General features: G+C 38.0%; 2 protein-coding genes across 2 annotated transcripts; both read right to left on the reverse strand.

Annotated features, from left to right (window-relative positions):
• Positions 1–9,797: 9,797 nt before the first annotated feature.
• slc36a4 (solute carrier family 36 member 4) lies at positions 9,798–43,181 on the reverse strand. Its single transcript, XM_084127458.1, has 12 exons — positions 42,450–43,181; positions 41,675–41,786; positions 40,264–40,360; positions 39,961–40,051; positions 39,267–39,355; positions 31,425–31,520; positions 29,989–30,073; positions 29,523–29,777; positions 26,962–27,060; positions 22,533–22,702; positions 21,257–21,426; positions 9,798–10,950 (listed from the first exon to the last, which is right to left on the reverse strand). Exons 2-12 carry the CDS (start codon positions 41,694–41,696, stop codon positions 10,655–10,657), a joined length of 1,470 nt encoding a protein of 489 aa, XP_083983584.1. The 5' UTR covers positions 41,697–41,786; positions 42,450–43,181; the 3' UTR covers positions 9,798–10,654.
• Positions 43,182–52,942: 9,761 nt separating this feature from the next.
• smco4 (single-pass membrane protein with coiled-coil domains 4) lies at positions 52,943–60,152 on the reverse strand. The gene is made up of 2 exons (XM_084127211.1): positions 60,012–60,152; positions 52,943–53,328 (listed from the first exon to the last, which is right to left on the reverse strand). The coding sequence occupies exon 2, from the start codon at positions 53,261–53,263 to the stop codon at positions 53,084–53,086; it is 180 nt and encodes a 59-aa protein (XP_083983337.1). The 5' UTR covers positions 53,264–53,328; positions 60,012–60,152; the 3' UTR covers positions 52,943–53,083.
• Between the last annotated feature and the right edge of the window lie 1,187 nt (positions 60,153–61,339).

Consider the following 61,339-nt stretch of genomic DNA (forward strand, 5'->3'; position numbering starts at 1 on the left):
CTGTGGCACAAGTCACACAAAATTTTAATGATGTTATGGGTGGAATGTGTCACAACAAATAGTGTATCACACTCTGCTGCGTATTGGGCTGCATTGCTCCAGAGTGTCCACCATCAAAAGCACCTATAATGGGCACGCGAGCAGTGGAGGACGGTCGTCCAGTCTGATGAGTCATGTTTTCTTTTACGTCACATGGACGGCCGTGTACATGTGCGTCATTTACCTGGGGAAGTGATGGCACAAGGACACACTGTGGGACAATGACAAACCATTGGAGGGATTGTGATGCCCTGGTCAATGTTCTGCTGGGAAACCCTGGTCGGGCCATTCATGTGGATGGCCACCTACCTAAACATCTTTGCAGAGCAGGTACACCCCGTCATGACAGTGGAGTTCCCTGGTGGGAATGGTGGGAATAACATGATGAAGAGTTCAAGGTGTTGCCCTGGCCTCCAAATTCCCCAGATCTCAATCCAATTGAGCATCTGTGGGATGTGCTGGACGAACATGTTCGATCCATAGTGGCTCCACCTCCCAACCAACAGGACTTGAAGGAGAATGTCTTTTGGTCCAGAGACCACAGGACACCTTCAGAGTTCTTGTAGAGTTCATGCCTCGGCGGGTCGGTGCTGTTCTGGCAGCAAGCGGAGGACCATTAGCATATTAGGCAGGTGCTCATGTTTTGACTCAACTGTGTACACACACACACAACCATTCAAAAGTTTGGGGTCGTTCAATTTCTTTTAAAGAAATTAATACTTTTATTCAGGAAAGATGTATTAAATGTATTAAAAGTAACAGTAAAGACATTTATTAAAGTTACACAAGATTTCTATTTCATATAAATGCTGTTCTTTTGAACTTTCTAAGAATCCTGAAAAAAGAATCACGGTTTCCACAAAAATAAGAAATGTTTGAACGGTAGGCCTAGTGTATGCAATTTAACAATATAAGCAAACTGGGTTGCACAGATGTGGTGACATTAAAGGAAGAGTTCAGTTCAGTAGTTCTAGTATAGTTACTACAGAAAATTGACTCAACCTTCAATTTGCAAAAGCCAAAAATTGCAATTACAGTAACGCACATTTGCATTAATGTAAAAACAATTACAACGCAATGTCTAGCCAGAAGACTTGACCTGTGCAGAGTATGCCTGTTAACACCAGACTAGTGTTACATAATTTTGTGAATGATTTATTGGTGAAAGTGTCAGTTATTTTTTGCTCTTCCTCTCGGATCTGTGCTCATGGTGCAATTCTTTAGTCAAGTGTTCATGTTTCTGGCCTTACAGACAAACGCATACGTGACAAAGAACTCCAAACGTGTCGGATCGACGAAAGAAAGAAACTCTAAATATACCTTTTCGTAGGCTGCGCCTATAAATACGCATCACGTTGAGAGCCCTGCCTCTGAATAATGCACGTTTTTAAAGTGAGTCCTACTGCTCTCATTTGAATGATAGATGTTAAATTTCATGCACGTCAAAAATAGATTTCACGAAAAGAGTCGGTGGATGAAGGAGGGTGCACTCCTTCAGAAATCATTTCCAAAAGAGCGGGCGAGTCCCTTTCTTGCTCACTCCATCTCGCTTGTGCTGTGATCTGCACTATATTTAGCTCGGAGAAGTCTATTTTTGTCCTCACGTGCCAGACAGACTCCCCTCACGCACTCGGAGATCTCGTGCAAAATTCCCCCCGTCCTTTCTTCCTCCCTCCCTCCCTCTACGCTTCGCTCGCTCCGCTCTCCGTCTCCCTCTATTTTTCAGCTTCTAATTTGCTCCATCTCTCTCTGATTCGAGCGTTTTGCCCATCGCTTTTCATATTCTATCAGCCTCTCTCTCTCTCTCTCTCTCTCTCTCTGTGTGTCGCGTGCCAGTTGTCAGGTGTCCAGCTTTCAGCAGAGAGAGGAGAAAACATGAGGAGAATATAAACAAGACCCGACTAATGAGCCAAAGCCTGAGAGAGAGAGAGAGAGAGAGAGAGAAAGAGAGAGGCCAAGAGATAGTAAGAAAGGGCTGTCTGGTGTCACTTTGAGCTTTATCCAGATCTATTTAATTAATCAGAAATAGGAGGGAACGTCTAGACATCAGGTGACTGAACTGATCTGTATTTCTATATAAAGTAACCTTATTAAACGTGACATATTTCAATTCTGTCACAGATGACCGTTATGATATGGACAATGAGCAATTTAATTAATTCACGCTGGCATTTAAGAAATATATTGCATGATTCATTTAAAGCCATTGATAAATGGACCCCATTTACATTTTTAATACACGTTCCGGCTCATATTGTGAACGATTCATCAGAGCACGTTAGTCCGAAGACTAACATGCATTGTCTTTATAACCTTTGATTAAAATCGAATAACTTCCTCTGACATTGAAATTAATTTCCTTTTGCCTGGCATCACCAACCTCTTCATTCTTCAACCCCTCGCCTCCGAATAAACGCTCATTTTTTTACGATCCAATCTATTCCTGATGGTTAAAATCAAGTACTGCCTTAGATTTATCCTCATTGATTAATCTGTTTCACTTGGAAATATGGCAAGAAGAACTTTCCTCCGCTTTTGAAGAACTTCAACAATATAAGTGGAAGTAAACTGGGTTGCATGAATATGGAAAGGTTCAATACAAAATCTTTTCTAGTTTTCTTTTCTACTACAGAAAATGGACTCATCCCTCAATTTATAAAAGGAAAAAATTATTTTACAGTAATACTGACATTTTCACTGCATAAATGTAAACATTACAACGTTCTGAAAGTATAGCCACAAAACTTTTTGGCCCTGTTTACACCTGGTATTAAGATGCATTTTGGTTGTACGGACAAGTAGATGACGCGAAATACAGGTGTAAACGGGGTCTAAGTAAGGGATAATGTATAGCGAGGCGGTTGTTATAGCGAATAACAACCCCGACAGGCTGAACGGGACCCCGACGCGAAGCGGAGGGGTCTTGAATCTGCCTGAAGGGGTTGTTATTCACTATAACAACCACCTCGCTATACATTATCCCGCTTATTACATGGCTACCTACAAAATAAATCAATAATTTGACACAAAATATTGATTTAAAAAGGAGTTTATTGATTTAAAAACGATTGTATTGCTTCCACTAAAGAAAGTAGTCCGTTCCGTCCATAGCAACGCTCTGTTTTTCATGGCAACGGTGTGTTATACTTCACAGCGGTCTGTTATCAAGAAATAACAGACCGCATTCTGCATTGGAATTCAACCAAGCCATGTAATAGGCCTATGTCACGAAAAAATTGAAGACCGGAAGTACGTCTTTTAGTAGGGATACGGCTCTTCCGGTTAGCTTTTTACAATGGCGGAGTCCGATAGATACCGCTGGACCAAATCTCTCCGCAACCTGCCTGAAGTCACATATGACGATGTGGTTCGGATGGTAAATTAAAACTCTCAAGTGGAAACGTCAAAACTGAGGTTCTTCTGGGAGAACCATTGTTGTTATAGCTCTAGCCATTCGCCAGTAAGGTAAACGTTTCTATGGTAACAGCGAGTTGGACCAATCAGCAGACGTTGCTGCTACGCTTAGGATTGTGGGTAGTGTAGTTTTTTTTCATAAGATCACGGATAAAACATGTTTTTCTTAAAACAAGGTTTATTTCATACAAACTTATAGCTTCTACAGGAGCAAAAACCTTCATTTCACAACCTCATAGCTCGTGGTCAGTCTACCTCGGATGGTTTAGACGGCTGATAATCTAAATCCTTATCGAGAAATACTGTTGACCGGAAGTTCTGAATCCCTACTCCGCGTTCCGGAAGCAGGAAGTGTGACATAGGCCTATAAAACGTTTTAAGCTTTTCCACTTTCGACCACTTCCAGAGGTAGTCGAAAACGCATTAGATCAGATTGCTTTCGTAATGTAAACGCTCATGTGTTCGAACAACAAGACGCCTACTCTCCGCCTACTGACCTAATGCGTAAACATTATGGGAAGTGCACTAGCCAGACAGGATTTAAACTGTCGGGTGAAGAACCAAGCACAATTGGTTTCATTCACTAATAAATGCTTACACTATTCACATTTACGTACATTTGAACTCACAAAAACGTTTAGTGTTTATTCACAACACATTCGTACGCACATGAATTTGTTCTTAACCTCTTTCTAATGTTGATGAATTCTGAATGAGCGACCACGAACCAAGATAAGTAATTTCTAATTTACATAAAACATGCCCCAAACCATGTCCATATAAGGGCTTTTCACACACCCTTTTATTTCATCACTCTCATCAAACATGCAATCTCTATAGACGCTACAGCACCTTTTCTAACTCTTTTACTGTGAGTCCTATATATGATGAGTATGTAATTTTTGCGTAAGAGTGGTTTCAGTTCAACTTCATTTTTTGGTAATTTAGAATAAATTATAGAATCAAAGTTATTGATGAATCATGATTTGTTCGTGAAAACGTTCGTACGCAGATTTCACGCACAAATTCGAGTTTACGCATGCTTTGTGAATGAGACCCAATGTTCTCTCACCATTCCTGATTTCTAACACGCACTCATAGCGTTCGGCGTGGTCTTGCGACTATCAGAGAAGAAACGAAAGCTGATACTCTCCGTATGTTTTTCTGTTTTTCTGACGTCTCTAAACTTACATTTACCCAGCCATAGACCTTAAATAAATCAGGACAGAAGTGGCCAGAAGTGGACAAAAGAGATGGATTTAAACACCAGGTGTAAACCAGGGGGGGGGCAATGTTTCGGGAAAAACTGAAGCTTCCCCGGGCGCCGCCATTGATTAGCAGACCATCACCTGCTGTTAGCATCCCATTGACTCCCATTCATTTTGGCGTCACTTTGACAGCGAATAACTTTACATCTGAGGCGTTTAAAGACTCCATTTGTCCATTATTTATTTCTAAAGAAACACGAAAATGTATAAAAGGCTCCATTACCTTGTATCTTACGTTAGGGCCCCGTAGAAGCAGTTTTTTGCAACTAACTAACGGTTGCGTCATAACCACGCGACTCTGTCGCACAGTAGAGAAATTACCGTATGGACAGGAGGAGAAGCTCACGTGCAATCGGGGGGACGTGGAGGCAAAATGACAAAATAATTAATCAGAATACTTAGCAAAAGTTTCTCCTGCTCCTAGCTCATGGACACCTCCTACTCACACTCTCCGTCTCTGCAAGTTTCAGAATGGAATGATTCAGATTTCTCGTCACAGCTACTAGAAGACAGACGGGTTGCTCACGTCACATCTACGTCGTCAAGCTCAGTTTGAGTCTGCGCAGTACGCTCGACCATCAGGAAGTGAGTGCTTCTGATTGACTTCACTTTTCTTCGTTGAATCCAATGGGGCCGCTGTGTCCATTTCTTTTACTGTCTATGGTGTAAACGGGAATGTGTCTCCCTCGTTTTTACTATCCTTCCTTGTTCAAAATACAATTCTTTGACTCATTACCACATAGATGTATGGATATATGGTATCTATCTATAAATTACAGAAACGTCTGTCTGTCTGTGTGTGTGTATGTCTGTTAACCACATATCTCTCAAACCGTTAGTCCGATGGATTTCAAACTCGGCAGGTGTCTCGCTACGGGCATGAGTAAGTGCAGTGCCAAGTTTGACATTGTTTGGATGAGAAATGCTAAAGATATCGTTAAATATATCATTTTTAGAAGGTTGTGGTTTAAAAATATAAACACTCTGTCAGCTACACTGTTTACTTCTGAATATTATAGTTTGGTTCCAAATCGTGATACATTTCTGTTTCAAACTTTCACATAGCATCTTTAGGTTATAATAACATAAAAAATTCAAATCCAGATTTTGATTTTCAAAGATTTATTATAAAAACTGATTATTTTTTCCCAAAAATGCAATAAATTCATGACACTTTTTTTTTCAAAATGCAAATAATCCATTGAATCAATATAAAAGTTATTTTTTATCATATTGAAACTGTTGAAATCAGCCATTGCTAAGAAATATCTCCTGAACTTTTTTGACGGCAATCAGCTCACAAAAACTGATTTTGCACGGGCACTTTGCACTGCTCCCTGAATCGTCGCGCTTATTCATTTGTGGATGTAAACTGAATCTGTAAGTCAGCTATGCTGTTTACTTCTGAATATTATATTTCATTCTGGTGCGCTTAAAGGTGCCATGTGTCAGAATTGAGGTAAAAATATCCAAAAAATTAGCTATACGCATCAAAAGAATGAGAAGAAATAAGGGTGATGATGTCATTAAAAAAATGACAAGTTATAGTGCTGCAGAGATATCAACCTGAATTAGCATTAGCATTACTAGCCACGGCCCGACAGGTGTCGTAATACCAGTTTCGGCCATGGGAGGCGGTATGCGGGCAACATAACCACCAGTCAAACATGCAATACACGAATAACTCGCACGGCTTGTGGGCGTACTTGAACCTGATGTCAATCGTGTGGAAAGTACTGCCCACTACTACATTCAAATAAAATCTGATAAAAAAAGGAACAGAACCAGAGTAAACATTGGCACTGCTTTCCATCGCTGGAGACAACTAATGTACATGAAAGAAATGAGGTTCGACTCCAAACTTGCAACATTTCTTTTGGATTGGTAAGTAAGATGCTGTTAGTATTTCGTTAGAAGTTTGTTTTATATGTTTGTGTAGTTTTTTCGGGAAGTTATAACATAGAAATGTATCGAAGGCTGTTCGATAAACGTATATATAACGTACATAAATATAGTATTGTAATATAGTACACATAGCACAATCTCTATAGCTCTTTTTTTCTTGCCAACTACGTGACCTATATTATGTTTATTAAATGGCTTTCCTGAGGTAAATCTGACATAATTGTTCTCCAACTGTGTTATTGACCTCTTCACGCTGATAAAAAACACTGATTGGTCGATATTATGGATGAGGAATACATTTTGGTAAGTTGTAGCCTACTGTATCTTTCAACAGTGTTTGTGTTTTTTTACTATTAGCTAGTAGAGATGATCGGTTCACGTGCGCTAGGGATCTGTCGTGTAACATTTACAAGCGCCAAAACGGTATTTATTGTTTGAATTGCGTAATAAAATTGACAGAATCTGAGAGCTGAGATTTTTTTTATATCATAACCTGCTCTGTCTAGTCTGTCGGTCTCCGTGTCCTCTTTGCTTCGCGATTTTTCTGTGCGTGAGAAAATTGATGCGTGGCGTGAGAGCGTGTGAAAAGTGTCAATTGCGTGTGTCTCACGGTGAATGCGTGAGAGTTGGAAGCTCTGGTTACGTTGGCGCTAGCTTGGTCAACATCAGCGAATGCTGTCTGTCAAATTAATGTAATTCAAACTAAAAATAAAAATGTAATATGAACAAAACGAATATGAACATATTCACTGGTAAAGGTGAAGGGGAGTAGCTTGAAGATGTCATATTCATACTCTAGAGTAGACCAACTCACTTTCTGGAGGTATACTGCCCCCATCTGGTATGGAATGTGGAGTATGAATTTATTTTTTTTGACACAAGGCACCTTTAACATTATCGCTACTATGTAATAGTAGCCTATGCTATTCACCAACTAAACATATCCTTTTCAATGCGTTCACAGTCTCTTTCACGGGCATCATTTGTAGTAGCCTATTCACAAACTGTTTGCTCAAGCATAGCATTTTCTCAGAGTTCACGTTGTGCTTTCTACCATTCACAAATAAAAAAAGTCACTGAACTTTTGCTGTGTAATTGTAACAATGAGCACTCAAACACACCAAACCAACAATTACTAAAAACACACACAAAAACTGATTTTGCACGGGCATTTTGCACTAGTCTATCTATAAATTACAGAAACGTCTGTCTGTCTGTTTGTGTGTGTGTGTGTGTGTGTGTCTGTTAACCGCATATCTCTCGAACCGTTAGTCCGATGGATTTCAAATTCGACAGGTGTCTTGCTACAGGCTCGAGCAAGTGCAGTGCCAAGTTTGACGTTGTTTGGATGAGAAATGAAAAAGATATTGTTAAATATATCATTTTTAGAAGGTTGTGGTTTAAAAATAAACATTCTGACATAAACACTCAGTCAGCTACACTGTTTACTTCTGAATATTATACTCAGTCAGCTACACTGTTTACTTCTGAATATTATAGTTTGGTTCCAGAACGTGATAAATCCATTTTGATTAATTTTAGTAAAAATGTGTTTTCTTTACCAAGAAAGTGGCAAGATGAAAACCACTATTTTCTGTTTCAAACTTTCACATAGCATCTTTAGGTTATAATAACATAAATTCAAATCCAGATTTTGATTTTCAAAGATTTATTATAAAAACTGATCATTTTTTCCCAAAAATGCAATAAATTCATGACACTTTTTTTTCCAAAATGCAATTAATCCATTGAATCAATATAAAAGTTATTTTTTATCATATTGAAACTGTTGAAATCAGCCATTGCTAAGAAATATCTCCTGAACTTTTTTGACGGCGATCAGCTCACAAAAACTGATTTTGCACGGGCACTTTGCACTGCTCCCTGAATCGTCGCGCTTATTCATTTGTGGATGTAAACTGAATCTATAAGTCAGCTATGCTGTTTACTTCTGAATATTATATTTCATTCTGGTGCGCTTAACGTTATCGCTACTGTGTAATAGTAGCCTATGCTATTCACCAACTAAACATATCCTTTTCAGTGCGTTCACAGTCTCTTTCACGGGCATCATTTGTAGTTGCCTATTCACAAACGGTTTCCTCAAGCATAGCGTTTTCTCGGAGTTCACGTTGTGCTTTCTACCATGCACAAATAAAAATGTCACTGAACTTTTGCTGTGTAATTGTAACAATGAGCACTCAAACACACCAATTACTAAAAACACTTAAAAACTGATTTTGCACGGGCATTTTGCACTAGTATTATAAAATCTGAAACCTTAACAACCTGCCTGAATTAACATGAAAATGCCACTAGTCAGCAATAAAGTGCAACAGCTTTTTTTTTCTCAGCACTGCTGGTTCCGCAAGTATTTTTTTTCCATTCATTTTTCACATAGGGATTTAAAAAAATGGCTTTGTTAAAGTATTATAAGCCATGAACCAAGCCAATCCGATACAAGGTGAATCACAACAGTACAAACTTTGATTTCAAGCAAAAAAGTTTTTGAAAATCGCACAAAAAGACAAAATGTTCAAGACTGTGTACTTAACGGCTTTAGTTTGGGAAAGAACTACAATCCCATGAAGCATTGTAAACAGCATAATCAAATTAAAAACAATGGTGAAATAGAAAACTACTCATTTACAAATGTTGATTTTTTTATACATATATATACATACACAAACATTTAAGTGTTTTGAGAGTGTAGAACAATGTCATTCGCAGTGCTTCATGGGAGTGGACAGAGCTAACGAGACTTTACTTTCTGATTGGTGTAATTTTCTGCACAGCATCATGGGTAATGTAGTTTTTCACAAGGAATTCCACTGTTAAACACGATTATTTTAAAAATAAGCTGAAATAACACAGGCTGACGGCTTCAACAGAAGCAAATACCATTGATTAACAACCTCGTAGCTCACATTAGGTCTGTCTTTATAAGCGTATAGGGTTTATAACTCAAAATCAATTTCCTTATGGAGAAAATTCATGTTTTCCTTCCGGAACCCGACTGTTGTGCTGTGCTCTATAACACTAATGTGTGCTGGAAAAATGAATGCTGCATTTTTAGTAACACCAGTTAGCTTTGTCACTCACAAAATATTAAAACTACAATAAAAATTAAACTGAAAAATTAAAATAATTGATAGAATACAAATAAAAAACTGAAAATAAAATAGAAATAAGCATTTATTTCATAACCAACAGTCCTGCTGATAAACAGTAAATACCAAGAGGATTCTTGGTGACAATCAGAAATACACAACTAACAGGATTATTTAGAAATGCATTGAAGAAATTAAGAGCTTTAACTAAAAAGCTTCAACACCTTGTGCAAACACGATTTTTGCTTGTCTTTACAAACTGAGGGACGAGTCGAAAATTATGTCTGTGCTAACTGACAACGATACGGCTTTGAAGCCTGAATATTTCCATAAAAAAGGAGACTTGCTTGTCTTCTACTATCAGAGTGGATTTTTGCTTAACAGTTTAATCGCTCGCAATACATTTAACATTTTAATGATTGTCGTTAATTAAGACTTGTAATTCCCATTGAATATTGCTGAAGTCACAAAAAAGAATAATAAAAAAATATCACAAGCCTCAGGAGAAAGGATTAGTTTATTAATAATACCTCTAGTCAGCGAGAACGTACATTCTTTACAGTGTGCAATATTTCTCTCCCGCTGCGTTAAATGCTGACATGCTATACGGTCCACCGACCTGATTGAGTAAAAGCCATTCCAGAACAGGGTGGAGTCATGGAAAGCCCATAAGGCTGTATGGGAAAAATATTTCCTACGCACGCCATCACTCACTCACACACACACACACACACACTCCAGCAGCACACCTCAGGCATGTGCCTGTGGAATGACAAACAAATGGAGTTATAAAATACACCTCAACCCCAATAAGACAAGTTCTTGATCCCAAAGCCACCATGAAGTGTCTGTGCTGTCACAGCGTTAACAATGGAACTGTGGCTTCTTTGATTGGTCCTTCATTTGTGGGCGTGGTCCTCAGGGCGGTGAGGTAGTGGGTGTGGTCCAGTTCCCATGGTCACGGAGATGGGTCTGTCCTTGGTCGTCGGGATAAATAATCTCCTCCACCGTCACGTAGGTTCCAGCCAGGAAGCCAATGAAGCCGAGGGTGGCGATGGAGAGATCTTTGAGGAGGAGGAGAGGAGGAGGGGGTTGACTGGGAAACGCCATGAGCTCCACCAGCGGAGGAAAGATGAGCGCCAACGCTGAGCTGCTCACCGCGCCGACCAATGAGATCACCAGGTCTAACCGCGGTATCATAACAGCAGTTACACCTGAGAGAGAGAGAGAGAGAGAGAGAGAGAGAGAAATTAGATGTTTTCATGTTCTGAAGAAAACATGAGTGGCGTTTGCTCATAAGAAACTCAATCCAATGATACTGGCAGGGCCAAGGTGGTTGCCAAGGTGTTGCTAGGGTGTTTTTGTGGTTAACAGTGTTGCTAGGTGTCCAATAGTGTGTTGGGATATAAATCAGGGTTTTGCTCTGGGATGCTATAGGGTTTTTAGAGTGGTTGATAGGGCACTGCAAAATGCTCTCTTCGGCATGTTGACAAGACAAAAGCACATAACAGAAGTACTAAAACTTGTTGCTAGGGTGTTGCTAGGGGTTCGTTATGGTGTGTTGGGATATATAAACTGTTATAATGCCGTTGTTAGTGTGTTCCTGTTGGTTGCTAGAGTGTTGGGATATATAAAACATTACAGTGCAGCTGCTAATGTGTGGTGGATGGTTGCTAGGGTGTTGCTAAGGTTGTCTGGATGGTTGCTAGGGCCAAAAGCTTGGTTCTTGTCAGTATTTATGTCTGTAGCACAAACGAGTTACATATAGAAGTTTCATACTTATGGTCAAAAGTTTGTGCAAAAAACACTAATTACAACAAAGAAAAAAATATGGAAAAAAAAAATCTACAAAGTAACTTTTTCTTCACAATTCATCCGGCTGTGATTTTAAACTGCAGTATGTCTTTAACTCTCTGACATCCTGACTGGTTTAGTGGTTTGTGGATGAGTGTAAGCAGAGAATTGTGGCTGAAGGTCTAAATCAAAAATCAATATTCATCTTTTTTGCTGACGTGGAAGACAAAACCTCCTTTCCTTTCCCTGAAAACAAAGGCACAACAATTGATATCCACACACACATGCAGCTTGTAGTGGAATGTCTCCAGACGCTCTTTGCAGCATTTTATAAAAAGCACACACACACACACAGGCTGTACACATGTTTAATTCATGAGACTCTAGTGTAGTGGTTCTCAACGGGGGGCGTTGGAAGCAATATTTTTGAAAGGGGTTCAGGTGTTCATGGGGGGCGTTCACGAGTTTACACCAAAGATCCAGACAAGAAAAGATTAAAGATGTAATTATTTGCAAAATAATTGCCTACAACATTCTAAAATCTGCCAGTTTAATGCGACATGTAAGCTATGTATCGTTTCTTTTGCAACAACTATTATTTTTCCAGTCATAGACCAGCGCTCAAGCACTGACTAGAATCAGCATTCATGTGCTCAAAAATGTGTTTCGCGCTGACAACAATCCGGTGGTAGCTAGAATCACGCAGCGGAGGAATGGAAAGTTGACAAGCCATTAAAAAAGTATTGACTTGTGTATTAATTCCACCGTCACATCTGAGCGCGAAACGCTTGCTTGAATAGTTTCAAGATAGTTAAAAATAATTAATAAAACAATAATAATTTAATTGTTCATATGTGTTTATTCTTGTTAGAAGATTACAGGCAGGAGGCAGTTTGCTATTTCCCACAGCTGGCCAAGGTGATCTTTTTTTCCAAAACACTAAATAGATATAACAAGCCCACTATTATTATAATTAGCCTAATGTATTTTATTTCCATGGATACCATTTTAATGTTTATTATTTCGAGTGATTATATTGAGTCTGAAAATACAGACCCCACCTAAAGCACACATTACCTTATAAATATAAATAAACAGTTTAGAAGAATAATAAGCAATAAAACAACTAATTCAAATCAGACTAAAAATATTCATGGAGATAGAACAATTGAACTGTAAAATAATACTCATTACAGGTGTCTGAGGCTCTTACCGATGACCTTCTCATAGTTTACACTGACCACCTGAGGATGGTTATGGCCGGCTTCAGGGACCTCCTTAACCTTGATGTTCCCAGTTGGGTTGTGCAGCCCTTTCAAACGGATGTGATCGAATGCGAGCCCACTATTCAGGAGCATCTCATCGACATCCAGTGCGACGACGAAGCCCAGGCTATGTTTCGCACCTCTGGCTGGTGCAGCATGTGGGGCAAATATGCCCAGCGGTCTCTGGCTAAAGATCAGGCTGCTGATTCTTGCTTTTCCAACAGTTTTTCCAATTAGCAGAAAAACATCAAGCACAGGGCTCACACTAATTTTCAAATCAAGTTCAAAATTTGATAAGACTGCTGCTTGTTTGCTGACTGTCTGTTCGCGGTACAGCTGCTGTTGATTAAATATTGAATGTCAAATTTGTAACTGTTGCATTTCGTTAACACTGATATATGCTCTCTGGGAAACTGATACTAATGTTCCCACTGTTCAATCAAATCAAATCTGTTATTTGACTTTTAGTGACATGCTTTTTAATTATATATGAAAGCTGCAGTCTGTAACTTTTGGCGCTCTAGCGGTAAATAAAATTGCAGGCGTCTTGGTACTGTGCAGGTACTGTGCTAATCCGACTCGAACCAGTCAGGGGCCGTTCACATATCGCATTTTATGCACGTGCAAATTCGTTATTTCAAATCATACGTGGTCGGATGAAAATCTCAACTTTGCAGAATGCCGCAAGCGCACAGCAGGTCATGTGACAAACCAACCAATCAGCTTCGGCCTTTCCGTAACAACATTGAAAGCTCAGCCGAACAGCTGATCATAGCTGTACAGGGCGGGTTTTTATTTCTCATCTCCGTAAATATATCTAGTAGTAAAGCTAATGCAAGGGATAGAAATCAATTAAGGGACCTGGATAATGGATAGGGGGCGCTGGCCCAAAAAAGGTTGAGAATCACTGCTCTAGTGTGAAGTGTCACACACCTGCTCTCTAAGCTACATCTTCTCTCTTTCTCTCGCTCTCCTTCTCTCTGTTTCAGAAAGAAACCAGTAACATATCACACGCTCGATTCTCTCTCTCTCTCTCATGCATTCTGAACACTGTCTCACAAACATGCATGAACGCTTCAGTTTCTCGTCTCTGTGTGCTACTGCCACCCTCAGGATAGAGGTTTTGACAGTTCGGTACATGATATGAGAGATAAACCAACACCAACACATGGACCCACGTTCAAAAAATTAATGAAAATCTAAAAATGAACAAACAAATAATCAACCATGAATAATAATTAGAGGAATGTGACATGAGTTCTGATGAAGCAAAAGTTACTTATTTTACTTGTTTTAGAGTCAATCCAAGTTCATGTTATTGATAACTAAAACCGTACATTATCGTCACTTGAAATAAATGTTATCTAAATAAAAAAAACTGCTTTCTAAAAGAAAATGGAAAATTCTAAACGTATATCAGTATATTCATACAAAAAAAAAAAAAAAGAAATTCGATAAATAAATACCAAAATAACAATGATCTACAGTAGTGGCCAAAAGTGATGTCTGGAGGGGATATTTGTTTTTAACGACCATACACATTTGATTAAACCATCAAAATATATATATATTTTTTGGCCGATGCCGATATCTTAAAGTGCAGGGTGGCCGATATATCATTTATATTTATAATTCATATTTATTTACAACATATTTTTTCCCAAATGAATGAATAAAAAAAGTAAGTAAACCCTGTAACCAACAGGGTACTCAGTAATTTTTCGTATACCGTTATTTTCTTTGTTTAACAGTTCTCTCTAATAACATGCAAGACAGAACTGTTAAACAGAGACTGTAAAATAATGAAGATGAAGAATGGGAGCGCTGTGTGTTCTCAGTGTTGGATTCAAGTGTTGATAAAAGGACCAAAAATGCTGGCGGTGGCTGGCAACTATTTTTAAAAAACAGTGGAGGGGGAAGAGTTAACACTCGCGCCATTGCTCCATTCCCATGGCTCTCAGCCCCACCCTGCTTGTCACAATGCTTATATAATCTTTAACAAACTTTTAATACTATTTGGGTGAAGGTGTAAATTTTCCTAGGCTGGACATCACTTTTGGCCACAACTGTCGAAACCTGGGGTTACGTGACTTGATTCTTGTATGGATCGAACCAGAAATGTTTGTGTTACCAGTGAACTTTCTACAAAGTGGTTGAGTCAGAGGCGTTTTGGAATCTCAGAGATGGGCCTCAGCGTGCAGGTGCATGATAAGCCCCATCACGGAGCTCTGCGACAGGCCTCAGCGGAGAGCTCCATGATGGGCCTGTCTCCGTAGGGCAGGCAGGTAATAATTCACAGAGTTTCAGGAAGACGGAGATAAATGACCAGACATTGAATGAGTCCCTCAACTCTGCCCCTGCTCTCTCACACACACCACAAAAGACGGCCACAAACACACTCCATACATACAATGCACCCGTAATCTATCACGGTGCTCAGGGGGGTGACGGCCTTGAGCCAGAAAAAGAGGGAGGAAGCACATCAGGCAGAAAGAACACGGAGAGAGATAAAAGACAGCATAGGTGAGTGACAGAATAAGAACTTCATCTTTTTATCTACCAGCACGGGCCACGGACTCACAACCTTCGGAGCTCATTACCCCCTTGTCCAACAGCACTTCTACGGGTCTCTTCTAAAACTTCCTCAGAAGAGCGATGTGCAGAAGAGATCAGTTCTAACTACACCCGAATCCGCTATTAAAAATAGCTCATCCACCCGCCAGTCACCGGAACCTAGGGGTGGGCGATATGACCTAAAATTAATATCACGGTATTTTTCATCTTTTGAACGGTGACGGTATAATATCACGGTATAACTTTTTTTTTCACCAATAAAGAAATTTTCATTGATTTACTCCTTGATATTTATTCCTTTATAAGCAGTTATATATTACTGTATTCTAAATATAATTAGCCTATGTTTTATCCACAACTTTAAATGCTTTAATTTAGGCTATTTTGTAACAGCGCCACAGTTTAGCGCACCACGTAGAACACTCGGGAACCGCACCTGTGGCTGGCTGCACTGCTGCTTCGTGCTCAGTAAGGAATATAGGTAGTAATCTCTATGTGTCTGTCTGTCCGTTTGCATTTTGATTATTTCGAGAACCGTTCATCCAATCGACTTCACAAGGGAGTGCAGTGTCGCATTTGGTGCAATATAGACAGACACGCGAGACGCGACACGTTCAGAATTAATAGTAAACTACAGAACAGCGCGAGCGGGAAGCGGCGCACCTCACGCGAGCAGGGCGGCTATATTCTCCGAGAACGGACACTGCACTAGTGATATAAAACGCACACAGTCTGTTAATTAAGCAATACTTTTAAGGTAGTCTAATATTTTTCTGACTAACAAATTACTGACACAGTAAAGGGTAGATTTAAATACAGAAAAAATGAAATTTAAATAAAGAAAAACGAAATTTAAATAAAGAAAAACGAAATTTAAATAGGCCTAAAGAAAAACTAAATTTAAATAAAGAAAAAACGAAATTTAAATAAAGAAAAACGAAATTTAAATAAAGAAAAAAACGAAATTTAAATACAGAAAAAATGAAATTTAAATAAAGAAAAACGGAATTTAAATAAAGAAAAACGAAATTTAAATAAAGAAAAAACAAAATTTAAATAAAGAAAAACGAAATTTAAATAAAGAAAAAACGAAATTAAGTTTGCCTAAATTAAAAACGAGATTAATTTAGATTGATAATAACGGGTAAAAAGTCTAATACATTTTGTTTATTCTATTTTCCACAATGTCAAAGCAACAGCAGCAATACAAGCTCAGGCATGCACTTCGGTTCATACAAACTCTGCTGTTCTGCGCTCTAGCCAGAGAACACTCTTGTTGCAGGAACACTCAGGCGTCGGTTCTATTTCTAGCATGCACGCGTTTTCCGCGTGGCTCGAGCCGCGCCTGAGACGCGTGTCTCACGCAAGCAGTGTGCAAACTCCAACCTTTTAACATGGGAGCCGAAATAAAAACAGACACCCAACGCAGCTGAGACTCTCACGCCAGCAGCCAGTGTGTCGCCGGCCTTATTCAAGCGCGAATGAGAACCGTTTCGCGGGGGATCCCAGGTGTCAATAAAACAAAAACAAAAACGTTTTTTCGTTGTTGTTTTATAAATGCTCTGACAATTGTTTAATAAATGTTCAATCAAAATGCAAAACATCGCGTCTTTTTTTTATTTTATTTTTTTATTTTTATTTTTTTTAGTCGACTAATCGTTGTGCAGGACAGGACTTTGGTCGACTAAGCATTTCTTTGGTTGACTACAGCCCTAATGTAAATGCAGCCGTTCAAGGAACATAATTGATTTATTACGGTATTGACGGTATTAGAAAATCCATGTCGTGGCGCAATGTCACACCGGTGATGACTATGACACCGGTGTACCGCCCACCCCTACCGGAACCTATGATTTTTTTCTGATTTAGATATCCTCACTTGATCGTCACATAACAGTTATTCTAATTCTGTGTTAAGAGTGATGATATGGTAGCATATTTCACTGAAGTAGGCTGTTTTAAAGTCAAAGTTCTTCTTTGGCAAAATTGCAATTCCTAAACAATGACATTCCCATTTAAAGTTTGAAGGGAGTAAAGCCTCTGTTTCCATCACTGAAACTTCCTGAACGCATAAATTAAATCCGATCAGCCCAAGCAAAGGCTGGATATAGGCTTTATGAGTTTGTAGCAGTTACATATCATATACCCAGCACTTGACTGATCCTGGTTAACTACTTCATTTTGCTTTGTTCTTAATTCTGGTTTTTGAAATGTCTCTCCGATCTGTTTTGCCTCCATAGTTGCTTTAAAAAGTGGACCCTGCAACTGCGTAGCTTAGAATCTTGAAAATACTGCCTGACAAAATATCTCCATCATTAATGATTTATCTTATCCACCCACCCGTAATTAATCAGTTTGTTACTTTTTATTACTTGGCCCAACCGACCGTCGCACAGATTATCTGCAGTGTCTGTGGCTATAACCACAATCCGCATCACTAATGTGCAGCATAAAAGCGTCCAACAGGACCGAAAAACACAGCTGATGCATGTGATATGACTAATAGTGATATATAATTTATGGATATACCGTTTAAAGAGAAAATAAAAAACAAAAATATATAAATAAATAAATAAATAAATAAATATATTTACATTTTTTGTTCATTTTAATTTATTTTTATTCTTAAAACTCTATATCCATAAACTTTATATCATTATTAGTCATTAAAAAAAGAAAATTTTATATATGACTAATACACAGCTACTTTTTGTATCCATAAATTATGTATTAAAGAAATATGTAAATAAATTAAAATGAATAATATAAACGAATGACCCCATTTCTGGCTTCCCATGCCTTCTGACCAACTGTCTATAGATACTTTCCAAGTTTTGCACTGAAAAACAGCAACTTGTAGGCAAATAAATTATTTAGAGCCGTGCATAACTAGAAACAGTTATATTTATTATGGAAATTTCCAAGACGTGAAGGATTTCAAAATTGTATTTATTCAATGACCTTTTCCAGGCCTTTTACATTTTTATTTTACTTTTGTTTCCATTTCTAATTTAAATAATTACAATAATTTCCAAGAAAGTAGGAACCCTGCTATTTTCTTTCCTAATAAATGTCCATAGTCTCATTGTACACGGCTCACCGGCGCATTTCATGGTAAAGAAAACATTTTTTTCATAAATGTAATGACTTTCTCTGCCTCTGAAATGACTTTTCTGCTGTGTGGGCACAGAGAATAATATTAACCAATAATATCTTGGCCAATAAACCAATCAACCCCCAGTGGATAAAATCAAGTCCCACCCAACATAATTTCCCACCGACAATTGCTTTACTCAGAAATGCATAATTCGGAAATATAAATGTAGTTTAGCAATGAATTAACGTGAACCATTTAACTCAAAAGTTTAAGAAACGCCACTAAGTTTTGTTCTTTAAAAAATAATTTTCAAGGCATTCATGTTTCTTTCATGACGGCATGTTGCAACTTAAACCTTTGAACTGAGAGAGGAAAAGAGAGACGGAGAGTAGCGAATGATTGAAAGGTCAGGACAAAAGAAAAAGAGTCATGGATGCAATAAAATAAATCTTATAAGTGGAGAACGTGATATGTCCCAGGAGACTAGAGACATGGACAGAACAAAAGACTGACAAATGAATAGTGAGCAGAGACACTGGGGAGGGAAGGAAGGAAGAAAGATTGTATTTTCATAGAATGATAGATGGATACAACAATATAAATTGCTAGAAATTGGTAGATTGCAAGAAAGATAGATCACTAGAAAATAGCTAGAATGATAAAGAGCAAAAACAATAGGTGGTTAGAACAACTGGTAGAATGATGGTTACTATTAACAACAGGTAAAATCATGATAACAATAGATAGAACAATGGATAGTAAGCTAGAATGATAAAGATAGCTAGAATGTAGACGGCTAGATAGAACAATGGATAGTAAGCTAGAATGATAAAGATAGCTAGAATGTAGACGGCTAGATAGAACAATGGATAGTAAGCTAGAATGATAAAGATAGCTAGAATGTAGACGGCTAGATAGAACAATGGATAGTAAGCTAGAATGATAAAGATAGCTAGAATGTAGACGGCTAGAAAGAATGAGAGGTAAAAATAGCTAAAGTGATAGAAAAGCTACATAGAATTATAAATGGAACGATAGATAGATAGATGGAACGATAGATAGATAGATGGAATGATAGATAGATAGATATATAAAAATAAATGGAACGATAGATAGATAGATGGAATGATAGATAGATAGATAGATATATAAAAATAAATGGAACATGATAAATGGAATGAACTGTAGATTTTGAAATGGAACGGAAGATTGGTAAATGGAACAATAGATAGACAAGATTTATAAATGGAATGATAGATTTGAGCTATTCTATCATTTTAGCTATTTTCACTTCTATCATTCTTTAGATAAATCGAATGATAGACAGATAGATAGATAGAGATTTTAAAAAACTGATAGAAAGGTAATTGGAAACAAAATTAAATAGAATAAAATATACACATAACATGAAATCGGCTTGCACGGTCTTCACACAGTCTCACTCCATTTTTCTCCATTTCGAATACAAAAACACACCATCACTCACTTTTCCATTCACTCTACGACATGCGCAAACAATTCTTGCAACATGCTCTCTTCCTCTTTCCTTCTTTCTTCATAGCAACGCTCTCTCACTTGTCCCTGCATGACTGCCGGTGTTAAACAAATATTTATTTTCATATTTTAGGTCTCTGGGTGGTTCACGGTTCAGCGGCAGACTCAATTTTTCCAAAGATAAAAAACATATATCAAAGTAATCCAAAAACCTTCAGGTTTACAATGGTTCACAGGATCCATCCATCATTTTTGGGAGGGGTACAAACCTCCACTATCTCGCCTCTCGTCACCAATGAATATTAGAGGGAGGATTAGGATGAGGAGAAGATAAGAATGGGGGGGGGGAAACAGACCGACCGGATGGATGGGTGGAGCGAGTTCAGATAATATACGAGGGAAACAAAGCGGATGATGAAGATGGAGAAGCATACGATGAGCTTCCTATATAGGCAGAACAAACCCATATTCACCACCTTGGATGTTTTTGTTGTCATTGAGCTCGGCACAATGCATTCTGGGACTGCTTTCATTATGAAAGATGTGACTATAACTATGTTACCAGTCACCTATTTTATGCAAATTTTATGGTATCTCATAAAAAATAATGGAAGCGCCAAAATGCAAATTAATTTTAAACAATTTATGCGCTGAATTGGGGCGGATTTTATACTCAATAAGACGACGTGCATAAACAACAATGGAAACACGTTTACTGAATAAATCCCTCGATGCACAACAAAAAAGTCACATGACTTTGCCTCAAAAGTGGATGATTAGATAACTGGACTAACCAGTGGACCGATTTCATCGCACAGCATCTCAAATGTCGTTCTGAAACGCCTGAGCCAAAGTCTGTCGTCAGAATGATTTGGTTTAATTCCCTCCCAGAAGCGTCCTAATGCCGAATAACATGACAGTGTTTGTTGGGTTCAAGTCATTTATGATGGAGGGAAGAAAAGAGCCACAGTTTCTTCCCTGACTGCAGAAACTTCCATTTTTAATACAAATATTTTATGGCAGTTTCTTAGGAAGTGACGGTTTAATTGTCTTTTACACGCTATGTGTACGTGTGCGTGTGTTTGCGCGCGTTGTTTTGTGTGTTTGTCGGTGTGTGTCTGTATGTGTGTATGAATGTGTGTGTCTGTATGTGTGTGTGGTTGTGTGTTTGTTTGTTTGTGTGTGCGTGCGTGTTTGTCTGCTTGTGTGTGTTTGTGTGCGTGTTTATCTGTTTGTGTGTGTCTGTGTGTGCATGCATGTGTGCGTCTGTTTGTGTGTGTGTGTGTGTACACTCACAGGTGAGGCAGACGAGCACCGCTCTAAGGCTGAGATCAGCCGTCTGTCTCCAGCTCTTTCTGATGCGCTCACACACAGGCGGAACCAGAATCTCAGCCGGCACGAAAAACTGCACTGCAAAACTCACAAACACGCCGAACGAGTACAAGACCTTCACCAGCTGATTGGACCTGCAACACACACACACACACACACACACACACACACACACACACACACACAGAGAAAGATCAGAAATAACAGAATGTGCAATTACGGTTGAGGAATGTCAGTGATGCAATGCACCATTTCAACACATGACTTCAAAGGAAACTCGATGCAGAGACTATGACTTTTTGACTTCAAATGTAATTTATTCCTGAGATTGAAGCTGAATTTTCAGCATCATTACTCAGTCTTCATTGTCTCATGATCCTTCAGAAACCATTCTAATATGATGATTTGCTGCTCAAGAAACATTTGTTATTATTATCAATGTTGAAAACAGTTGTGCAGCTTCATATTCTTGTGGAAACTGATGCAATTATTTCCATGATTTTTTGATGAATAGAAAGTTGGGGGGAAAAAGAACAGCATTTATTTGATTTATTCTTATAAAAGTCTTTACTGATCAATTGAATGCATCTTTGCATAATAAAATAATTTGTTTCTTTCAAAAACACATTGTTTAACAGTTTCAGAAGCATGTCACACTGCTTTATAAGGCAGCAACCGATTTGCTGAATCAGATATTGGCTCTGGTGACAGACTGTTCTCGGCTGACAGGATGCTAATGAGTTCTAGAAATACATTAACTGCTAATAAAAGTCTCGATGGAAGTTAGTTGGAAATGGCAGCCTTTAGTTAAAGCTAAACTTGAAAGCAGCTGGTTTTGATTTCTTGCTAATTTAATCTTAAGTCGCTCCGAACTGCAATCAATCACTCGAGCCGTTTCTGACAGTGAGCGCAGAGGACGAGGAGTTTTATATTATGTCTCTTAACTGCACTATGGAAGAGTGCTGCGATAACTACATTGATCTGAATCAGACACTCAGATTTGATGGATGAGACATTTTACATTTTGATTTTTCAGCATTTGCCACTTTTTACGTATAGAGGTAGTTGAGAGAGGACGGAAAAGCATGAGAAGGGAGTCGAATGGGAACATGTTGCAGGCCGGACTTGAACCCATTTTTCCCACATGAGCACTAACGCGCCATAGCATGTGCATATGATTATATTTTTCACCCACACCACCACTTCGATGACTTTTTAAGCAAGTTTGAGCGCATGTTACCAGGAATCATGCGGGAGGTTGAGTGTGATGCTTCCTTTGATGTCGTCTCTGAAGCAGAGGTAGCCCAGCGTCGCCAGGGTCACGTAAAGCACGATGATGACGCCCATGCCAATGTTGAGGGCTTGAGGGAATCGTTTCGGTTCGCTCATTTGATTCTCTAACGGAAGAACCTACACAAACAAAACAGGATATACAGAAGACTGATTGGTGAAGCATTGTTCCAGGCATCACATGCACACTCCGGAGACCAAGGCAAATATCATTTTTGCATTGCCATTTGCTCTAATTGTAAAAAAATAAAAAAATAAAAATCCACTATTGTCTGATTTTGATGGTCAGAAGAGCGTAAGATGTCAAATTTACCATCACCTACTTGCAGTAGAGTTTACTTTTTTGTAATGTAATGCTAGGGTACCAACCCAATGCATGGCATTATAACTGTACATTAAAGGGGCTATATGCAACTGTTTCCCCAAAATAAACGTAACAATAGCCTTTTTATTTGACCATGTATGACTCAAACATCTCCTGATGAGCATACTGACACCTTGTCAGCTCACAGTGGGTGCACCTATAAGCCTGTATCCTATTTTTCCTATTTTCTGTCGGGTCGGATTTTTCGCGCGCTGTCTGCGGATGTGACGTCAAGCGCGTTCATGTTAAACGTTTCAGATCACTCTGCCACCACCGCTAGTCAGCAAACAAACTTAGTTTCTCAAACAATATATGTATTTGACTGTTCTTACCTCTGTAAACATAATGTTGACTTCTTTGCAGCGGATGACTTGTGAAGTGTGCACGTACGAGAGCGAGCAGAAAGGAAGAGCAGTTCAGTTTTTTGGCCACAGGTGTCAGTCGCGAGTTTAAATTTCAGAAAAAAGCATATAGCCCCTTTAAATGGGCTATATGTAGAATTCATCCCTCCCTCATGTCCTCCTGAGATGAGAGATTTCTGTATTGTGTGTCTGGAAAAAACCCTCTGATGATGCAAAAATCGTCATTTAGCGTCATCGGAGGCTTTTTTGGCCAGAGGCGAGAGACTACAGCCAGTAGTAGGAGCTCGTTCCGCATGTTTTCAACCCGCCCATAGGGGGATCTCACGATAAAACGGCATATTTTCAGTTTCGAGTCGACTAGTAGCCTAGTTGTATCATTTCTTCCGATACTGCCCTCTGTAACCGGTAGGCGTGGCTTGGGAGTGGCCTTGTAGGGCAGCGAAGCAAGTGCATTCTGGGAGGAGTTGTCTTTCATCCACATGAGCCAAAAATACATTTTCTGGCTTTTCTCAGTCGTGACGTGACGCCGCGACGCGAGATAAAAGGCGTCTTTTCCATGTTAATCAGAGTTTTTGTCCTAACCATGCGCGACTGCGACATGCGCCGATTCTATTTTTCTCCGACGTCGCGCTGGAACAACAAACACAAAGTGTGGCAATGATAATCTCAGGTACTGTTTATGTGCTTTATTTAACCCCCCGGGGTCGGCGGTATCGCCGGCGATACCAGCTCGCTTTTTTTTTATCAATGTAAAAGAGACTCATAAATACTCAGTTGACTTTGATTTTCCATAGGAGTTTCATACATCAATCTATCCTGTTAAGTGTGTATTATTTTTGTGTATACTCACAATAAAAACAGTGTTGTGCTTTTTGCCAAATAAAGAAAAATAAACACGAAGCGAGTTCTGCTTTCTCTCTGTCAGTGTAGTCCATTCTGAAACGCGTCCGAAAATGAACCATAACTCAGCGAATACTCAGTCAATCAGTCACACAGGCATGAAGCTTGAATTCTCTTCTTTTAAATGAAGTAATTTTTATAAAAAACAAATATTCTCAGTTTATGTAATATGTATGTTAAGAGAGAGATGTCAGTCGTTCTCATCTCAGCTCATTAAGTTTTAATGTGACTCCGCCTACGGAGAGCGCGGGCTATTCAAACGCAAATAATCTGAGGACGCAAACCTGTGAAACGCCCACATCAGCTGGATAACACACACCACGAGTTCACTTTCAGTCTCATGTACTTTACGACGCTGTGAGGATGGAATAATACTATCTTGATAATAATCCTGGAAAATTTACCTCCGAAGTTCTGGAAGTTTCATTTCGAGGAACAACGGATCCAGCTGAGGAATAGGTCAGTTCTATGCTTTGTTCTAATCGCAAGTGTCTGTACACGCAAAAAGACTGTTTAAATATGAATCGCGTTTCTGTGTGTGAATGAATGAACAGCTTTTAGCAAACTCTATTGCTATACTAAGATGAGTAAAAATCGACTACAAAAATCGGATAGATTATAAAGTTTTTACTGTAAAATACTGCCACATCAAATAAGCTTATAATGTTGCCAATTTCTGCTCGTGTTAAATATATATATATATATAGGTTTTGTCAAAAATAATCAACTAAGATGTTATAGTGTTTGTTCCAATGTAGGCGATATTCAAACTAATGAATCCTTAACTTTGAAATGCGTATGATAAAATTAATTAATTAATTATTGTTGTAATTGTAACCTTTTTAATAAAATAGCAAAACATATTTACAAGATAGATGTAAGCAAAATCTTAAATGGTCAATATAAGTCTTCTTCTAAATATATCTTTTGTCCTTGCATTCATTCTTGTGGCTCAGTCAGTGTCACACCTGAATGAATGGCTCATTATGCAAGTAAATTACGCATAATGGGTGGGACATTGTATTCTCAGGTGTAAACCACTCCTCGTTCACGCCCCCCTCGCATATTGGCTTTCCAAGCAAAACCTGTCTTACCCAATTTAAATCAATGTATTGTTTTATGTGAACGATAAAGCAAGACTATTTTCACATAATTTTGAAGCCAGAACTCGAAGCGACAACATCCATTAGTCAAAAGTCTTGTGGACACATATTATGAGTTTTGTGGTCTTATTTCAGCAACTTTCATTTTTATTTTTTTCAATAACCACGCATTAACATTATTCTCTTAAAAATACAAACATCTACATACATGATGCTCACATATTATGGTAGCCCTGTTTGTGCTATATAGAGTGAATTTACACCTTTGCCATTAATATGTTTATAAGCAACTGAAAAAAGCACAAATGTCAGGGCATGTCAGAACATCCCAAGGGCCCCAAAAACACCTCAGACCCCAGAGGGTTAATGTTTAAAGCGTGTAATGTGACTTTGAATATCATTTAGTGCTCCAGCTTTGTAGCTGTAAAAGCAACAATGGATATAATTCACCTCAGATCTTGAAATTAAACAAATTTAAACAAGAATGTTAAAACTGTGAACAAACAAGTGTATTATTTGACAAAGATTGTTTTAGTAACTCAGTAGCCTATGTATTTTTTAAATGGTGTAATATTTGTGAATTTGATTATGTAGCTACTTTTAGTGTCCATTTTCTTGCGAGTGCCGTCAAGATTACTCTAGTGCTTTGCACTTGCTGCGAGACTCCGCCCACACGCTGTGGCGTCTCACAGTCGCGTCGCGTCTAGTGTGGACAGACACACTGCCTGTCGCTGGAATCTTAACGCATCGCGTGTAGTTAGGACACGGTGTAAAAGGCACCAACTTCTAAAATAATTTCACATTTCTACTACATAAATGACCCAATTTAAATACACATTCATCTTTCCAGCGGTGAAATATCCCTTTAAGAGCATCTGATCATAGTGATATGTTTACACCAGCTCTGTTATTCACCAGCAGATGAGGTCATTAAAATTACTGTTATGATAGTTTGATTAATAAGTACATTTGAGGCTATAGACTATATAGATCTGTCTGTGAGACTATAGTTTGAATTAATCGCTTTTCTTTGCATGACACATTAACATTACAGTACTGAATGGCTCTTTCATTATTATCCTGAACATTGTATAAGCATTAGTTTCACGTGTCACTGAACGGAAGAGAGGCTCTCAGGAGCATGTAAACGTCACATCCTTTTATTTTTCCCGGGAAAAAACGTCCTGAGTCCTTCACATAAAAATCAGTGTACAGGCTTTCAAAGACGACCTAGGAAGTCAGGGAAGGTCTCGTTTTTAAGTTTCGTTACAAACTGTTCACACACTGGCAATAAAAAAAAGGCGATTAATGCACGAATATTCTTACATATAGCCCCTTTAAGTTGTTTTAAAGAAGAAAATATTCAAAAAACTGTTTTGTAATATTAATACTGCACTGAAAATATGTAAAGTCACTATGGATAAAAGCATCTGCCAAAATATATTTATGCAAATGTAACCTTTGCAGAGGAAATCCCATACTGCATTAAAACAAGCTCAGTGGGAAAAAAAGCATGAAATGATAGTGGACGAAGCAAGAGAATTGTCCATTGTTATTATTGTACCTGAATTTATTCAATACCAATAATAAAAAAAAAAAAATAGTAGATGTATCAAAATCAAATAAATAAAACCTGAATCATAAACTCACCACTCCAATTCCCTCAAAAGCAAATATGGCTGTTCCAAAGAAGAAGGGAAACTTCCGCCATGTGGAGGCATATGGCAGGCTTCTGGGATCGCTCACATCCTATGGACAGATATATAGTTTCACATGACTATAATTGCAGTCTTTCTTTCTAGTATAAAGGCTGAAATATGCACACACACTTACAGGAACAATATATTTTAAGATCAAATGTCAGGCTCAGACGTACCAGCCACCCACAGCCTTCACAATTTGATGCATAGAAAAATGACTCCAATCTGATCTGGTGGCTTCATGCAATGTCAGGGAGTTTGCATGCACAGGCTTGTATCAGTCGTGCACAATGAGCATTACTGACTACAAAAGTGGATATATGAGATTGAAATAATATGAAAGTATGAAATAAAACCGAAATCGCGATATGGCTTAATCACAAAGACACTGATTTATTTAAATTAAATGTATTTGCTTGAACTGTGTTCATTTACCGTATTTATCAAGCCTCTGAGAATTACTCGCAATAACACTATTAAGAATTGTAAAGAGTAAACAAAATTCTTGGCTCAATGCTGCTCTTAAAAGTTAGTTATCAAGCATCTCAGTCGTAATTTAAGTGAAGTGTAGGACTAAAGCTTAAGTGTCAGTCTTAGAGATGATTCACGACACTTTGCTGTGCCACATGGGATTTTGGATGACGATATTGGCATGGACCAATCACTGAATAGATTTCCTTAATTAAGAATATTCTCAGATAAATTCACATTGAATGGTGAAATTCCTAAGAGGAGTTAACATTCAGCACACATTTGACAAATCATTTTCAAGAGAATACACTGATATTCACATTGGAAATTAAAGATAAACACCTTTTCCAACATGTCTTAAATACAAATTTTAAACCAGTGCGCTGTTCACTGATATAGCCTAGATTTAATGATTTAAAATCATCTCATATTTATGTTTACATAATATAATGTTATTTTTTAATTCCATCTACACTCAAAAAAATAATCTGTTGAACGAACTTAATTAAATTAAGGAAAGGTTTTCCACGAAATTGAATTACATTTTTCCAACAAAATCAAATTAGTTTGAAATAATTTGTTGTAATCTTGTTTAAATTAATTTAGTCATTCCTGCTAGATAAAGTTTTGTCAGGTTAACTACATTTAGTTTTTGTCCTGCCTTAAATCACCAACATTATAATTTTAGTTAATTTGACTCTACGGTCACTTCTAATGATACACACGGCTAGTGTTCAATTGAATTAAAACCATTTTTTACATAGTAATATAATATTACTTGTGCAGGTCTGCGAGTGAGGTTTACACAGTGTATGCTGAGTGCCCACAGCCTGAACTCGAGGTTTAATGCACATATAGCGTAACACTGAGCCCACAGCCTAAACACAGTTGCCACTCTTCTGCATAATGGTAACCACAAAATTCAAAAACATTACAGAAAGTCCTCTAAGTTTCTAACATAACTGAACATTAAACACTAACATTAACTAACAACATCTTTCCATTTATTGAAAAACACATAAAATAACACTTTTTCCCTAAATTGACCCTCTTAATGCAGTCCCTTGCAAAGCATGCTGGGAACTACAGATCCACTGCCCAGTTAGATGTCAACAACAATGATTCATGTAGTTTTCACACAAATGAATTAGGTTGATTGAACACAATTAAATTAAGTTGTGACAATATTAAACAATCGTGTTACTTTTGCTTATTTTAATTAATTATTTTAACAAGAGGCCAAAATTAATTTGAGTGACATCCGGTTAAGACGAACGAAAAATATTCATGTTGACTCAATTAAAAAAAAATTGGTAAACCAAATTTTTTTTAAATTACATTGATTACATTTAATGAAATTAAGCTGGAATCATTTCTATGAAGGGTTGTGTCGCATATGCTCATTTTAATTAATGAAATTGAACAAAGAGCTAAAATCATTTTTTTGAGTCTATGTTGATTATAAGAAAAGTGAACAGCATGAGTAAGAAAGGATCATAAGATGGGCCAGACATGATTTTGACCACTTTATTAAGTTTTGTTTTTGAGAGAAAAACTTGAGACCTCTCGAGCAGTCTTAAATAACTGGGAGAGTAAGAGTACATTTCATGAATTCAATCAGTGTTGGGGTAATGCATTACCATTAACGTAATCAGATTACTTTTTTCAAGTAACTAGAAAAGTACATTCAAGCTATTTTTAGGCATCAAGAATTTTTTTCAAGGAAAAAACACTTAAATATGTCATTTTGGTGATCAAAGATGAGTTTTAAGTGTTAAAATGATTGACTACAGGGGGACTTTAAATACTTTATTGTACAGTAAGATATTACAATAGTAATATTTCTTATTTTAATAGTTTATTTAATAATAATAATAATAATAATAATATTTTTTTTATTTATTTGTCATATTGCTATATAATAACAACAAACATGGAGCTAAAAAAACCCAAAAAAATATTTTAAATTGCAATTATCAAATATCGCAATTAGATTTTTTCCCCCACAATCACGCAGCCTCAGCACACACGCACACTTACGTGGAGTATATATGTGAAGATCAGGATGAGGCTGATGGCCATACAGAGGTTGGCGATGGCGGAGAGCACGGCCATGTTCCGCAGGTCCCTGATGAAGGTCAGCACGATGATGAAGGGAAGGAGGAAGACCATGTAGAGCCGTAGATCCAGCCCCGCAGCAGAAGGAGTGTCTGGGGAGACGGCGCCCTCCTCTGAGCTATTGGAGTATAACAGCACGGTCTCCGCGGAAGTGTTTGGACGAGCTCCTTCCATCACCTGTACAAGAACACACTGAGCTTTGACTTAATCTGGCTTTAAACGTAACAGCCAATCACATTTTTGTTTGGAATTATGTCTGGGTGCTGACGGTCTTCATTCTGGAAATGTGTTTTTCCATTCGTTTTCATTGGCTCTGGCTCGATCATATAGTGAAAATCTGCTCATCTATGGAGAAAATGAAATTTTGGAGCACTACTGTCGCACATACCTGTTTAATGTTCTCGGCCAGGAACACAAAATAAACGCTACAGAAGCCCAGCTGGGTCAAAACCAGGAAGAAATTCACCAGGTGCCTGTAAAAGATATTAATAATATGTGATAAGAGACATGAATCAGGTGCAACAATGGTCAATTATACAGTTTAGCGGGTTAGAGAAAAAATATTTGACCGAATCAACTGACCAATAAGAATCAAGTATTCCAGAGAGACATGTACTTCATTTTTGTTAAAAAATGTCTTAAAGGGATAGTTCACCTAAAAATGGAAACTATTAAAAAAAACTTTTAAAATCGAAATAAATGAGAAATAAGACGAAATAAATTAGATTTAAATGAGAAAGTTTGTCTTGGCAGCTAATTGAAATAACGTCAAGTTGAAGAGCTAAAATTACAAAAAAAATAATTACTATAAATTTAAGTAAAATTTAAAATATAAAAAGTAAAATGATAAAAAAGTTAATGGTATATAAATTAAAAAAGAAAAAATTAAATCACATTAAATGGAAAGGTCTACTATATGCACTGTAAGCTATATAAAATGTTATTAAAATAAGTTTAAGTGCTAAAATTACTAACTAAAATAAAAATGTATAAAATTATTTAGAAATATTTTAACAATTTATTTTTAAAAATTACTATAAATTTAACAAAAATTTAAATAAAATATACAAATAAAGAGTAAAATGATTTTTAAAAAAAGTTAATGGTATATAAATTCAAAAAAAATAAATAACACTAAATGGAAAGTCATAATTTACTCAACCTCATGTTGTTCGAAACCCATATGACTTTTTTCAAAATAACTTGAAAGGGGAACATTTAGCGACTACAGTCTTTTCTGTGCAATTGCCATGAATAAAACCTGAAGCTTTTCAAAAGCACCATTAAAGTGTCACAAAAAATAGTGAGGCGATTTCAAGCTGTTCCAAAAAACAATCATATGGGTTTCTAAACACATAAGGGTGAGTAAATAAGGACAGCAGTTTCTGTTATATATACACTATATGCAATGTAAGCTACATAAAATGTTATTAAAATATTTATTCAATCAATATTATTATTAATGATTGTAATATTATTATTATTATTAGTTTTTTTATTAGCAGTAGTATTGTTAGTTTTATTTTTCAGCATGCATGATATTATCTTTCAACAATGACAATACGAGGCAACATTTCCCAGTGAGACAGATCTTTTTAAGATTCAGGGCACGAGGTTTCTCTCTGTGTGTGTGTGTGTGTGTGTGGGACATCAGATCTGAAAACACCACTGCAGGCACCGTCCTGTCTCTCTCTGCACTCTAATGAGTGTATTCATTCCAGCACAGACGTTTGCCCTCTTGCCATCCCTCTCTCTCTCTCACATATGCACACAAGTGGGGTGCAAGACTGTCATGCCAATGAACTGCATGATGGGATAGCTAACCTCCCAAAATGAGCACCTTTCCTGAGGCACTGGGAGGAACTGGTCTCCATGGCAACGGCAACCGTTTCGCTGTAACCGAGGGGGGAGCGCTTAAACCTGTGAGAGAACATGCAGGAATGAGACAGACAGAGACAGAGAAAGGGGAAAACAAGGAAAATATTCTTGAAGAGCAAAGCAGTGCAGAAAACAAAACAGCTTTTTGTGGAATTCTAGGGTGGAAAATAATGAGGTCAAAACACTTTATCATACGTGATTTTTAGATTTTATGTGGTTGTTGTTGGAGTAACTCGACTCAACTTTGGGGACAAAATTGACCCCCAAAGCTAAATCTAACAATACTTCCCTGGTGATGTCCTCAAAAAGAAAAAAGAAAAGATTACCGGTAATATATATATTTTTTAATCTTAAAATTGCTTACATTTATTTTTAGAATAAAAAAAAAAAAAATAAAAAAAAAAATTCTGAGAGATTTTATATTGTATTATGTGTGTTTTCTTGTCTTTTACTCTGTTAGTGCTTTGGGTGTGAGTAAATTGCATTTTAAATAAAATGTATTATTAAATTATTTTAAAGACATTAATAATGTGACAAGATTTCTATTCAAATAAATGCTGTTCTTTTGAACTTTATACATCAAAGAAAATGTATCATGGTTTCAACATTGATAAAAATGAGAAATGTTTCTTAATAAATCATATTAGAATGATTTCTGAAGGATCATGTGACACTGAAGACTGGAGTAATGATGCTGAAAATACAGCTTTGATTACAGGAATACATTACATTTTAAAATATATTAAGAAAAGGATTAGTTTAAATTGTAATAATAGTATCGATTACAAAAAAAATAATATTAAAATCACACATTATTCTGTAATTAATCGTGATTACTCGCACCTAAAATTAAAATTATTTTTATACTGTAATAATTTCACATTTAATCCAAATTCAAAGACGGTATATTTTAAATACTTGATCTAACAGGTAGAAAAATACACAGAAATTGAATAAAGTTATCAAACACATCAGTCTCCATGCATAAATTATATTAAAATATATCCTTATTAATGCTAGAAAAGTTATTCAGTCAAGAGCAGTGAGTGTTTTTATCTTTGTCTTTGCTTTAAATTAATAACAGACAGAAACAGGTTTATTAGGCTGCTGTCACTTTAAGATCCGACACACATCCCATGCCCCACAACTCTTTACAGTCATTTAAGACTTTATGTAACTCAATATAATATTATATTTATGTAATTTAAGACTATGTTTACGAGGATACTCGACAAAGCGGGCAATTTGGCATAATTTTGTGTTTTTGTCCGTTCAAGCGCGAAAGAGAAAATGCGCACGAGTCGTGTGTGTGTCACAGATTTAAGTACACAGCCAGTACAGATTTAAGTTCTTTTTTTGTGCATCTTATCGCGCTTGAATGGCTTAATAGCAAATGAATGAGTGATAGTGTGATTATATACTGTAGTGTGACTTATACTTTGCATGTGTGTATATCCTCAGCAGTACATCGACGAAGCTGAAGTTGAACTGTAATACTGGCACACTTTGTAAAAAACACCCTGCCCACATGTGACTGATGCAGTATTCTGCCGCTTCCTCTGCTCAGACCCGAGGGAGAGCCCTTTGAACGTGCTTAAAGCTGGAATGCATGCAAGAAGTTGCGTTTTTTAAAGTGTGAACACACCGACAGATATTCAGGCCGTCCATTCGCTAGCGGCTGCTACATTCAGAATACAGAATATGTATGCTTCAAATGTATGCACACTTCTAATTTTACAAACAACCCAAGCCTCTCACGTTTATATGAATACCTAATGAGATTGGTTTTTAGGTCGCCCCTTCCATTGGGGAATATTTCAAATGCCACACGTGGTCATGGGAATCACTTTATCCAGGGTTCTCAAGTCTCACGCATTGGCCGTGAGACACACGTAATTCAACCAGTTCACACGCTCACACGCCACACCGTGTATTTCTCACGCCGAAAAGGCAATGCCTGCTAACCAAGTTGTCCTGCAAGCTTTATATATAACGTTGTATACGAGGCGCAGGCACACAAAGTGAAGTTTCCTGCCGCCAGCACGTATCTCGGCCAGATTGCGTTCGTTACTAGGCAACATAGATGCGCGAACACACGGAAGTTGACGGAACATTCTCGGCCACCGTACGTTCGTTACTAGGTAACCAACAACATCGCGCAAACACACGTCGTGATGGAGAAGGTAAGTTGGAAGAAAGCTCGTCTAACATTTTTAGGCTAGAACATTTAATATATAGCCCATCGTATTATTATTGATGCAGTCAAAAACTCTACAACTACTTTGCAACCAGGCCAGAAGCTTTGGCTCAGTTTGGCTAGCTTACGTTATCTGAAACTAAGGGAAATGTTAGTGGGTATGGGAAGGAATGAAGATGTATTTCTTCATTTTATTTTAAATTATATATTATACTGTATTAATAGTCTTTCTAGTTACATTAAGGCTACATGTATTAAAGTAGAGTGCTCTGGGTAATATTTTATATCCTGTCAAAACATACATTAATCATTGCCATTGCATTTGTATTTTTCAAAGATGTCAGGGAAAAAGCAAAAAGATATTTTACCACTTGAGATAATAATTAGCATTGTACCAGAGTTTTTATAAGTTCAAGAAAATGATAATATTATTCATGACTCAAATGTATATTAGAAAAAAAACACTATAATAAAATCTATACTACAACAAACATAAAAAAAAAAACTAGTGCTGTCAAATCGATTAATCGCATCTAACATAAAAGTTTGTGTTTATATAATATGTTTTAATATATTTGTTTTTCCAAACTGTTTGGAGCAATTTGTTATATTTTTGTAATTTTTGTATATTTGTCATTTTGAAATATAACATTAAAGAGTATATTTGATGTGATGAATTGCTCTGTCATTTATCAGATTTACCAATTGTTATAATTTCAATTTGTGCTGGTTAATTATGAACAATGGGTAAAATTGGGGGGCGGGGCTCCATTAGGGCTCCTCCCCTAACCGCATGTGATCTCACTCCAAGCTTTTGATAAAACTTGAGAACCCTGCTTTATCCCAGAGCGCCGCTGCCAAAAGCTCACTGCACGCACGCTTGCTTTGGTTTTCCATCACCACCAGTATCAGTATCAAACATCCGTTTACAATTTCAGAACAATTTCAAAGAAAAGGGGGACATATCTCACGTGTGCTCCAGCAGAGGGCCACAATCATCTAAAAGTCAACCTTTGGTCACCTGAAATGAGCGATGCTTTATCTAAAGTCTTAGATGAACACCTGCTATGTGTGAAATTAGTATTTCAGGGGTTATTTTTGTCTATTGACCTGGTTAAATAAAGAATGACAGGAAGTAAAGGCCCATTTACATCAAGAACAAGGCGATATCTATAAAGTAAGGGATAATGTAGAGCTTCGTGTCGGGGTCCCGATCAGCCTGTCGGGGTTGTATTTGCTATAACAACCGCCTCGCTCTACATTATCCCTATTACATGGCTACCTACCAAATAAATCAATAATTTCACAAAATATTGATTTAAAAAGGAGTTTATTGATTTAAAAAACGATTGTATTGCTTCCACTAAAGAAAATAGTCTAGTCCATAGCAACGCTCTGTTTTTCATGGCAACGGTGTGTTATACTTCGCAGCGTCTGTTATCAAGAAATAACAGACCGCATTCTACATTGGAATTCAACCAAGCCATGTAATAAGTATAATTAAACTATAACAATACCATTAGCATCCACACAACGCACAATATTGTTTACAGTCAACTCTGTTAGAGAGCTACATTAATCTGTTCAATATAACTCACCTGTTCAGTAATAAAAACACTCTCTATTACAACATTTCAAATCCCTCAGTTCTCGCCATCTCTTAAAAGCTAATGTTGATTCTTGTTTTATTACGAGCTCTAATAAGACACTGGATTGTCAACAGTAGCAATAGTGTTTGGGTAAGGCGCGTGGCAGAAAGTTTTGATGCAAAACGACCCGGAGTTGCCGAACTCGCTTTACTCCCTTTTCCCATCGCATATCAGATCGGAAAGGCCTTTATTTTCAATAACAAATTAAGAAAATATTCTAAAAGTGGAAATAAAGGGTCTAAGGTGTGTTTATTGGTTAGGGGTAGGTGTAAGGAGGGCTTTATTGTCCCAATAAGGCGGCATCCGTTTAATAATTTTAATAAATATAATTATTTACACGCTATGTTATTATTGCATACCGTTTACTGTACAACAACACTGAGGTACAAACAGTATGTGCCACTATTTTTAAGTATAATTATCATTAACTACTTTTTACACTTATTGCAAAGAAAATACTGCTATTTTTACATAGTGTAAATAGTGATAGATTCTAAGAAAATATGCTATTGTCACTTAGTGTATATAGAATCTAGTTGATATTTACACATTTGCAAATAGCGACTGCCTTATATTTATGTCATGTTTTATGTCAAATTTTTAAAATTCCATTAATTTCATTATTAATATAATAAATAAAACCAATAAATTAAACAAAATTTCAATCAAATGAAATCAGTATCAACAAAAGCCATTTTTGCACTGCAGTGGCACAAGCTGCATCTAGATGTATTTACACACCGTTTAATGATGCTCAGAGGTGGCATGAAAAATATTAAAATGGTGTAAATAATGTTATGAGATAATGTTTTGAAAAAAAAAAATTAGTTTAATATGATGGTAAAAAAACGAAGTGATACTTTTAAAAATTAAACTTAAACCGCCAGTAGGTGGTGGTCTTAATGAATGATTAATTCATTCAGTAACAAAGCAAGTGGCTGTATATGAATTCATTGAATCATTGACTCTCCCGATTCGTTCAAAGCCACAGATTCGTTCACAAAATAATTACGTTGCAAAATAAAGCAAAAAATACTGACAATACGGCTTAAAGTGAACATCAGTTCAGCAAACAAAAAGGTAATATTAAGTGTTGTATAAAATCAGTCACATTTGCAATCGTGTGGATATTTGGGAAAAATTCTTGATTGTATAATTTATCATCAACATTGAAAACCTAAACTCACATGTATCGAAGAGAGTTTGAGTCTTAATCGATCTCTATTCTATTCTGTCTATATTTGTTCTTCATGCTAGTAAGTGCTAAATCCGCACTTTTTACAAAGGTACATTATCGAGAACAGCAGTAATGTAGTGTGATTTGCTGAGGCAGCAGATTATGCACACAACCAAGGCCGCATTAATGCACGGGCTTACCTGGGCTGAAGCCCAGGGGCCTCCCAAGTTCAGGGGCCTCCCATGTTCAGGTTCATGATGAGCTGAAAAAGTCATAAGCCCCGTTCACACAGCCAGCGATTTTGGCGCTAGGTCTCTATACTGTGAAGTAGCTTGTGGGCGTTGGTAGTGCTGTCGCTCTAATGTTATTGGTAGACTGCTCATCTAGCCACATCTATACAAAACACCATCACAAGTAATACAACTATATTATTTTAATTTGACTAGGAATTAAGCTCAAAAGAAACAGTATGCTGTTGGGAGAGTGTTTTTATATTACCACACAGCAGTGTTCAGTGGATTAAATCATTTACTAGATTAACGATCGATCAATCTACAAATTAAACTCACTCATACTGTCATAAATTACTAAAACGTCATCCGAATTTGACAAATAATCAATTTTCTTGTCCCTAATAGTCAACATAATGCAGGGGAAACTGTAAAATGAACTGCAGCAGTGCTAAACTTAAACTTGCATCATAAAACTACAACACTCGAACTATAAATGTATGAATTAAACTCACTGAGACTGTCGACAGTTTCTTTTCCATGCATCATTTTATTATATCCATGTTTGTGGTTAGTGTCAAATCATATAAAACAGTGAAATCGCCCTCAAACTCTTCTGTCTTGCCTGCACTGCACTCGACGGTGACGGGAGCTGAGCTCCACTGAAAGGCTTCTTTCCTATTGGTTGTCGCTCATGAAAATCACTTCTCATTTGCATAAAGTTGACAATTAGTTGCTGTGTGTGGTTGTTAAATGAAGTGTCTTGTGTTTATGCTCAAGTGGGCTCAGTGATATGTTAATAACAATATTATGGTGTTTTCTGGCTCAAAGAGGGAAAACTCACTGTTGTAGGTCTCGAAAGAAACTAATGCATTTTGTGATGTAGATTACCTATTACACTTTTAAAATGAGACTCTATAAATCGAGGGGATGGGGGCCCTATAAAACCTCTCAGCCCCGGGGCCTAACATTAGGTTAAGGCGGCTCTGCACACAACCTATCATATGCACGCTGCTTGTGCGGGTGCAGTCAGTAAATTGATTGGATGTCATGTATTTGACCTTTTACGGCACTACCATTTTCCCGTTTTTACACTATAGAGACACCATTTTACCTGTTAGAAAATACATGCTCGGTTTTAATGTTATTAAAACCGAGGCAAAACTCAGCATTTTGTTTGCTTACCCCAGTTTAGGAACCACTGACCAACACCTTAAATCATGCCAGGACTCAGGGATGGGTGTATTGATATGAAGTATCGATACTCAAATAAAAATATCGATACTACAGTGGGGTTTTTTTTACCCGTTATTTTGTTTATTTGACAAGAAATTTAATGTCGAACAATATGCATTGAATTGGATGAATAACCTATGTTAGTGAATAATTGTGTGGTGGAACTATTTTCCTGCTCATCTGAACACGCAAATGCTACAAGTCAGAACCAATCAATCACAGAGAGCGTTCACACACTGCCGGCATTCAAACAGGGCTGCGTTTGCCAAAAGTATCATAAACCATTGATGCTTTTGGGAAACGCAGCCCAGATCAATGCTTAACAGAAGACAGAAAAACATCTCGAGTCATTTTACAATAAATGTAGCTTACATAGTCTGTGCAATTAAATTGTTTTAAATTGAATGTTAAAAATTCATACTGATGTTCTATTCTGTAACTAATTTTAATATAAAACATACACTGTCAGAATAAAATAATACTGCATTTGATAGCACTTTAACACAATTAAAATGTACATAAAATAGCACTTTACTGTGTATGTGTATATGTGTATGCCGGCCGTTTTAGATGCCCTGTCTGCTAACTGTGGTATCTCTTATAATATGTTGTTGAAAATTGTGGTATCTTTTAAATTGTGTTGTATCGTATTTAGTTTCAATGTTTAGTTGTGTTACTTGGTACTGTGATGACCTGACGGGGGACTGCAGTGCAGATGTAAAATAGCCTTGGGGCTAACTCTGGCATATTTACATTGCTGAAAAGCTAAGATGTTCATTAATATGCATTATCCCTTTTAAATAAATAAATAAATAAATAAATGTAAAAAAAAGGTTGCATTTTATGGGTGCAACAGCCTGTCACTGGCAGTCCCTTATGAAAATGAACATTACAGTGACCATAGTTCAACTAGGCCTATAATATTTTGTAGATTTCCATGGTTACCACTACAAGTAAACATTTTAACCATGTGTAAACAAAAATATATTCTAATAAGTTCCAATTAAGGCGTATTGAATGTTAAAATGCCTTTCAGATATAATGTTAAGTGTGTATCATTACCCATTTTACTCTTAGTAATTCAATAATTTAAGAAATGTAAAAATTGTAAAGTTCAGTTTAGAGGTATCGTATCTGTATTGGCAATACTGGCCTTGAAAGTATCGTATCGTATCGAAAACAAAATAAGTGGTATCGCCCCTCCCTACCAGGACTGAGTGTTCATTTAAAAAAAAAGTGAGCTGAAATGTGATTGGCTGTGGTGACTGAGATGGTGGGCTGTGATTGGTGGACTCTTACCGCTCACTGAGCTGATGGCTGCAGTTGACCAGGATGTGCATGCAGTGAAGACACACGACACCCATCAGTACCAGACTAACCGGACCGAGCTTGAGGAAAAACAGAGAACCATGTTCAGTCTAATGCGTTTTAGACACTTTTAAAGCACATCAACCGTTTTAAAAGATATTATCTGTTTTTAGTGACCAAATGTAATGTCTTCCAGAGCAATAAAGCTTTATCGCTCTCATTCTCTCTCAACATGAACTTTGCCTACATGCTGTACTAAAGCTTTATGACAGCAATAAAATGTGTGGACTGACATTCTTACAAACCAATTTGGCCGTCAGCACAGTCACACAGTTTAGTTTGTAAACCAGTCTGACTAGTTTTTAACCCGTCCGCCCATTAAACAGTCAGTATCAGGATATGATGGTGAAAACAAACAAAGCCAATTACAGGGGCAATAAAGCCACAATTGTATTTTTTTTGGCATCAACAAATGCATTTAAAAGCTCCCTAAAGTATTTCATGTTTTTACAGTCTGCAAGTCAGTTTTCATGGCTTACTTTGAATGATCTGGTTTTACTAACAGTCTGAAGCTTCAGATTCAGGCTCAGTTTGAGAAGAAGCAAAGAAATGGTCTGTATGTAACAGAAACTGATCAAGTTTATCGTTCACGCGCCTTCACAGAAGAAGCGGAGATGCTACGTACCAGTATCCCAGCATTCTTCACCGCCAGAGGAAGCCCAAGCAACCCTGTGCCGATGTTCCCCTTCAAAAGATGCAGCAGGGTTTGAGTAAACCTGAAGAATATTGAAAACAGATCCACACCAATGTGGTTATTTCAGGCAGACAGATGTCAGAAATTATGGTATTACATACATTATGTAATTTAAGAGTATGCTGTTTATATATACACACACATTTTTTTGTTACAGACAAAATTACTGTTTGCAAACAAACACCTGATGAGTGTCAACCCAAAACTAAAAAAGCAACCCTGACTGTGACTCACGTGATTCCTCGCGGCAGATGCTCTGAATCTTCATCCACGTCTACATCCTCTTCCTCACCTCCTGCTTCCTCCATCAGAGGGGTCATCACCTCCATGTCTGCTCAGGATCATATTTAATACAACCACAGAGTTATCAAATGCACTGGTAAGATCTTATGCAGTAATAATAATCACGTTTTATTTATAAAGTGCCTTTCCCAAGCTCAAGGTCACTGTACAGGGAAATGATAAAGTAGACATGGAAATGGCATCAAACAAACATTTATACATACATACAGTGCTGTGTAGACTATTTACAAAGTGTAGTCTATTACTGAATACAAATTACATGATAAAAAGTGTAGTTTGTAATGTAATCTATACATTTGAGGTAATGTAATTGACTACTTTTTTAAGAGAAAGAAAAAAAGATAATTTTTTTTGTCATCAACAACATGAACGTTAGGTTTTGGGAAGGAATTAAATCTTAATCATTTTAAATAAATGGAGTTTTAAAAAATAAATAAAACAAAACACTAACAAAAAGATCAAATATTGTATTTGTTTATGCTGTGTGGCCTCTCAATTTTCCATGTAATTATAGTCACCTAACTCTGTGTGTGTAATTCCACAAAACTGGAAGACTTTCTGAACGTATACAAGCAACAGGTTTTTTCAGAACTTAAAATTCAAAAGATAAAAAAATAATAACTAAGCAGAATCAATGAATTATGAATAATTTACTGCCATTTTGGGAATATTAAGTAATCATGTAATCAATAAAAAAGTAACTGTAGTCTGTTTATGAGTATTTTAAAACGTAATATAATTTAATTACAATTAATCTGATTACATAATCCAGATTGCATGTAATCAGTTACTACCCAGCAATACATAAATACACATACATATAATATATTTATACACATACACACAATTTTTTTTTATTAATGGCCTAATAAAAATGGATCTAGTTCATGAATTTAAAAACAGCAGCCTGATGCTTTATTCAGTTAATAAAGAAACACACAAACAACATAACATAGTCTGTAAACTCAGTGTCATGCGGACGGCCTGTCTAACTATCCATCTATCCATCTATCTATCTATCTATCTATCTATCATCTTTCCATTAATATATATTTTTTTATAAAATGAAATTTGTGGTGTGTCTGTTTGTTTCTCTCTTCTGGATGATTTTGATTTAAATGCAACATAACAAACAAAAAGTATCACAACAACACACACACACACACACAAAGGTGCTGCATACAATTACTTGATAGTGGTAAGTTTCTGTTAGATTAAACTTAGATTACAGTTTTTGTATTAGATGTAGAGAGATTAAACCAATGCATCAAGCAGAGACAGAAAGAGACGGCGACACACAGATGGTTCAGTGTCATCTGTGGTGTAACACACACATCATTACCTAGTTGTTCAGCTGAGACCATCTTCTGCTGCTCATCTGGAGGATGTTTATCCACACACACTGAAACTGATTATCTTACGGCCACGTGTCGTGTGCTCTGATGATGAATCAGCTGTAGACCCAATAAAAATGCAATGACAGACATTCATTAGACTCAAAAGAAGATGTAAACATGATAGACAAAAACTTAAAACACTAAATGTGTCTGTTGTTACACAGTATTGTGACCTTTGTCAATGTCATGCTGTAATTATATTAAAAACTATAAATGTCAAAACAATTTGTAATTGTTAAGCAGCCAAGAGCATATAAATATTTAGCATACTATGCAGACTTCCAGACTTATGTTTGGACACACACACCTATTATTTACCATGACTATAAGTTATAGATAAGTATTATACAAACAATAATAGGCAACATGCAAAATACGCAATACATATATTTGTAATTTGTTTACAGAATTTTTTTTAATAGAATAAATGTGCTGACTAAAAATGAAGGTTTATATATATATATATATATATATATATATATATATATATATATATATATATATATATATATATACATACACATACATACACACACACACACACACACACACTAACACATATATATTAAACCTATAGTTTATACTACACTATTCTTTATAACGATATACAATAATATATCTGCTCAACAATAACTTTATATTTTACAAATAAAGCAATATAAAGAGCTAAGTGTTGATGATATCGTGATGAGTTGTGTAGTGGAAGTGGAGGCGACTCACCGAAGGAGCGCAGAAATCTCAGCCGCTCCTCTGTTGCTCTCTCCGGCTTCATACGCGACCATCACCGGCCCTGTGCTGGATCCGGGATCCCGGTGTCCGCTCCGAACAACCCGCGACACGACGACTCAAGCCAACAGTGTTGACATGCCATTGGAGAAGAGATACCCGTCAGTGAAGATGAGCCCTGGTGGAGATTTCTTTCACACGGACGGCGAACATCATCACAGGATCTCACACACAAACTGTGCCGTGAACGTCACCGTCGTCACGACTGTGCAACTCCTTAAAGGGGCCGCGACTCAAATCAGAGACGCTGGTTACGGCCAGGACTCGAGTTTGACTAGTAGTTAGCTTTAGCAGTTAGTACACAATAATACAGGCTACATTTCTTCCCCAAAATACAAACTTGAAATATTTAATTATGGTATATATTATTGTAGATGTTTCACTAGAGGTTGATTGTATAGGATGCCTGTTGAGAGCTATGTGTTACATTCCCATAACAACATCATTAATAGCTATACAAAAATAATATACAGCAGTGATCTTAACATTTTTGTATGCATAATAATACAATACTTGCTGCTTTCTTTTGATACTTATACTCATGAATATGGGCCAGCTACATAATTTAGATTTCATATGAGCAAATTCCACAAGGTGCATTTGTCTTTAAATCAAATTGTTATAAACTCTCTGTTAAATTTGGTACTACTAAAGTTCTCTTCTGGCAAGCAGGGATTTTTTGTTTGTTTGTTTGTTTGTTTGTTTAATGCAGGCAGAAGACATGACCTGGGCTGCGTCCAAAATCTCATACTTAGTCTACTTTGCACCGCTAAAACAGTAGGCCTATGTTCTAGTATAGATGTGTGTAGTATGAATGTAATGTGGACATACTACATTCGCCATGTTGTCATTATCATGTGACCAACCAGCCAGTTACTGTCGCTTCACTCACGTCATTCACAAATTCTGTCCAGTGGCCTCATGGGATAGTAAAGTGTCCATAGTATGCACACTTCAGAATCTCATCTACATTTTCGCATACTCTTTTATGAGTACTGTGAATTTGACGTACTATATATTGTCATAAACAGTTTTTCAGCTACTAGGTAAGCCTGCAATTTCGGATATAGCCATAGTTTAGTGCAGTTTACTGTCTCTACGGAGCCTTTTTTGCAAAAAAAATGCAAAGTTTTGTGGGGAAAACCAATACTTTTGCGTGAGAACTCGAAAGGTTTTGAGAGCGGATGCAAAGTTTCTCAGGAGAACGAAATACTTTTGCGAGAGAGAGCGGTTTTAAATTGTAATAATATTTCACAATATTACTGTTTTTTGTTGTTGTATTTTTAATCAAAGAAATGCATTCTTGGTGAGCAGAAGAGACTTGCATTGGAGGAATACATTGATGTATTCATCACTTTTCCTGGCCACTTTAAGACGCTGGCAATTAAAGAAGAGGGCTTTTACAAAATAGCTGGTAAGATCATTTCAAATGCAGCCTATTAAGATTAATCTTATGTTAAAGATCTTAAAGCTGCATAACAATGTTTTGACATTTCCTAGGGTCATTGGTGCAATAGATTTGCACATATCGCAATGTCTGCAGCCCTGAGCATGAGGCTGATTCTGTGAATAGAAAATCCACTCCCTCCCTCAATGTTCAGGCACAGTCCAAGATGCCCTCTCATTTCTCTTTAACTGATTACACTCTTATCAAATCATATGATTTTTTTCCTATGGTCATACCACCTGTTATACTATACATGACTCCAGAATTTTACAGGAGTCTGTGTTAGGTCAGCGCTTTGAGGAAGGCTTGGGAAGAAAAAAGAAAAACCCACACATACTTACAATGGAACTATATTGTAGACTTCTATAATTTATTTTATGCTTATTGACAGGAATGTTTGATGGCATGTTGGTCGGAGACAGAGGTTATCCATGTCAGCGATTTTTAATGACCCCCTACCCTGACCCTGACGCAAGGCCCCAGCAGCAATACAACACAGCAAAACCAGGGTCAGAATCGAGAATACCTTTGGCATTCTGAAGGCTCGATTTAATTGTCAGCGTGGCCTGAGGGCATCACCACAGAGAGCATCCCAGATAGTGGCTGCATGTGCAATACTGCACAAAATGGCCACTATAAGAAAAGAGCAAGTGCCACCAAACCAACAACCCCCCGCCGATGAAACGGCGGGGGGTCTTGAATCCAGCTTCAAGAAAGGGCATTCAACTGAGACTGCATTACTGTCGGTCACAGAAGCCCTGCGGATCGAAAAAGCTGCTTCCAAATCCTCAGTTATCATTCTCCTGGATCTGTCTGCTGCCTTTGACACTGTGAATCATCAGATCCTTATGACCAGCCTCTCAGCACTGGGCATCACAGGAACTTCACTCCACTGGTTTGAGTCCTATCTCACAGGTAGGTCCTTCAGGGTCGCATCAACAGCACATCAACTGACCACAGGGGTTCCTCAGGGTTCAGTCCTTGGACCCTTGCTCTTCTCCATCTACACCACATCACTCCATCTACAACATCATCATACAGGCACATGGTTTCTCTTACCATTGCTATGCTGATGACACACAGCTCATCCTCTCATTTCAGCCAGATGATCCCACAGTAGCTGCACGGATCTCAAGCTGTCTGGCGGACATCTCGACATGGATGAAGGATCATCACCTGCAGCTCAACCTGGCAAAGACTGAGCTTCTCGTCCTCCCTGCCAATCCGTCTCTACAGCACGACTTCACTATCCAGCTAGACTCATCATCAATCACCCCATCAAGGTCGGTCAGAAATCTTGGAGTAACGTTTGATGACCAGCTGACCTTCACAGATCACATTTCAAAGACAGCTCGATCATGCAGGTTTGCACTGCACAACATCAGGCCTTTCCTAACTGAGCATGCAACACAACTTCTCGTCCAGGCCCTGGTCATAGGCTTGACTACTGCAATGCTCTTCTGGCTGGACTTCCATCATGTGCAACTAAACCTCTACAAATGATTCAGAATGCTGCAGCTCGTCTTGTCTTCAACGAGCCCAAGAGGGCCCACGTCACTCCTTTGTTCATCTCACTGCACTGGCTACCTCTCTCTGCTCGCATCAAGTTCAGGGCATTGACGCTTGCTTACAGATCTATCACAGGCTCAGCTCCCTCCTACTTTCACTCACTCCTACAAGCCTTCACCCCTACCAGAAGCCTACGATCGTCCAACGAGCGACGTCTCGTGGTTCCATCACAGAGAGCCAAAAAAAATCGCTTTCCAGAACATTCTCATTCACAGTTCCATGCTGGTGGAACGCTCTCCCCACCCGCATCCGGAATGCAGAATCCCTGACAATATTCAAAAAAGAGCTGAAAACTCATCTCTTCTGTGAGCACTTAACCTCATAAAAAAAAAAAAAAAGACTTCGTATTTTGAGCACTTCTTGCGTTGTTTTTGCCTCTTCACGATGACTCGCTTAATTTAGTCCCAATTTGTAAGTCGCTTTGGACAAAAGCGTCTGCTAAATGAATAAATGTAAATGTAAATGAAACTGACCCCATTAGGATGGACTTTCCAGCTGGCAGAGCACTCAGAGACGCAATAACAGCACAGTATTTCAGTTGATTTCTAATTTTAAAAAAAGAACAGTAAACATACTTGGGCATCCCGGTGTTTTGATCTTCATGACTTCACATATCATCCGGTATTCCAACTCCTCAAGCTGTAGTTTCTGCTGCTTTTTTTTTGTAGTTTTATCTTATAGTCCAGCTCCAGATTTCTTTTGTAGAGGTCTCTGATGGTGTTTGTTTCCACCTAAAGTAGTAACAGACTGGTTATAATTTTATTGTATACAGTTGTAACTTTGCATTACCCTTTTTCTCTGGCCTTGGAAGCTGTGATGAAGAGGGTTCATTCATGTAGAGCAGGGCTTCTTAAACTCGGTCCTGGAGGGCCACTGTCCTGCACAGTTTAGCTCCAACCCTGATCAAACACACCTGAGCAAGCTAATCAATGTCTTCAGGATCACTAGAAACTCACAGCTAGGTGTGTTTGATCAGGGTTGGAGCTAAACTGTGCAGGACAGTGGCCCTCCAGGACCGAGTTTGAGAAACCCTAGAGGATGTTGTGAGAAATCCTATAATCCTATAATACAATAGACATCAGAAACCTTTTCTTCTTCATTAAAATATGTTCTAACAAAGCACATTTACCTCTGGAGCTGTCTCTGAGCAAACTGATAGTGTCTCCTCAACACAAGCTTCCCCCTATTAACCAAATAAGGCCATGCAATAAACGCAATGGCAATAGCATGTTGTCATCTCTGTATGAGTCTCTGTAGGTGTGAGTGCCGGCTCTGACAAGGTAATTGAACTTCCCCCAGCTGAAAAACACTAAGGCTGGCATAAGTGCTTGTATTTTAGAGTTAAGTTTTAAAAAGGATCAAACGTTTATGCACACTTGCCCTGTATAAAGTGTAGCCCGTTTGGAGGAGCCAGCTCCTGCTGAAGATGCGCTGCCTTCGATGCCATCCATGATGGGTCGACCCTGGTTACTGGACTGGGCCAACTCCTCTGCAACAGTGTATTTTTGAGGAGGTGGCCCTCCCCTCCTTTTCTTACTCATTCACACTTTTTTCTCTTGGCTAAAGATGATACACTTTATTATAGTATGCACACAAGAACAATAAAAACCATACTGAAATTATGAACAATGTTTTTGTATTTTAACAATGTTTTTGTATTTCATTTTTATCTGCGCCAAATATCTTATGGCGTTCGGGTTGCATCCAAGTATAAAATAATTTGTTAAATCATCTTTTCTTTTACCTTCACTTTTAAGTATTTCTGTACAAAGATTTGTAATTTTTATATGAAATATACTCATTCCATATTCAATTCATAAGTAGCCTAATATGTTGGCGTTATGAGTTTTCAATCAGTTTTATGCTCGTTGTGAGCCTATAAAAACTACTGTGTAAAAACTTACGCATTTTACAATCAGCTATTTTCTACCAGCAATTCTACAAAGCTTTGGCCGCTGCAATGGTTTTGCTTTTTGCGATTAAAACTTAAAGTCGTAATATTCCTTCATAATAATTTATTGTTCTTCAACTGAGAAATAGGCACACCTGAACGATGTTGGCTGTTCACGGCAAAGGTGTGGCTTTTATGTGCACGAGCATTAATCATTGATTCAGGGTTTAAACCTGGGTTGAGAGAGAAAGTTGATAACCAGCGTCATGAAATATATTAAGCCAAATGAACCCAGTTTAGATTTGTTTGGTTTTGTCAACCTGAAACTTACTCTGTAGGTGCTAAATGGAGCTAAACTCTGGGTTGAAGACCTATATGCCCTACACCAGGGGTGTCCAATCCTGCTCCTGGAGGGCCACTGTCCTGCAAAGTTTAGCTCCAACCCCAATTAAACTCACCTGAACCAGCTCATCAAGGGCTGAATCCGAACTGTAACCGCCTCTATCACTATTCCCTACGTTAGTCCACTAATTCAGTCCCAGAGGTGGAAAGTAACTGATTACAAATACTTGAGTAGATTTTTCGATTTTTTCTACTTTCTTGAGTATAATTAAACTGTGGTACTTTTACTTTTACTTGAGTAGAATAAAAATGAAGTATTCAACTTCGCTACATTTATTTTTCACCAAAAGTACAAAGTCGGCTAAGTTACTCAAAGGTGCCGACGGAGCAACAGGGCGAGCTGACATTTGAGGCACTTTTCAAACTACTGCGGTGGAGCCCTGTGCTTCAGCCAATCACAGACAGGTCTGATGCGCTTCAGCCAATAACAGACAGGTCTGACTCGGGTGCAAAACCAATCAAAACTTCCAGTTCGGCTGGGGGGCGGGGCGTTCAAACCGCGCATTGACATCGATTGACATTCAATCACTGGCGCTCGTGTTTTGAATCAGTATCGCTAACGTTTTAATATTTTAGTGAATGTGTTAGTGAGCTATGCTCATATATTTAAATTTTAATTATGGCAGCTCCTGAAATGGGTCCCATTGATAATACCAGAGCACTGAGCAGTTGAAGTAACTAAAAAAAGAGCAAGAACAATGTAACTTGTTAAGTGTCTTAAAAAACATGGACACAGTTCAATTGAACGGTAAAGCTCGTCCTCTTTAACAATACAGTTAAACTAAATGTACGAAGCAAACTTTGTACAAAGCTGAAAAAACCTCAACAACAGTGAAATAAGATCGCATGATGATGCATGTAAAAGTGTAGTTCGTCACTATAGCAATGGGCTTCCTCCCAACACATTTGCGGTAGAACGGAAAAAAGAGCATTTAATTTAACATGTTAACCATACTCCACTTATTTTTTTTATTTTTTACTGGCACTTTTTTATTCATACTTTTGTACATCTCTCTATTTTTTTAATTGGACCTCTCACTTAACCTTCTTTGCTTTCAATTATAAAACATTCAAATGATCTTACCTGGACTTACTTTTCAAAATTAGTAATAAAACAATTTCTCTTGACAACAGGGAAAGCTAGTATGTTTGCTTAGCATAATATCAAACACTACAATTTATGAGTTTAATATCATGTTTTGCTCCAAAATCACAATACATGTCAGTCATGTTTGAAATTACTTCTGTGGTTTCATGTTGCTTCTTAACACAGAGTGAGAATATATTATTTTATTAAATTATATGATAACGGCTATGTTGATTAGCATTGCATTAAAGGGTTAGTTCACCCAGCCCATGATTTACTCACCCTCAAGTCCTCGTAGGTGTACATGACATTCTTCTTTCAGACGTTATATTAAAAATGTCCTGGCTCTTTCACGCTTTTTAATGGGAGTGAATGGCTGGAAAAAATGTAAAACCCCAAAAAGTGCATCCATTCATGATTAAAAAAAAATACTCCTAACGGCTCCAGTGGGTTTAGTAAAGGCCTTCAGAAGCGAAGCCATGGGTTTTCGTGAGAAAAATACCCATATTTATAACCTTATAATCAAAAATAACTAGCTTCCGCCAGAATAACTAGCTTCCGCGCTACAACAAGAGTAACCAGTAACGCATGTATGAAGTAGGATGTAGGAGTATTGTAGGCTTAGACGCCTCACGGTTTAAACAAATAGGGCTGGGCAACAGACTGAAGCTCCTCTTCTATTATATAGAAATCCTCAGACATTTCTCTTCAAAATTGCTCATTCGCGACCAGGGTTTTGTTTTGCTCTTTCCTCTTAGCTTACGCGTGCGTAATGTTGTGCGTCGGGTCAGGGGTTAGTCTTCCACTGTAAATCGAATCGATGCGTAGTCCATCTTTCGGAAGCTAGTGATTATAGTTTATAAAGTTTTAAATATGGCTATTTTCCTTACAAAAACACATATGGCTTCACTTCAGAAGGCTTTTATTAACCTCCTGGAGTAAAAGTGGAGCGCTTTTACCATGGATGGATGCACTTTTTTGGGCTTCAAATTTTCTCCAGCCATTCACTGCCATTATAAAGCTTGGAAGAGCCAGGACATTTTTTAATGTAACTCTGATTGTATTCGTCTGAAAGAAGAATGTCATATACACCTAGGATGGCTTCAGGGTGAGTAAATCATGGGCTAATTTTCCTTTTTGGGTGAACTGTCCCTTTAAAGACATACATAATTCTTATGAAAATACCTGAGATAGCTTGATGAACACAGATATATTATCGCTATCATGTGTTTGTCTTCATGTTTTATCAGTCAAAAAACGTCTCTATTTGCATGTTATTATATCCATATAAGGCATTTCCTGAAACATCATAAGTTTAATACTTCTATGAATCTCACTTGTGGACTTTCTGCGCGAGGGATGAATCCGTGCTGGGCTTCCAGTATGAATGAAACAGATGACATGAGAGTGTTTAGTGCTCCATATCGCCATCATCTCCCCATTTGAGGTAAAAATAGAAAAATACTGAAGTACTTTGTAATGTAGTTACTTGAGTAGTTTTTAAGCAAACTACTTATTTACTCTTACTTGAGTCATATTATTGAGCCTGCCCACTCACTATTAAAGGTGCAGTGTGTGATTTTTAGCGCCATCTAGTGGTGAGATTTGCGAATTGCAAACAGTCAGTCACTCGCAGCTAATCCTTCAAATCGCAAACTCGAATGAGAAGCTACGGTGGCCGACGTAGGATCGGAAGATGTCGTTGTCTGAGTCAGCAGAGAGTAGCAAGTCAAGCAATGAGGTTTCTTTATATTATATTTTATATTAAATTATATTTACTTAATTATTCAGTAAAACCACGTTATTGCGATTGTTATTTTTAATTGTTCATCATTGTGTTAGTCTTTTATTCACTGACTTTACCATAGCCTGTTTCCATGCTAGTTAGTATAAGATAAGAAAGAGCTATGGATAAGAGCATCAAAGCAGCTAGGTAAGGGGAAATAGCTAACGTTACAATGTCCGAGGCGTCGTTCAGACAGCATGTTTTTCTCCACGTATTCTGCTGCGTCTTTTTCTGCTGCTTCTCATTCAAGTTAGTGACAAAACACGCTCTGTAGCGCTGTTTGTTCGCTGTCGGCTACGGTAGAAACATGACGTCACGATATGTCGACCTTCATAAAAGGGGTGGCCGCGGTTATGTAGATATAAATGACTCATTCTAAGGTAATATAAACATAACGGTTCATTAAGTAAGGTCTTTATACACCACTGAAAACATAGTTATGGATCTTATATTGAATTTCTGTCAATAAATCCTCAGAAATATCACACATTTCACCTTTAAGTCCTATTGTACCGAATTTTGGTTGTAGTTCCACCAGAGTTCCACTGGGGGCGATCGCCCATGAGTGCAAAATGAATGGGAGTCCATGGGGCTAAACGGCTAAATTTGTCTCTTTCACCCGATTGCCGTTGAGAAATCTCAGATTTGATTGTAGGTTTTGCAAGTTCAACATGGGTTATAGGTCGAAAGTTGAATGAACGAGTACTTATGTCCTTTCAATTTCTTACAGGTTGAGTTGTTGTTGCCCATAACACGCTAGCATTCTGCTAATGAACGCTGATTGGTCAGTGAAGGACTGATTACAACCAGAGATACCGCTTGATGGCATCGTGGCGGGACCAGAAACAAACAAAACAAAAACTCTTCTAGCATGTGTATTTACCTGTGTCAGCTGTGTTGTCGATGCCTCGAGAGAAAAGAAAGTGCAGAGCGCGAAAGCACCAAAGTGACTGAAGGATTCCTGTAAAGCAGTATCTCTGGTCGTACGATGTGTATGACGTCATTGACACTTTAAAAGACTTTTTAAAGCAAATAAGTGACTCTAAAAAATCTAACACTCAGCAATGTGTAATTTCTTTGCATCTCCTTTCGAATACAACATTCAAATTATGCCATAGACCTCCATTCATTCTGCACTCGTCCTGTAAGCGCCCTCATATGGAATCAGAGTGGAACTGCAACCAGTTCAGAAACCGGATAGTGAAACTTCTCACCTTATTAGACATTCTCTGGTTGTACACTCGTTATTGTAGTGCAATGTGGGATTGAATGAGTGCACTCAATAACGTCCACCACAACAAATGGCTGTCCCCTCAAATAATGCCCTATTTGATGGTATGGGGGGCGATTTCGGATTTAGGGTCCAAGGTCTTACTAAGAAACTTCCAAGCACGTGTGTTGAGGCAATTTGTAGCTAAACACTGCAGGACAGTGACCCTCCAGGACCGAGTTTAGACACCCCATTCATCCCTTTGAAGGGATTAGGGCATAGGGTTTGAGCCCTTCAGAATGAAACACAGGATATTTCAGCGCCTCAGGCTGTAGTGCTCTTGAGCAAAATGAGAAGGATATGAACTTGGAACTTCTCAAACTTAGTGCAAAACATCACAACACAGAGTCTTATTAAAAGCATTGAAGCAGTCAGCGTGGCGTTTGACTTCTTTATTAATACTTTAACTGCGGTTACATCATTAAAAGTTTTAAGGCACATTCTTAGATCCAAGTCCTGCTGGAATACATTTTAAAATAAGAGTATGTTTGCCGCTGGGATTGTATATCACAGATGTGTCATAAAAACATGCACTCAACTCAATTTGCTCGCGCACACACACATGGTTTAACCAAAACACATCAGCAACTGACTGTTAAGAGGCATTCGGTAATGAGCATTCAGAAGTATAAACATTCATTTCTGTCATTGGTTTCATGTGACATCCATCAAAGTTCATTTATGACACGTCCACGGGATCTGTGTGTGTGTGTGTGTGTGTGCATAAGCGTGCATGCTACAGACATGTGCAATTCTACAGTCACTTCTCATTTGTACTGACTTGTAACTGAGCACAGAGGCATCAGGTCTGACCCTGTTCCTGGGTCAGTCCGAGTCTGCTGCGTCTCAGGTGCTTTGGCATGAAACTGGAACCCTGTAAATGCATTTAGAGCCAACATGGCCTCCACAGACACGAACGCTGGTGGCTGGGAGAGGCGCTCTTGCTGGAAGCCAAAGCGGGAGACTCCATTAATACACTCCAAACATGGCACTGAAAACCTCTCCTTTATCAATCCATTCATCCTTATGATTGTGTCCAAGTCATGGCATTGGGAAAGAACAAGGGAAAACGAAAGAGACAAGACAAGGACGGGGATTTGGCTATTTGGAGTCTTTTTACTCGATGGCTCCGGGTCTGGTCGCCACATAGACGAAGAGGACGATGAGCAGCACGAGCACGACGAGCGTCGGTAGAACGATGGTCGTCACCTGCTCCCTGGCCTCATGCATGGCCTGCTTGCGCTCCTTTTTGTCTTTCCACGACTCCTTCTTCGGCTTGCCCTTCAACTGCCGCATGGCTCAGTGTGTATCCACACAGCGGGTTACCGGCGATCCCAGATAAAAACCCAAAAGATGCCCTCCTGTGAAAACATGTACAAGCTTTATGTCAAACGTCACATGAACAAACCGAAAAACAGGTCTCATTGCATCCGCTTGTCAGAGAAAGTGCTAATGGTAGTACGAACTGACGGCGATATCTATGGAAGATAATCAACTAACCTAGCTAGTTCTTTATATTGTTGGCGTTTTATTCAGTTTTAGGGCGTTTTCACACCTGGCTCGTATATAGAGCGTTTGTTGCGGAACCTGGTGCATTTTCTCCTTTATTTTAGTTAGTTTAGGCATATGTAAACACGGCAATCACGCCAAAAGAATCGCTCCCAGATAGCCCAAAGTTCCTGAACGAGGCAGTTCGGTTGAGTTAAAAAAATCAACATGATCCAATGGACCAACGAACCAAGCGGTATCATAATTCATCAGCAGTGTCTGCTTCTGTGAGTGAGCACGTTAGTTATCGCAGTTGAAAGCCAAACCATCTTATAGGTATGGTAGGAAAGAGGCTAGCAATAGCAAGCTAGCTTTGAAAGCATGAGGTCCCACCCTCCCTTCAGAGCGCCTCCTAAGCCACGCCTCCTTTAAAACACATGAACGCGCAGGTGAAGCAAAGCCAGAGCAGATAAGCGTCATAAGAATAATAATGAACAGAGTTGTAAGTAATTGTACCAAAGACTACAGAATAACACAAGAGGCATCACTCATATTGTTTTGAATGGGGAAAAGTGCAATGCTCAATATGGTGGAATAAGTCCAGCCTTCTAAATAAGAGAAAATCGCTGATTGGTAAAGTCATCACGTCACTGCAGCTGCCAAGCTCCGGTTCCCATAGAAACAGTCAGACGCACTGCGCATGCGCATTAGCTTGTTTCAGCCTGAAAAATTTAAGTTTTCTATCATGATTTGAGCGTTTAGAAAAAAAATTATGAGACAGTTGTTGTCAGAATTCATTGGTGATTTCAAATCAGAAATTTGATCGTAAGCTTGGTGAACAGTTTGAAAGAATTTGATGTTTCCCCATTCAAAGAGATGAGAGCTGCACTTGCATGTCCGAGAGGCATTTCAAAAATGGCCGCCGAGTGAAATGACTTGTCTTAAAGGGACTTTGGTTGTACCACCTGACTGCTGCAGATTCATTTCGACTAAATCTGTCTATGTATACACAAAAAAGTCTGAGGACAGCAGCTCCGGGTAGAACGTCATGGGTTGCCATCTCTAAGTTACGGTTACGACATGGTGTGAACGCAGCATAAGCTCGATGTTTTGTTTCAGGAGGAACTGTAAAAGGCGGCTGCTGTTTGTTTGTGGCACTCTGTGACTGTCTGTCTACAACTCTGCATAGCCTTACAAGAACGCAGTGATGACGTGTGATGTCTGTGCGAGCAGCTGCACGGAGGTATGGAAATACATGTGTTGACAGGCAGGTAGTACATCCTATCATTGCATTTGGACCGAATGCAATGATTGGACGAACATTTTTTGGCCCTGAGACTTCCACAAAAGATATGTACATATTTTAATATTTAGACCACTTCTATAATTGATTGCAATCAGGATGTGAAGAGAGTTTCAACCAGTATAACAAAAAGTGTTTATGAAAAAAAATGGCCTACTCTACCTTTAAAATGTTGTTTTAATTGCTCTTCTCCATGCATTGCAAGAATGCTGTCCTGACGAAGCCTTGATTCCCGCTCTAACTGCATTAGAAGTGTTTGCGTGTAGCCACAAATAAAGCCACTAAAATAAAGTGAACTTGTTCATCCATCTTGATCTCTGCGTAGAGGAGCGCAAACAGGTGAAATCTGACCAATAAGAGGACAGCTTTTCTCGCTTGCATAAACACATTTTTGGAACACTTTCAAATGTTGCTGTGTGAAAGTGATCTGAACCAAGAAGAAAATGCAACAATGTAACAAATTAAATACCTGTTTCGGAACAAAGCAATCGATTTACAGGTCTGAAAACGCCCTTAATATTCAAATGTTAGTTAGAATAATATGTAATTTAATATGAATTTAATATAATATGAAATTTTCATGACATTTCATCTCTAGTTATGATGCACTATAAAATCAACAATAGTTATGTGTTTTTACAATATAATATGCAAAGTACAATTTTCTATAATTTTTTTTAAATCTCTGACATTTAAGGGTGGCATATATAGGCCTATGAAAACTTTTAGGTCTAAAACAGTTTGGATAGTTGCTAATATGAGAGTTATGAGACATTATTTAAGAGATTTAAGTATTGCATTACACGAGTAGCTCTCTGCCACTTTCATTTTTAAAAAGTAGCTCTCAAATGAAAAAAGGTTGGAGACCCCTGGATGTATAGCATGTCACACTTAATACATGCTGTCTATACAAAATAAAAATACATTAATAATAAATGCACCATTGGTGCTCAGGTCCTAAATATTGCTCCATATCTGTGGCTTCACACCTTTAGTAAGTTTTTTCACCCGTAGTCATGGAAACTGAGCAAAGGCCAGGAGTAAGAAATCTGAATGTGAAAATGCAGTAGCGCACACACATACAGAACCACAGCCACAATTCCCACCCAGGCAAACAGGAACTGGGTGTTGTATCCTGAATCTTAAGATTGTGTGATTTTGTGCACACATTACGTGTGTCATAATGAACTACACGCTTGAATAAAACCACATTTTCAATTAAATAAAACACTTTCAAAACAACACACAAGCCGATTTTCATAGTATTTTGCAGCTCAGGTGAATTAGGGTAATCTGGGACATGAAGCTCTGTTGTGTAACTTTACAAGCAGTCGACAAGTTTTTCAGTGACTGATGTTGATACTTCTATATATAAATGCTGATATATACAATTTAATTAGAGCAAATGTAATGTAAACTGATAGGAAGAATTGGTCAAATCTAATGCCAAAACCATAGGCAGATTCTGGAACTGAAACAGGGTTTCATTTGTGATTCATGGATAAGGATTTTAAAATAACTTTGAATATGACTGATTCACTAGTGAATCAATCAGGCCAATTTGTTGGAGTGATTCATTGAAATGAACCAATTTGAAAAAAGAGTATACTCAAATATTCAGAAAATGTCCATGACTGTAAAGCCTTTATTAAAGGGGTCATATAATGGTACATGCACTTTTACAAGTTGGTTGTACTGAAATGTGTGTTGGCAGTGCCTGTACACAACCATCATAAAATGATAAAAATCCATCCAGTGTTTTTTTTTTAATCTTCTTATATGTTTTCCCCTCTCTCAAATCAAACCGTTCGATTTTGTGACGTCACACGGTCGGACGCCCCTTCCACGATTGTTGATTGACAGCAGCGTTTCAACCATAGACTGTAAAAAAATATGGACGTAGTGTCCGTGACGTCACCCGTAGGTTTCTGAAGAGCATTTTTGAAGCCTAAAGTGGGCGGAGCCGGCCGTCGCCATCTTGGCCTTGCATCACTCCCGGATAACAGAAAATAGACAAACAGGCGGGGCGTGAGTGGAGCTGAGGAGCCTGGCTATCTGAAATCACCTAGCTCGACGTGATCGAGTTAGCTGATGATGTAAAGCCAATTCCAAACGTTCCTATTTTTGCCCTTCGAAATATTATAATAGTTAAAAGACACGGCTACAAGTGAGACTGTGTATTACTTCGAGAGTGTTTGTGTATGACAGTGATTTATGTGCATACATGTCCGTCACTCTTTCATGGTCCGTCAGCGCGGCATCGCTGAGCGGAGAGCTTATTCAGTCCATTTTAAATTCTGATGTTGGCCGTCTCTCAAATGGGTTATGGTTTAACCGTTAAACCATAGATATATTGCCTTTGAAGTGCAAGTAAATGCGCTAGAAAATCCGCGCTCATTCATGTGCATTTATTGCACGGACGGAGAAAGCGCCGACGCCTGCATGATTTCATCTGACGGTAACTTACATAAGCATATTATAATCCATCTGTTCCATGGGAGCAGAACGAACGAGCATTTATTGACGTTTTAAATTTGAAAACCCCAAAAAGCAACGAAATTGTCAGACATCCATTAGTGCATGTTCACAGAGAAAAACAACTGAAATACAGTGCTGGTTGTTCTCTCGAACGATAACGACGGAATCCAAAGACGTGGGCTTTGTAACGTTACCCAAGTATTAAATTGTATGAAATAATAATCCCGAAAAAAAGCACAAACACTGCAGAGATGGCAAGTTCAGCAGCTAACATTGCTGAGGTGAAGTGACGGCTAGTAACAGCAGACAAACGGCTAGCACTGACAGCGGCAATCCATCTGTCACTCAAGTGGCTTGGCCACACCCTTAAATTTAAATATTAATCAACTAAACGGACGAGTTATAAAATAATTCACCCCCCTCACAGTTGTTATGAAGGGCAAAATTAGCTGTATAGACCAAATCCACATACAGACACCAGGCTTTAAACACGTTTTTTTCTGCTGTAAAATTTGGCATTTTAACATGGGGGAGATACAGATTTGACTCACTTCTGACAACAGCCTCAAGCGGCCAGTCAACGAATTGCAGTTTAACTCACTTCCGTGTTGGTTTCAAGAGAGAGACGGGGAGGTTGCCGCTTGGTTTCAACACAGACCCGCCCTCGCTCGTGAGCGAGCTGTCGGTCATTGTTGATACGCTGGAGCACTGTCTATGAGCAGAATGGCGTCTAAGCGATTGTGATGTTCTGTTCTTTGGTGCAATAAGGAACACAGCAGTCATTTTGATGTTCCTAAATCTGAACCGCTGAGGACGCAGTGGCTGAGTGTTTTCGAAGGGAATATTCCCCACGATCAACGTCAATGCTTTCATGTTTGCGCGAATCATTTCACACACCAGACTGCTTTACAAACGAGGGTCAGTAACGTTATAAAGCTGGTTTTGCTAAGAAGCTGCTCCTGAAAAAAGGATCGGTACCAACTATTGGTGTTCCTGCTGCACCTCCAGAATAACTGAAGTGAGTGTAACGTTTTATTAACCTTTATATTAATATTTATATAAATTTTTGCAAATCGCTTGCTGCACGCTTCACGATGAATGCGGCTGTTTACACTCAGGGTACATTACGGCATGTTTTCTATGTACGACGTTCTCAATATAATTCATAATCCCACGTTTATAATGAACAACACGTTATGGTTATTGTGTTACAAACGGTGTACGCACAGAACAGAGGGGCGGGGTGAGCAAAGCTCATTATCATTTAAAGACACATGCACTTAAACGGCGTGCTGAAAACAGAGCTGTTTTTGACCAGGTAAAATGAGTGTTTTCTTACAATACTAATGATAATTTTTAATTAAAGTATATTACAAACTTTTAATTTAGACCCTAAAGAATCATATTAGCATATAAAAATGGCATTATATGACCCCTTTAATAGTGTCAAAATTATGTAATATATATATTTGATCTGGGTTGTCATGTCATAATTTGTTGGTAACGTGTTGGTGGACAACCAGTAAATAATGTTCTAGATTACCTTATCTGTCGTTAATTATTCACCCTCATGTCATCCCAAACCCTTAAGACTTTTGTTCGTCTTCGGAACACAAATGAAGATCTTTTTAATGAAATCTCTTTAATGAGATTTCCGTCCCTCCATTGCCAGCCTATGCAACTATCACTTTCAAGCCCCAGAAAGGTATAAGTAATCCATGTGACTTTTGGTTTAACCTCAATTTTATGAAGCGACGTGAGTGCTTTATAAGCTTACAGCCCTTAATATAAAACATAATGTATCACTTTATTTACAAATATTATAATCTTAATCTTACAATATTAATCTCCAACACACATTCACGTATCTGCTCTCGCGTCGAAACAGCATGCATGCATTGTGGTGCTCTTGAGAATGCATGGTGGGGATAATTTTGTTTGCTAACAAATTGGTAAATTATGTTTTTCTGCAAAAACAAAGTGTTCATATCACTTCATAAAGTTATGATTAAACCACTGGAGTCACATGGATTACTTTACATGGATGATGTCTTTACCACTTTCAAGCCTCAGTAAGCTAGTAGTTGCGTAGACTGTCACTGGAGGGACAGAAAGCTCTCAGATTTCATCAAAAAGATCTTTATTTTTGTTCTGAAGTCTTACGGGTTTCGAATGACATGAAGGTGAGTAATTAATGACATAATTTTTGGCTGAACAAACCTTATAACTCACTTTATAACACACATATACAACATCCCAAACCCACCAAGCACAATACAGCATAACATGAACACGACATGCGCCATACTGTGAATAAATGCTGTTGCAAGTCACATTATGAATCAGCACTACAGGTGGTGTGTGTGACATCGTGTTGAACTTTTCTGAATATAACAACTAAAAAGTTACAGTTCTCAGAATCACTGCTCAAAACACATGGAAGTTGGCCGTGAGAAAAGCTAAGGCGTCCCGGTCAAGCTCACAGACCAGGCTGCTATTGAACATACTAGAAAGCTACTGCATTGACAGCGTGAGCCTCATAGTTTCTCTTCTGCGTCGAAGTTGCTTGTCAGTGTTTACAATGAAACGAGTTGCTACAGACAACAAATCGACGACCTGTTGCATGCAAATGACTCGAAAAGTATCCGATCTCACTTCACACACATGGATCGCCCTGTTGCTTGTGCTCGCGCTTTAAAAATGCACTAAATGTGGACTGCGTCTCGTGCACTCGCGCCGCGCGCGTGGGGACACTTCCACGCACTTTTCGCTTACCGCCACAGTGTGTGTTCCGCTACACCCGCGCGCACCGCCCGGAGGTGTTTCGTACAGTGTGTTTGAGTGTTCCGCAGTCGTTGTCACGGTTCCCGGAGGTTTCTAGTGAGTGAGCGGGGGCTCGACCGAGATTACGTGGCAGAGCTGGAGCCTCGCGCGCAGGAGGAGGAGCACGCACGCGCGCGCTCTCCCTCTGCGGGGGCGCGAGAGACAGGAAAGATGTGAAAGAAAAAAAGAAAACATCTGTAGTGACAGTGACTCCTCACTGCCGACAGGGGGAAACACGGAGACGACCAACAGATCAGAATACACAATGGCCGAAAAAGGGCTGTAAACTTTTATTTTATTTTTATAAACATAAAACGCCCCCACTACTTTACTTGCATCAATAAAATGTGATTCTTCAGAAATCACACCTAGGCTATATCTGTAACTATGGAAGCTTACTGAATAAAAAGTTTAAGAAAAAGGTAATTGCAACATTTTCTTAGATTTTTTTTCTCAGAATTGCGTGTTATAAAGCCAGAATTGTGTGGAAAAAACAATCGCAATTCCGTGTTATAAAGTCAGAATTGCGTGAAATAAATTGCGTGTTATAAAGGCAAAATTGCGTGAAATAAACGCACAATAGCGTGTTATGAAGTCAGAATTGTGAAATTTGCAATTGTGAGAAATAAAGTCAGAATTGTGATACTGTCTAAACTCGCAATTACACGTTATAAAGTCAGAATTGTGATACTGTCTAAACTCGCAATTACACGTTATAAAGTCAGAATTGCGAAATTTGCAATTGTAAGAAATAGTCAGAATTGTGATACTAAACTCGCAATTACATGTTGTAAAGTCAGAATTGCGAAATTTCCAATTGTGAGAAATAAAGTCAGAATTGTGATACTGTCTAAACTCGCTATTACACGTTAAAAAGTCAGAATTGCGAAATTTGCAATTGTGAGAAATAAAGTCAGAATTGTGATACCGTCTAAACTCGCAATTACACGTTATAAAGTCAGAATTGCGAAATTTGCAATTGTGAGAAATAAAGTCAGAATTGTGATACCGTCTAAACTCGCAATTACACGTTATAAAGTCAGAATTGCGAAATTTGCAATTGTGAGAAATAAAGTCAGAATTGTGATACTGTCTAAACTCGCAATTACACTTTTTAAAGTCGGAGGTGTGATGTGAGAATTGTGAACTGACATTTTCCTCAGAATTGGACTTTGCTTGCAATTTCGAGTCAGAAGTGCGAGATGTAAACTTTGAGTTGGGGAATTGTGAGATAAAGAGTCCAAACGATCTTTAGAAAAAAAATTATTCCATGGCGGAAA

This window comes from Abramis brama (genome assembly GCF_963993115.1).
Source record: "Abramis brama genome assembly, chromosome: 10".
Classification (NCBI taxonomy): Eukaryota; Metazoa; Chordata; class Actinopteri; order Cypriniformes; family Leuciscidae; genus Abramis; species Abramis brama.

Bases quoted from the DNA above. Each gene is read 5' to 3' on its own strand.
- smco4 (XM_084127211.1), bottom strand. From the start codon at position 53,263: ATGCGGCAGTTGAAGGGCAAGCCGAAGAAGGAGTCGTGGAAAGACAAA.
- slc36a4 (XM_084127458.1), bottom strand. From the start codon at position 41,696: ATGGTCTCAGCTGAACAACTAG. The intron at 39,356-39,960 runs GTACGTAGCATC...TTTTTCCTCAAG, and splicing joins TGAAGAATGCTGGGATACTG to CTCGGTCCGGTTAGTCTGGT. The intron at 22,703-26,961 runs GTGAGTTTATGA...TTGTTTGTGTAG, and splicing joins CTTTTGAGGGAATTGGAGTG to GTTCTTCCGTTAGAGAATCA.